General features: G+C 47.1%; 2 long non-coding RNA genes across 11 annotated transcripts; both read right to left on the reverse strand.

Annotated features, from left to right (window-relative positions):
* Positions 1–2,761: 2,761 nt before the first annotated feature.
* Positions 2,762–53,355, reverse strand: LOC121817128 (uncharacterized). Of its 10 annotated transcripts, none has more exons than XR_009597144.1 (7): positions 52,894–53,355; positions 51,996–52,430; positions 51,157–51,301; positions 20,026–20,262; positions 16,764–16,910; positions 15,501–15,690; positions 2,762–7,502 (listed from the first exon to the last, which is right to left on the reverse strand). It is a non-coding gene; the product is annotated as an uncharacterized LOC121817128 (long non-coding RNA). The 10 variants fall into 10 exon arrangements; XR_009597143.1 differs by having other exon boundaries at positions 2,762–6,417; positions 6,545–7,502; positions 51,996–53,355; XR_009597147.1 differs by having other exon boundaries at positions 2,762–6,136; positions 6,270–7,502; positions 51,996–53,355.
* On the reverse strand, positions 31,616–38,933 carry LOC121817129 (uncharacterized). Its single transcript, XR_006056914.2, has 2 exons — positions 38,810–38,933; positions 31,616–37,249 (listed from the first exon to the last, which is right to left on the reverse strand). It is a non-coding gene; the product is annotated as an uncharacterized LOC121817129 (long non-coding RNA).
* Positions 53,356–72,089: the final 18,734 nt, after the last annotated feature.

Below are 72,089 nucleotides of genomic sequence, written 5' to 3' on the forward strand. Positions count from 1 at the left end.
TCTGCCTCCCTCGCCCCCCCACCCCCCGGAGACATAATGGGCCCTGCTTGCTCCTGGGAGATTTAGTGTCCCCACCACCACCCTCGGAAAGAAAAATGAAGCTTGAGATTTTGCTTCCTATTCATGTCATGTTACAATAGCTTCATTCATTCCTACCGGCAGTATGACTCTGTTTTTTCTTTTCTAATTTATGGAGTACATGTGTGATGTATGAATTAGAGAAAGGAAATGTTATTAGAAAGGTCCCAGGGAGCGAGCTGTTTCTTGTCAGAGGGCTGAAAAGTAAGGGAAAAGGAAAGAAGGAGGAAGCATGGGGTGGACAGAGCTGCCTGCTGGCCAGAACTGGCTTCTGCAGTGTTGTGTGATGTGGATGGGGAGCTCAACGTCTCTGAGCCATGTCATCTCTGTCTCAGGGGTGGCGTCCCACTCTCATCAAACAGCATCTCCATTAGCCGGTACAGCAGCCCCATCAGCTAGGGGTGGTCTTTGTAGTGATTAGTATGGAGAAGCCTCCTTTAGGGGCCCCAAGCCCAGGCCCCAGCCCATCTCATGGGCTCCAGCTGGGAACAGAATAAATCTGAGCCCACCCCCACCCCACCCCCACCAGCCTGTGGTCCAGCGTCAGCTGCCAGGGTCTCTCACTGCCAGAAGCAGAAGCAAAGAAATCCTGTAAGCCTGGGGAGGCCAACGTGCTGGCCTCCTAAAGCCCTTTTCCTAAACAGCTGGTCACAGCTGCCCAGAGCGAAGTCTTGCAGTAAACTGGCCCAGAGCCCTGGAAACTGAGGGGCTGGGGCACGGGGTTGGCGGGGTGTGCATGGGGAGGAACAAGAGATGCAAGAGACGCCCCTGGGAGGCTGAAAAGAGCCGGCTCATCCGGCCGCCCACTTGCTTAGTGTGACTGTGGGTGAAAAACGTCTCCCCAGCACCATAGAGTGATGGCACTGTGCTTGTCAACCAAGGTCAAGGTCTTGTGCGGAGTGGGTCCCCTCCATAGGCCCTCCCCGATGCCCTTCCCAGCCTCTGCTGTGACCCCGCACCCCACCTCCCTGGGGCCAGGCCCCTGGAATGTGCATACCTTTCCCATCCTCCCGGGACCAGGGACCAAGTACCAGATGCCGGTGCCTCTGCACAGGCTGTGTCTGACCAAAAACCAGGCTACTGGCAGCTCAGTCAATGTCCCCTGACACGGCCGCTCAGGGAGGGTGGGGAGGGCCGCTTTTCCTGATTTGCTGCAGGTGGGTTTTATTTTCATGTCATTTACCGAAACGCTCCCGAGAGGTTGCAGCAGCAGAATAAGAACGAGGTGGCCGGTATCCATGTGCTCAAGGGTCAAGTCCCAGGGCAGAGGGGACTGAGAGCCCTTGAGCATCCTTCCTGCCAACCACAGAAAGCTATCCATTGCTGATGACTCAGGGCTGTCTGATCTAAACTGGCTCCTTTGGAGAAGTCCCCAGTCCAATCAGACATTTCCCCCTTTCCTTCTCTCCAGGAAAGGTGTGAGGAGTTACGAGGTAGAAGAGCAGATGTTTTGGGCTCCAGGGAGGAAAGGACCCCATCTACAACCATCCTGGGCACCCTCTGGCCTCCGTCAGATTCCATCTCTGCCCTTGCAGCCAGGTTTCTGAGGGTGATGGCTGCCTTGGTCCTGGGCTCTCGTTCACAAGGTCCTCCTGTCCTAAATCCAGGCTCCCCTGGGTCCCAAGGCCCTCGGTCAGCAGCCCCCCAGCCGTCAGGGTCACTGGTCCTGCCAGAAGCTTCCTGGACAGATGTCACTGTGCAGGCGTGAGGGGCAGTGAAGCAGGGAGACCCCTGGCTCAGCCACCCTTGCTGCCATCAGCAGGACCTTGTGCTCACCCTTCCCATTGTCCCAGGAATGCTCTAGCTGCTCTCACATTAAGCAGATTGGGGAGGCCTGGGGGGATCCTCTGCATAGGCATCTACCCCACTAGAAAGCAGCTTCATAACACTAAGCAAGAAAGAAGAAAATGAGTCTGTCTTGGTGGCGTCAGAAGGGAGATGGTCTCTATTGGCTCCGTTTCTCTAGAAGACAATCGAGGCCCTGCCTGGGGGGACAACTGATCCAGGCTCACATCATCAGGAAGTGGGGGAGTCAGTGAAAGTTGTCCAGTCGTGTCCAACTCTGCGACCCCATGGACTGTAGCCCACCAGGCCCCTCTGTCCATGGGATTTTCCAGGCAAGAGTACTGGAGTGGGTTGCCATTCCCTTCTCCAGGGGATCTTCCCAGCCCAGGGATCAAACCCTCATCTCTTTGTCTCCTGCATTGGCAGGCGGGTTCTTTACCATCTGAGCCAGATACCCCTCAAATCCTGTACTTCCTGCGATGGCACAGGTCACTGCACCCCCATCCTGACGTCCCCAACACACCCCAAACCATCCCTACGTGTTGGGTGGCCCCCCTCCACTACCAGGGCTTCCCAGGTGGTCCCAAGATAAGGAATCTGCCTGTCAGTGCGGGAGATGCAGGAGTTGCAGAATGGATCCCTGGGTTGGGAAGATGCCCCGGAAGAGGAAATGGCAATCCTCTCCAGCATTCTGGCCTGGAGAATTCCACGGACCAAGGAGCCTGGCGGGCTACAGTCCGCAAAGAGTCAGACACCAGTGAGCACACGCAGGCTGACGGACCTCCTCTGCCAGCGCAGGCCCCTGCGAGCCCCCTGTCACATCAGGGTTGGGGGGAGTGACCCCCACATGGAACTGCAAACACCCCATGGGCAGAAAACGAGACGTAAAATCCTCTCGGTCCTTCTGACAGTTAGAGTAAAATTTTATGTGAGCAATTCTTGCTCTGATTACCATGCAGTATAATTTTATTCTGGTTTTTCTGGGCCCGCTGAACCCCTGGCTCTTTTAAGTGTTCAGATGCTCTGCTTGCCAAGATAAATGATGATAATTGACAGGGCATTGTCAATCTATCGCAAAGCTGATTTCATTAAGCATGCCAAGGGCCAGCTCTGGGGGCAGGTAGCCGAGCGGAGAGGGGTTTTGATCTCTCTCTCTCCCCCTGGTGCAGTCCACACTGGCACCAAAGGCTGGAGGGCAAGAGAACAAAGGGAGCGTTATGTCTCTGAATTCAAATCTCTTCCTTTGAAATGAGGCGTCCGGAATGGCCAATAAAACTGTGGAAATGGATTTCTGGCTGCATTTGATGTTAAGCCTTTAGTGTCAAGCGCCAGGTCTATTGGTTCTGTGTTCATGCCCCCATTCTTTCTTTCTTCCCTTTGCTCCCCTTGTTTCTGCCCCCCTTCTCCGGATGGCCTTGTGGGGAATTTGTCCTTTCATTAATAATTTCTGAAAGTTGCCGGATAGGCCATTGCCGCCCCTTGCTGCTTTGACGTGAGAAGAGCAAATTAAGTCTTAACAGCATGGCGACTTGCTCTGTGTCAGTAACAGAATTGGTCTCCTATAGACTGATGAAGACCCGAATTCTCCTGCCTCAGTCTGAAATTCTCCGTGTATTAAAGCGTCTCTGTGTATAGAGTTGCCATCCTTTTGCACTGAGTCATCATAATCCCCGGGACCATCCTTTTCACCTAGAGAAGACAGTTGGAGAGAGATCCCGAGGTCTAAAGCCTCCTTCTAGTCATCTGTAACTGGATATCTGTGACGAGGAGCCAAGCTTTCGTCTCGAGCGGTGAGCCGTGAGCCCAGGCCTTGACTGAGAGGGAAGGATGTAGCCCATCCGTGGCGCCATGCGCGCCGTCCTCCTGAGCTGATCTCAGGCCGGGAGAGGTGACATAAAACAGAGCTTTGAGTAATCAAACCAGGGTCAGTCTCTGGGATCCCAGAGCATGGCCCCACCCATCCCACTTACATCCTTCAGTGGGACCAAACTAATCGATCCCGTTGGCTTAGCGGTTTGTGGTTTCTGGTGAGGAAGGACCTGCTAAGAGTGAAAAGAAAAGCAAATAGAATTCAAAAAACCAGTTTCCAACTCCAGTGCTGCGCCTAACTGGGTGATCTTGGGTTACTTACTTCTCCTGTGGCTCAGACATCTGGCTGTAAAAATGAGGGTAATAATTTTCCCCCTATTCTGAGTTCTAAATGACCCTGGATATAAAGGAGTTGTTTAAACTCCAAACCATCACACAAGTGCCTGCGTGCTCAGTCGTGTCTGACTCTTTGCGACCCCACGGACTGTAGCTCCCCTCTACACCACTGCACCACTCTCCGTGGGATTCTCCAGGCAAGAACATGGAGCGGGTTGCCATCCCCTTCTCCAGGGGATCTTCCTGACCCAGAGCGGCATTAGTGCCAGAATATCATCTCTGTTAGCATCTTTCAATCTTCATGATAGGTTAGAATGGACAGAAGGCCTTGTCACAGTCAGAGAGCCAGCCAGTGGTAGAGCTCCAGGCCAGTAAGAGAGCCAGCCAGGTATGCTGGAAACCATGAAGAACTCCAGGTCAAATGTACACATCTCAAATGTCTTAAACATCCAGCGAGATAATAGGAAATTAGGTCAAACTGTAAGTAGGAGTTAGAGAAAAAAAACCTGTTGCCTTGAGGACATCTGGTATACCTGGCCAAACAACTGGATCTTGGTCTTTCAGAGCCCTGGAAGAGATACAGAGAGCATGGGAAAAAAAAAAAAAAATCCAGAGCCTATTCAGGATAGGGAGTCCAAGAGAAGACTCTCCTTATTAAAAAAAAGTCAGTCTCAAGGGGTGCAAGCGTGAACTAGATGGAGACATATACACACACACACGACATAGCTTCTTCCCCCACCACCACCAACACACACAGAGAACGTAGCCCTGGTGCTGAGCAGAGAAGCCTTTAAATTGTCAATGGGAGACTTTTAACACAGCCCCAGCCTCTTTCTCAAGTCTTACCTTCCCTTACTTTCTGCTTAACCATCATCCCCAAGCTACTATGACACACTTCTTCATCTCTGCTGGCCATTTCCTATCCTTCCCTTGCTACACCTTCCATAGGCTTACTGTTCTCTGCCTAAAATCTTTGCTGGACACCCCTCTCTGCGATTGCTAAAATGAAGGTAAAGTTCTTTTTAAAAATACCAGAAACCCACAAGGATTGGAAGTAGAACATCAGCAGAGAGAGAAGCCAATTTCCACAAGACGGAAGGAGAGAGAGGAGTGACAAAAGATTCGGAAGCAAAGAAATCACACTCCCGAACACTCGTGCAAGGGCCTTTGGCAAAGGAGGGGGAAGATGAACTTAGGAGCTTCAGATGGGCTCAGGATCAGAAACATCATGTACGAAAAAGCAGGAGTGAGAAGTGGAGTTGAAAGCAGAGGATGAATTAAACTCTGCACGTGCCCATCCTTACACACAGAGAAACAAGTGGTTGACAACTACTCTCATTTTTTTTTTTTAACCAGATAAACTCTCTTTAAAGAAATTAAGTGGGAAGAACTAAGACTGGTAAGCACCAGTGCTAAAGAGCAAAGACCTCTAGATTGGGGAGTGGGAACCCCTTCCATTAATATTCAGCACTCTGACCTCTCACCCCAGATGAAAGCCTGTCAGCCAGTTTTGTCCAAATACATTGAGTCCCCAGTTGCTTTTCTAGTATCTCTTTTTCTACGCTTATATGATTAATCAAGGATCATGAGACATTTTAGGGAAATCAAACAAAAAAGAGAGACTGAATTTTTTTTTAAAAGGATCTTTGTTTTGGAGGAAACAAAGATCATCTAGAAAAAATAAGCTTGTCTTCTCTGAGATACGCAAGAGCATATTCCATCCACAAGAAAAGAACAAGATGCTATGTTAAGAGGAACAATCATAGAGAAGGAAAGAGTTCTGGGAAATTAAATATGTGATATCAAAAATAAAATAAAATAAAATTCAACAAAATGTTCGAGGTAGAAGGCAATGGCACCCCACTCCAGTACTCTTGCCTGGAAAATCCCATGGATAAAGGAGCCTGGTAGGCTGCAGTCCATGGGGTCGCCAAGAGTCAGATACGACTGAGTGACTTCACTTTCACTTTTCACTTTCATGCATTGGAGAAGGAAATGGCAACCCACTCTGGTGTTCTTGCCTGGAGAATCCCAGGGATGGGGGAGCCTGGTGGGCTGCCGTCTATGGGGTCACACAGAGTCGGACACGACTGAAGCGGCTTAGCAGCAGCAGCAGCATTAAGGAAATCTAGAATGCAGAACAGAAAAAGCAATGAGATGGAAATATGAGAGCAAAGTGGAGGAGAGTCATGTGTGTTATGTGCTAAGTCACTTCGATTGTTGAAATACCTCAAAAGAGTTAGTAGCTAGTCATGTCTTACTCTCTCTGACTGCTTGGATGGTAGCCCATGGCCTGTCCATGGGATTTTCCAAGTAAGTATATTGTAGTGGGTTATCATTTGCCTTTTCCAGGGGATCTTCCTGACTCAGGAAATGGAACCTGGGTCTCCAGCCTTGCAGGCAAATTCTCTATGATGCAAAAAAGTGAAGGATCCCATTAGAAACTTAAAAAAAAAAAAAAAAAGAAAGAAAGAAAATAAGCAGTAATCACAGTAATAATCCTAGTGCTCTCAGCTGTGAGGTGAATGATATTTACAGTCCCAGTAAAGTAAACATGATTTGCTTCATGGATGTTCCACTTCTGGAATCAACCTACAGATGAAGTTTGGTAGACTGTAAAACAAAACAAAACATAAATGTTATCCATCTTAACACTTAAAAGTGAAAGTATGGTTGCTAAAAATGAGAAGCAGAAGAGGCGAAGTGGGAGAGAAGGTGATAAGAAGGGTTGGAGAGTCATACACTCATTTCATAAGACTTGAGTCAAAGTTTACTGTTCACCACTGATGGGATACAAAATGCATACATGTATGATTTAAACTAATAAAGAGACGAAAAGGTTGTCTGTGTGTGTGTAAAATGAACTGGGGGCAGAGATGTGGGTAACGGTCCAAATGAACCAATTCATTTGTTATGGGAAGGTCCTGATATACAAATATCTAAAATTGATCATTGAGTTAGACAAGGCTGTGGTCCTAGTGTGATTAGATTGACTAGTTTTCTGTGAGTATGGTTTCAGTGTGTCTGCTCTGCCCTGTGATGCCCTCTTACAACACCTACCATCTTACTTGGGTTTCTCTTACCTTGGGCATGGGGTATCTCTTCACGGTTGCTTCAGCAAGGCGCAGCCGCTGCTCCTTACCTTGGATGAGGGGTATCTCCTCACCGCCGCCCTTCCTGACCCTCAACGTGGGATGGCTCCTCTAGGCCCTCCTGGCCCGTGCAGCCACCGCTCCTTGGACCTGGGGTCACTCCTCCCGGCTGTCGCCCCTGGCCTCGGACGCAGGGTGGCTCCTCTCAGCTGTTCCTGCACCGTCGCAGCCTGGCACTCTCGGCCGCTGCCCCCAACCTCGGACGTGGGGTAACTCCTCTTGGCCGCTGCCCTTTGCGCGTGGGGTCCTCCCGGCTTCTGCCCCTGACCTCGGACATGGGGTAGCTCCTCTCCGCCGTGCCTAGTGCGCCGGTCGCAGCCGCCTCTGACAGAAAGTGGTCCACTGGAGAAGGGAATGGCAAACCGCTTCAGAATTCTTGTCTTGAGAACCCCATGAACAGTATGAAAAGGCAAAATGATAGGATACTGAAAGAGGAACTCCCCAGGTCAGTAGGTGCCCAATATGCTACTGGAGACCAGTGGAGAAATAACTCCAGAAAGAATGAAGGGATGGAGCCAAAGCAAAAACAATACCCAGATGTGGATGTGACTGGTGATAGAAGCAAGATCCAATGCTGTAAAGAGCAATATTGCATAGGAACCTGGAATGTCAGGTCCATGAATCAAGGCAAATTGGAAGTGGTCAAACAGGAGATGGCAAGAGTGAACATCGACATTCTAGGAATCAGCAAACTAAAATGGGTGAATTTAACTCAGATGACCATTATATCTATTACTGCGGGCAGGAATCTTTTAGAAGAAATGGAGTAGCCATCATGGTCAACAAAAGAGTCTGAAATGCAGTACTTGGATGCAATCTCAAAAATGACAGAATGATCTCTGTTCATCTCCAAGGCAAACCATTCAATATCACAGTTATCCAAGTCTATGCCCCAACCACTAATGCTGAAGAAGTGAAGTTGAACAGTTCTATGAAGACCTACAAGAACTTTTAGAACTAACATCCAAAAAGATGTCCTTTTCATTCTAGGGGACTGGAATGCAAAAGTAGGAAGTCAAGAAACACCTGGAGTAACAGGCAAATTTGGCCTTGGAATGTGAAATGAAGCAGGGCAAAGACTAATAAAGTTTTGCCAAGAAAATGCACTGGTCATAGCAAACACCCTCTTCCAACAACACAAGAGAAGACTCTACACATGGACATCACCAGATGGTTAACATCAAAATCACATTGATTATATTCTTTGCAGCCAAAGATGGAGAAGCTCTATACTGTCAGCAAAAACAAGACCAGGAGCTGACTGTGGCTCAGATCATGAACTCCTTATTACCAAATTCAGACTTAAATTAGAGAAAGTAGGGGAAACCGCTAGACCATTCGGGTATAACCTCAATCAAATCCCTTATGATTATACAGCGGAAGTGCGAAATAGATTTAAGGGCCTAGATCTGATAGATAGAGTGCCTGATGAACTATGGAATGAGGTTCATGACATTGTACAGGAAACAGGGATCAAGACCATCTCCATGGAAAAGAAATGCAAAAAAGCAAAATGGCTGTCTGGGGAGGCCTTACTAATAGCTGAGAAAAGAAGAGAAGTGAAAAGCAAAGGAGAAAAGGAAAGATATAAGCATCTGAATGCAGAGTTCCAAAGAATAGCAAGAAGAGATCAGAAAGTCTTCTTCAGTGATCAATGCAAAGAAATAGAGGAAAAAAACAGAATGGGAACGACTAGAGATCTCTTCAAGAAAATTAGAGATACCAAGGGAACATTTCATGCAAAGATGGGCTTGATAAAGGACAGAAATGGTATGGACCTAACAGAAGCAGAAGATATTAAGAAGAAGCGGCAAGAATACACAGAAGAACTGTACAAAAAAGATCTTCATGACCCGGATAATCACAATGGTGTGATCACTCATCTAGAGCCAGACATCCTGGAATGTGAAGTCAAGTGGGCCTTAGAAAGCATCACTACGAACAAAGCTAGTGGAGGTGATGGAATTCCAGTGGAGCTATTTCAACTCCTGAAAGATGATGCTGTGAAAGTGCTGCACTCAATATGCCAGCAAATTTGGAAAACTCAGCAGTGGCCGCAGGACTGGAAAAGGTCGGTTTTCATTCCAATCCCAAAGAAAGGCAATGCCAAAGAATGCTCAAACTACCTCACAATTGCACTCATCTCACATGCTAGTAAAGTAATGCTCAAAATTCTCCAAGCCAGGCTTCAGCAATACATGAACCGTGAACTTCCTGATGTTCAAGCTGGTTTTAGAAAAGGCAGAGGAACCAGAGATCAAATTGCCAACATCCACTGGATCATGGAAAAAGCAAGAGAGTTCCAGAAAAACATCTATTTCTGCTTTATTGACTATGCTAAAGCCTTTGACTGTGTGGATCACAATAAACTGTGGAAAATTCTGAAAGAGATGGGAATGCCAGACCACCTAACCTGCCTCTTGAGAAATCTGTATGCAGGTCAGGAAGAAACAGCTAGAACTGGGCATGGAACAACAGACTGGTTCCAAATAGGAAAAGGAATGGGTCAAGGCTGTATACTGTCACCCTGCTTATTTAACTTCTATGCAGAGTACATCATGAGAAACGCTGGGCTGGAGGAAACACAAGCTGGAATCAAGATTTCCAGGAGAAATATCAATAACCTCAGATATGCAGATAACACCACCCTTATGGCAGAAAGTGAAGAGGAACTAAAAAGCCTCTTGATGAAAGTGAAAGAGGAGAGTGAAATAGTTGGCTTAAAGGTCAACATTCAGAAAACGAAGATCATGGCATCTGGTCTCATCACTTCATGGGAAATAGATGGGGAAACAGTGGAAACAGTGTCAGACTTTATTTTGGGGGGCTCCAAAATCACTGCAGATGGTGACTGCATCCATGAAATTATAAGATGCTTACTCCTTGGAAGGAAAGTTATGACCAACCTAAATAGCATATTCAAAAGCAGAGACATTACTTTGCCAACAAAGGTCCGTCTAGTCAAGGCTATGGTTTTTCCTGTGGTCATGTATGGATGTGAGAGTTGGACTGTGAAGAAACCCGAGCACCGAAGAATTGATGCTTTTGAACTGTGGTGTTGGAGAAGACTCTTGAGAATCCCTTGGACTGCAAGGAGATCCAACCAGTCCATTTTGAGGGAGATCAGCCCTGGGATTTCTTTGGAAGGAATGATGCTAAAGCTGAAACTCCAGCACTTTTGCCACCTCATGTGAAGAGTTGACTCATTGGAAAAGATTCTGATGCTGGGAGGGATTGGGAGCAGGAGGAGAAGGGGACGACAGAGGATTAGATGGCTGGATGGTATCACTGACTCGATGGACGTGAACTGAGTGAATCTGAGTGAATTCCAGGAGTTGGTGATGGACAGGAGGCATGGCGTGCTACGATTCATGGGGTCGCAAAGAGTCGGACACGACTGAGTGACTGAACTGAACTGAAACTCGATCAATCAAAAATAACATTATTAACGTGTTCAGCACATGTGTGTATATTATATAGACACAGGAAACAAGCAGAAACTGTAACAGAATTAAAAGTGATTTACTCAGGAGAAAAGCATTACAGTGGCAAAAGAAGGACTAGTACTTTTCATTAGAAATATATCTCTAGAGACTTCCCTGGTGGTCCAGTGGTTAAGATTCCATGATGTCAGTGCAGAGGGCATGGGTTCCATCCCTGATCAGGGAATTAAGATCCCACATGCTGCACGATACAGCCAAAAGATAAAAGAATAAAATAAAGGTCTGTGAGGTTTTTTAAAAAAATGTTAAAAAGGAAATATATCTCTACTGTATTATTGTAAGTAGCTATTTGATAAATATTTTCAGATTTTTTTTATCTAATTTTGACTTTATATGAGATGGGGGTGTACCAATTACATGCATGGTTCTTGAGATGCTGTAAGCTTGTTGTTGCTGATAATGGCTCTATCATTTTCACCTAGAAATTATTTTAAACTAAAATCTACACTGTCTTATTTATTCACAGATCAAACCTAGAAAGGAAGTTTTACATGAATGAAGCCACTAAGGATTCATTCATCTATCATTTATTGGTTTATTGAGTGCCTATTTTCAATTCTGCAAAGGCTGCCAAACTCCATTTATATCCTTAAGGTAACATATGGGATATTTTTCCGCAAAAGAAGGCCACAGAGGAAAGTTGCAGAGTCCAGGTGGCTTTCCACACACCTCACCCACACCACATAGCCTCACCCAAACCATAAATAGTGGTTTTAACCCACTCTTTAAAAGGAATGGACTGAAGTCAGGATGCTGAGAATTTTAGACCCACATGTTTCATCTTCCCTACTTGTATCACTGAAGCAAGTCACCTCTCCAAGTGGGACCTCTTTCAAATATGAAATAACAAGGTTTGGAATGATTAGACTCTGAAACATCAGACCTTATTGCCCTGAGCTAACTGGTCAATTCCAACAGCAGGGTACTAGGGAAGGGGAGGGCTGTCTGACTCTGGCATCGTTAAAAAGGACTGTTTGGGCGCCAAAGCACAGCCCGCAGGATGCACCTGAAGAGTCAGGTGGCAGCCTGTGAAGCAATCCCATTTGGTGGAAAGGGGGAAGGCCTGGGGGTCTAGAGACCCAGGCTTTCGTTCCAGCTCTGCCAGAACATTGCTATATGATCCTGAACAAGTCACTACAGCTCTGTGGCCCTGAATGTCCTCACCTGGAAGATTAAAGGGTTCAAGGAGACAATCCCCAAAGTCCCTTCCAGCTCTGACATGCTCGTTCCATGATTGCGTGACCATCAAATTAAATTAAAACCAGACCTTTTGCATCACCCCGTGTGTTGGCGAAGACAAGTAACACGCCCATGTGTACATGAAAAAGCCTCCGACAGTGGGTCGCTCAGCTTCTTGTTGTTGTTGGGATTTTTTTTTTTTTAATCCTTTCCTGTGTTTATCAGCCCATGATCAAGGGCTCCTTCTCCAATGCAGGTGTTTATCTGCCCGCTGAGGCCAAGGGCACATCTTAGTAGCTTGCAGCCTGTGAAGCAACGCAGGCGTTTCTGCCACTGTTAAGCCACCACCTCTGGCTACAATAAGGCGTTGCCTGATAAACAGACTTGCTCCATACTCGTCTGCCTGGGAAGGAGAGAAATCACCTGCCAGTCCACTCCTGCCAAGGTCTGCACCCAGCCGTGTGCAGGTAGAGTCTGATATTGGGGTCATCTAAGATGCTATTCAGCTTGGGGGCAAGATGGATGAAAGATATGGCTCTGGTGTGGTAGGCTTCCTAAGCACCTGGACGCAGGGCCTGAAGGGTCCTTGGAGGAATGTCAGAGGTCGGAATAGAGACCTGCTAGCTGGGAGGGGTGGGGGTGCGGGTCTCCTGGAAAACCAAGGCTGGGCTTGGTATCGATGTGTCAGAGAGAAATGGCTTCCAGATCTGGCTATTTCTAAAGCCAGGGATGACTCATTCTTTCAAGGAAAATTTCCTAAGATCTGATATCTACTGGGCAAGGAAGAAACACACAGATGAATGAACACATAGGTCCTTCCCATCAAAGAGTTCCCAGTCTGGTTACGAGAGGAAATAGGCAAATAAAGCAAATAATTGCAGTGCCTTTAACAGCTAACACCACTCTCAGTACCAGAGAAATTTAAGTGAAATATGTCTGATCCCACAAAGCTTAAATCACAAATTTCCTTCTGAAAATCTTCCTGGGGTAAAGGCCATAGTTTGCAGAGTGCTTCCTAAGGACTTGGCTTCCCTAGTGGTTCAGACAATAAAGAATCTGCCTACAATGCAGGAGACCCAGGTTCAACCCCTGGATCAGGAAGATGCCCTGGAGAAAGGAATGGCGACCCACTCCAGTATAATCACCTAGAGAATTCCACAGACAGAGGAGCCTGGTGGGCTCCAGTCCCTGTGGTTGCAAAGAGTTAGACAGAACTGAATGACTAACACTTTCAACTTGCCTGAGGACTAGGCTCCATGCTGGGTGTTCTGCATGTTTTAGCTGAAGTCATTCTAATGGGTCAGTGAGGTGGTGATCACAACTCCTATTACACATATGAGGAAACCAATATCAGAAAGGCTGGGAGACTTTGCCTGCAACCTCTCAGATGGCAGGTGCCTGGGGCGACATTGAACCCACATCTGTGAGCCCCCAAAGCCCGACTTCCTTTTACTATAATGTTCTGCCATAGCTCAGTCCTTCCCAAATCCAGAAATGTCATCTTTCCCACCCTTGCTCTCAGCCTGCTCCTTTACTCAAGGAAGAGCATCACCTTTTCAGTTAGTATAGGATAGGCTGTGCTGCAGTAAAAACTCTAAATATCCGTGACATCAAGCAAGGAGTCACACCTCACTTACGCTCCATGGCAACATAAGTAGGCAGGTAGCTTTGCCCGTTATCATCACTCAGGTCTCCAAATTAATGGAGTTTGCACGCAAGGTGTTTTCCAGATCACCAGTGCAGAAGTGTTAAGCTGGAGAGTGTCTCGCTAACTATTTAAATACTCCAGCCCAGGAGTGACATATGTCAGATTCGCTCACAATTCATTGGCCAGAACGAGTCACATGGCCACAATTCACCACAGGAAAGAAAACTGGATATTGATAAGCAATGGGGATATCTGCCAATATCATTGTTCATCCAGGTCCCCTGGTATGAAACCCCAGTCTTCAGGACTGCTGAGCTGTTTCCTCCCTTAACCACGAAGTAGAGGACACAGTTCTTACTCTGGACTCCCTCAGACTTCCAGAACTTCTGGGAGCTTGGCACTCACCTGTGTAGTGTCTGTTGTTTTAACTGTAAAACAGGGGCAATAAGACCTTATCACAGGGCTATGATGAAAATTTACAAGATAATGCATGTAAAACATGCTCCATAGCCTTTAGGTTTCCCTTCCTATCCAGCCTTGCCATCGTGTTCCCATTCAAATGTTCCATCCTCTATTCTCAGGCCCCCACAACTGGCATCTTTTTCACCAGCACCATTGCAACATTCCCTGGCCCCTCTGCCTTGAACTGCGTTCCATCCTCCCCCTGTGGCTTTCTGGTGACCTTCCTGAGCGGAAAAAAAAAAAAAAAAACCCACCTCACTCTGTACTCTCCCTGCTCCTGATTCTGTTATGCTTCCCTGCAGCACTCAGGAAGTAGTCACACCCGCGCCATCTTTCTAGTCTCCCCACGTCCTTCCCATCTTTCGTACACACTGGACCATTTCCCATCCCTTGGTGGCGCGCTGTGTGCTCAGTCGCATCCAGTTCTTTGTGATCCCATGGACTGTAGCCCGTCAGGCTCCTCTGTCTATGGAATTTTCCAGGCAATTCCATGGAATGGGAGTGGGCTGCCGTTTCCTTCTCCAGTGAGCCTTCTTGACCCAGGGATCGAACCCACGTCTGCTGCACTGGTAGGTGGATTCTTTACCACTCTGCCACCTGGGAAGCTCTCCCATGCCCTGAACCTTCCCCAGTTGACCACAGACTCCTGCCTAGAATGGCTTTGACCCTACCTCATCTGGCAAACTCCTATTCATACTTCAAAACTCAACTCACATGTCACCACCCACATGAGGGTTTTCACAGATACTCCCACAGAGTTCGTTTTCTTTCACCTGCTGTTAGCCTGAAATTGCACCATCAGCATTCCGCTGAGTCAAGCCTCAAGCCAAAATTTCCTCACTCAGTTCTCTTTCATAATGGCACAGACAGCAGACCAAGCCCTGACTTTGACTTCAGGGCTTTTCTCAAGCTTTCTCTGTAATCTTAGAAAAGTCAGCACTCACTTGCAGCTTTCCCCTTGTGGAGGGATTCACTATTTGGTGAGCTGCTACCGAAATATCTCAACCTCTCTATGGTCACTATCTGCCTTGGGCCCTTTCCATCTGAGATCCACCTGTTCCCAAGGAAACAGAGGGAATGACCTTATCCTTCAGGGGGACCCCCTCCTCCACTCTTTGGGTAACTTTCCCATGATAGATCCACTGTGTCTTGGGATGTGTCCTATACAGTCCACGGAATTCTGCAGGCCAGAACACTGGAGTGGGAAGCCTTTCCCTTCTCCAGGAGATCTTCCTAAGCCAGGCCTGCTGCATTGCAGGCGGATTCTCTTACCAACTGAGCTACCAGGGAAGTTCCCCCTGAGATGGTACAGAGAACATTCCCGTGGCAACACTTACACACAAAGATACAGCAACACATGAAGAGATGGGGCCAAGTTCCTCCACCCCAAGCAAGCCTCACAGTGGACACAAGCGCTTTCATCCTTATACCCTTAGGGGTGTGGACAGCGAAGGCTATGGTAGGACTTCACATTTATGCACACAATTCTTTGGCAAGTTGTCTACAACAGATAAGGTATGTGAGGTATAGAATGGTAACTTGACTCACGTAGGGTCCTCCTGTATTTTCAAGACCTGGGCAGGAACAAGCCACAGGAATCCTTCTGGTTTTCAGTTTATTGCTCAGAAATTCTTGGAACAGCAAGCCATGGAGCTTGATCACAGCCCAGGAGTGTGTGGGCAACTGAGAAGTGCCAGGAGAGTGAGAAGTAGTCTGCTCATCCAGGAGGAAAATGAACCTGAATCAAGATGAACAGATCCCCAAAACACATCAGGAGGGGAAATGAAAACAGGTTCCTGATGGTCTTGTCCAATACATCGATACATGATGGAAAGTGAAACTGAAGTCGTGTCTGACTCTTTGTGACTCCATGGACTGTCGCCCGCCAGGCTCCTCTGTCCATGGGATTCTCCAGGTGAGAATACTGGAGTGAGCTGCCACTTCCTTCTCCAGGGGATCTCCTGACCCAGGGATCAAACTTCTTGCATTGCAGGCAGATTCTTTACCATTTGAGCTACCAGGAAAGCCCATGTATCATGATACTATTATGTAAATATGTAAAGGCTTGATCACAAAAACAATTTGAAATATTGTGTGTGTGTATGTGTGTGTATAATCTTTGTGGCTTGGAAGGAAGGACATCAAACTTATAATAATAGCTACTTCTGTGGGAAAGGAAATGGACCTGAATAGGAGAAGGCAATGGCAACCCACTCCAGTGGTCTTGCCTGGAGAATCCCCGGCACAGGGGAGCCTGGTGGGCTGCCGTCTATGGGGTCGCGCACAGTCGGACACGACTGAAGTGACTCAGCAGCCGCAGCAGGAATAGTGGTCGTGGGAGATAGCTAGAGATTTATCTAATCAGTTCTTAAAGTTTTAAAGTGCACTAGTGCACTCATATATTACTGGCAGACTCATTCAACTGCACACATAGAAAAATAAATAAATATGAAAAAAAGCAAACAGTTAATTTGGGGTGTAGGAATATAAAGGACTTGTCCGGCGGCTCAGTGATAAAGAATCCACCTGCAATGCAGGCGCCACAGGAGACACAGTTTCGATCCATGCATCCAGAAGGTCCCCTGCAGGAGGGCATGGCATCCCACTCCAGTATCTTTGCCTGGAGAATCCCTTGGACAGAGGAGCCTGGAGGCCGATCATCCATAGGGTTCCAAAGAGTTGGGCATGGTTCAAATGACTTAGAACACAGGTATATAAAGTGGAATTTTAAAAAAATACTCTGAAAAAATTCTGGGTTCAGATCCCATCTTTACTGCCAACAAGCCGTGAGACTGTCAGTGGTCTCCTTACCCTCTGCATGCCTCAGTTTCCTCACTGATGCCCACGGGGGATGGGGCCAGTCACAAAGGTGTCTCTCCAGCCTCAGCCCTCTGAGTTCTGCACATAAGTGGGCTGTGTTCCTTTCCAGCCAGGTGCCTTTTTCCAGCCAAATTGAAGCTAAAAGTGAAAGTGAAGTCGCTCAGTCGTGTCCGACTATTTGCAACCCCATGGGCTGTAGCCTACCAGGCTCCTCTGTCCATGGGATTTTCCAGGCAATAGTCCTGGAGTGGATTGCCATTTCCTTCTACAGGGGATCTTCCCAACCCAGAGATCGAACCCAGGTCTCCCACATTGTAGAGAGACTCTTCACCGTCTGAGCCACCAAGTTTTATTTCAGTTTTTGGTGATTTTTCATGTAGGAAAGGTATAAATTGTGCACAGACTACAAGGTAAGAAAGAAAGAAAGCAAAGAGATGGGGAAGAAAGACCAGTTCCGTAGGGTCCTGCTAACACAAGACTGGACTCCACCTCTCTTCTGCTTGTGTGAGCATTTGCGCACACACACCCCACATGGCAGAGCTACAGAAGTGACCGCGATCGAGTTCTGTGTTGTCTCCACCACCCAGAGACTAGTTCAGCTCACCCACCTCCAACTAGAGCCCATATATCCCCAGGACCTCCAGCTCCTCTCTTCCAGGGTCAAGTGCAGAAAGGGTCACATTGCCTTCTACTGAAGTCCCCACAGTGCAGCCACTCCAATCTACCTATTTCCACGCCACCTCTCCGCATGGTTGGACTAAATGCCCTCACTTGCATAAAATACTCTGAGACAGCTGTGGTCTGCTTGGATCCCAGTGGCCACCATCCAGGGAAGAAGGAGCAAAGCTGGACTCCTACCCCTGGTGCTAATGAAAAGCAGAACTCTGCCCTGCATGGCTGGCGTGGGGCTGAGTATACCACATGTCTTTGCTCACTGGTCTCCCATCAGCCCGACATCACAGGCAGAAAAACCACAGCTCAGAGTGGTCTGCCCAGTGCACACCCTGCCAGGCCAGCAACCCAGCTCAAGTTCAAAGCCCTTTGCCCTGGACAATGTCCTCACATATCTGTAGTGCAGCAAGTTTGGAAGCCACATGAAGCCGGGCTCCAAGTCCTTTTTGTTGCATTCACACCATTTCCATTCACAGTGGTCTCAGCTCTCCGAGGCAATGGCAGTGACCATTCAGCCATCAAGATGCTTGTAGGAGGAAGAAAGGCCACCTCGGGGTCATCAGCAGAACTTTGCAACTCTTGTCTTCTTTGTCAGTTGGCACAAGGATGCCTACCTGGAGGTGTTCCAGGGAGGCTCAGTCAAGGGGACAAGTGGGAAGATGCTCAGTAAATTCCTCCCCGCTTTGGGTCAGCCTGGTAACAGTCACAGCGGCTCTGACCTGTCCTCCCCTGGTGGCTAAGACAGACTGTGTGTTTCAGTGAGAAGCAACTTGATGACCTGCCCCTGGCTGCCTCGGGTCTAGCTGTGCCTGCAAAGCTGCAGGATGTGGTCAGCTCGACAGCGAGGCACGCAGAAAAGAGTTTCCCAGAGGCCTTTGCAGCAAAGCCACAAGTTGGAGAAATAATTTGTTGCCTTTGCTGTCTTTTCATAAGACGGCCTCTTAAAGCTACCAAAAAGAAAAAAAAAAAAAGTCATTTTCTTCCAAAATGGAATTCCTTCTCATGAAAGGATAAGCATGGAAATTATTAAGCCTAAGAGACAATCTCTTTTGCCAACTGCAAAATCTCACCAGGACATTGGACAGTCTGCACAGAGAGAAGAATCTGAACTCCTTTATAAGAGCACCAAGCAGTCCTTTCATTATTAGTAAAGCCTCATCTAGTCAAGGAGCAAAACCAAGACAGTTTAGAAGGGCTGCTTGGACATCAAACCCATCTAACAAAATGGTGCTTTGATGAGTTCCATGTAAATGAATTGAAAACATGTGATTTAAAGGTCCACAAAACAGAGGAGGCTTGGAAAAAAGGCAGTAGCAGACTGTCCTTTAGAAAACCACGCTCGGGGCTGAACCAAAGCCAAATGCTTCAAAGATTTTTAACTGTGGTCTGATGGCCCAGCCACTAATTCTGCAGCTCAGAGTGGACTCTGGGTGCCTATAGAAGACAATGAAACCCATGGACAAAGCCCTCCTGGCATGACCCACCCATCAACCCAGGTGTCTGGAAAGGGAAGTGACACCAATACCAACTCTCACACCTTTCTTCTGCTTTCTTGTCATTCCCAAAGTAGTGTGGCTTTGGAGCAAAGGATTCCTAAGTTACAGGAAGGGCAGTCCCCATGATGTCTTCACCAAGCCTCTTCCTTGCATCACCAAGGTCATGTCTCCTCTTGTCTCCTGTCCTTCCTGCAAGTTGTTGTCGCTCAGTCACTCAGTCCTGTCCAACTCTTTGCAACCCCATGGACTGCGGCACACCAGGCCTCCCTGTCCTTCACTATCTCCTGGAGCTTGCTCAAACTCATGTCCATTGAGTTGGTGATGTCAACCAACCATCTCATCCTCTGTCATCCACTTTTCCTCCTGCCTTCAGTCTTTCCCAGCATCAGGATCTTTTCCAATGAGTCAGCTCTTCTCATTGGGTAGCCAAACTATTGGAGTTTCAGCTTCAGCATCAGTCCTTCCAATGAATATTCAGGGTTGACATCCTTTAGGATTGACGGGTTTGATCTTGCTGTCTAAGGGACTCTCAAGAGTCTTCTCCAGTACCACAGTTAGAAAGCACCAATTCTTACGAGACCAGGACTCATTCTGCAGCTGCTCAGGAAGGAGAGGTTGGAGCCTTGGTATTCTGAAAAGCAGCCAAGATGGGTGGTGGGAATGGGCCCAGAGAGAGAGGTGGCAGGAGAGAGGCACAGAGTCACAGTATCATTCTCAAGGAGTCGGGATGGCGAGCAGTGCCCTTTTGGGGAGCAGAAACCCTGGGTCTGGAGACTAAGCTGAGAGAAGAGGAGGGAACACAAGCCCGGATCTTGATGTACACATGGTCTGGTTCCCTGGAGAACAGACATCGAGACTGAGAGTCATATCTGGGGGTGTTCTTGGGAACACCAGGTGGGGAGGAGTAGAAAAGAAGCTCAGGAAAGCAAGACTGGACAGAGGGAAAACTGAACTACAAGGCAGTTATAAGGAAAGCAGCTATTGACACCACAGGAAGCTCTGGGGCTAAGATGAACTTTCAGAGATGGTCCAAATGCAGGCAAGGGGGCTGGACTTTTATACCTTGGCACTATCCAGACACCTACCAGGTTGAGGGTGTTTAAGCTTGGCCAAAGAAGCTTCCTGAGGCTGAGGGTAATGTCCAGAACAGAATGACATAGCCAACACTCCACGAGTCTGAGAAGTCGAGAGCCCCTGTCCTGAAGCAGGATCTTGGCAGCTCACCACAGCATCCACGACAGTCCGCCTGCTGGAGCCCTGGACGCGCTAGCTTCATGCACTAAGTTCACACTCTCTGGGAACCGTTGGTTGGGCTCCTTTTCCTGAGAAAAAATGACAAGGGGAAGGAAGGTTAATGGGACACACGACAGCCACGGCTACTGCCCTGGCATCATGGCCTTGTCTCACATTCCTCACTCCATCCGCAGCTATGGGTCTGGTATGCTGTTCTTACTGACCGGTGTCTCTCTGGGTCCAGGTGACTGACCTAAGATGAACCACTTCACTTCACCAGCCACAAAAACGAATCTAAGGAAGCAAGGGAGCTGGGACTGGACAAAGGGAGACGCTGAACTCTGACGAGTCCTGTGTGTGCGTACTCTTTGCGACCATGTGAACTGTAGCCCACCAGGCTCCTCGGTCCATGGGACTCTCCAGGCAAGAATACTGGAGTTGATTGTCATTTCTTCCTCCAAGGGATCTTCCCAACCCAGGGATCGAACCCAAGTCTCCAGCATCTCTTGCATTGGCAGGCAGATGCTTTGTCACACTGCGCCACCTGGGTTGCCCTGAGGAGTCCCATCCATCCTAATTAGGGATCTGACCCTGGCATAGTGGGTGTGAAGGTTTTGAGGATTCAACTTCTTCTGGAACACTCTGCTGCTCTTATAATGAAGGCCTGGGCCTGATCCTCAACTTGTCTACCCTCCAGGAGGATAAGTCTCTTTACAGGTTGCCCTCTGGCCTTCACACCCAGCCTTTAATTGATGCTTAGTCACCCTTAGCCATGCATTGCCTGCTCCCAGGGACAAGCATCCCATTCCAATTATCGCTACCCTTCCCTCCTCACCTGAGAAATTACACCTGCCAATGCTTCCTTTTCTCTAATACTCCATCCCATTTTAGCAGCAGCAAAAGGTTTGATCCTCAGAGCCTGAGAATCTATTCCTTTGAATGGCAAAAGTGACTTTGCTGATGTGATTAAGGACACTGAGATAGGGAGGGAGGTGATCCTGGGTGACTTGGATCCGGTGTCATCACAGAGGTGCTCACGAGATAGGCAGGAAGGTCAAAATCGGAGATTCAAAGATGCGGTGCTGCTGGCTTTGAAGATGGGGAGGTTCCATGACCCAAGAACCGGCAGCTCCCGGAAAGTGAAAAAGTCAAGGAGAGGGTTTCTCCACTAGAGCCTCCAAAAGGAGTGATGCACTGTGACCCCGTGTTTTGGTTCAGTGGGACCCGTTTCAGGCCTGTGACTGCTGAGGAGAGATGAAGGGTTGCTGGGGAAAGAAAGGGGGCAGGAGGTGTGAGAGGCAGCCATGGACCTGGGGGCACCAGTGACCGTGGCGGGTAAGAGTGGGCACTGGCATCAGCTGCAGGTATCTACTGGTCGACGCTCATGCAGAGAGGTGAAGAAAGAAGGAAGAAACAGGAACTGGCAGAGAGGGTGATGTCTGAGGTCAGTGACACTTCCTTTGAGGTCGGTGATCCTTAGATAACCTTTGGGATGCTCTGGAGGCCGAATGAGGAGGCAGGAAAAGGAGGCCACAGCCTATGATTCAGCCTCGTGAAGGTACCAGCATTGGAAAGGCTGGGAGGCAAGAAGACAGGTTTAAGCCTGTGACACCAGCCCTCTGCCCAGTGTCCCCTTGGACGGGGGTCTCCTGTCTGAGCATCTGCAGAATCAGGGAACCAATTCCCTCAAACAAGGGTGGGTGAGTTGGCTCAGCTGCTTTCAAGGGGTAAGAGGGTAGCATGAATGGAGAGAGTAACATGGAAACTTACATTACCATATATAAAGTAGATCGCCAATGGGAATTTGCTGTATGACTCAGGGAACTCAAACAGGGGCTCTGTATCAACCTAGAGGGGTGGGATGAGAAGGGAGATGGGAGGGAGATTTCAAGAGGGAGGGGACACATGTATAAACCTATGGCTGATTCATGTTGATACATGGCAGAAAACAACGAAATTCTGAAAAGCAGTTATCCTTTAATTAAAAAAGAAATTAACAAAATCAGATTCAAAATCAGACCTTAGTCTCTGCCAAAGTCAGCTTCCTATTGGTGTGTGTCCTGTTTTGCTCTCCCAAGCCCCTCCGATGGCCTCTTTTCTCAGGCAGCCGCCCCCTCCCCTGCCTCGGAAACCTGTGGTCAGGACCCTGCACTGCTCCCAGTGAAACGCACACACCCCTCTTCATTCAGTCCTTCCATCCTTCCCCTCTTGTACAGGTGACACGATGTCAGCTTCCCCCTCTGAGACTTCCCACTGATGGCTTCACTGTAACTATCCTCCAATTTGCTTTTTTTTTTTTTAACTATACCCACTCCCCACTCGGAAGTGATCTAACCCGAGGCATAAGGGAACAAAGCAGAAAAGCCTAGGGCTCCCATCTCCCTCACTCGAAACTCTGACGCCCTTGTAACGCAGTCTCAGACTCCATTAGCTTTTTATGAGCTGTCATGTCATCCCGCAGACCTGTATTGAATAAGGTCCCCAAGGTACTTCCCTCACATGCTTCTGCAAAGCCGAGTCGCCCCATGCTGACCTTGCACTTTGGTTGTTTGAGCTGATGCGTGAGAGGTCGCATTTATCGAGGTTCCGGGGCACAGCGGGTTTTGTGATCATGGTTCTGCCTTCCCCACTGGGTCCAGGTTCCTGCAAAGCCTCGGCCCTGTCTTGTGCACTTGGGAAACGCTAGGACCTGCCATAGAAAGTCACGGACAATGGGAAGGGGGCTGGGGGAGCGACGGAAGGAATGATGGGAAGGGCAGCAAAAGCAAAAACGGCAGGAGGGTTATGGGAAGAGCAGAGAGGGGATGGCGGGAACATGCCGCACCTGGGGGGAGTCAGGTAGGCCTGAGACATGATGGGAAGTGACCAAGGTGACTGGCGTGGCTAAGAGCGGTATGCAGCCTCAGGAGCTCGGGAGCCCAGGGTGGGTGAGGGAGGCCATCACTTGGAGGTTCTGGATGGCAGAACCTAGGCAGGGGAGGGGACAGAGACCAGATGACGTGGAGGCAGGCAGCATGTGGTCCAAGGCCATGCCAGCCGGTCTGTTCAGCCTCCTGGGAAGGAGCTACCCTGCCTGCTCTCTGATGCGGTGGACATCGGGTCTCTGGGCTGCAAAAGGCTAAGTCCAGCCCCATCAGAAAGTGAGGTCAAGGTGAGGATTGTCCTGGGGCCTGGAGTGAGGCTGGGCTGGATCCTCCCATGGGAGTCATACAAGAGGCTGTAGGGAGCCCAGGAGCTGGGAAACCTGAGAGAGCGTGTGGAAGAGAAGAAAAGGGATGGGAATTAAATGAAATGATCCAGGAAAAGCCCTCCACACTGTGCTCAGCACTTGGTAAACACTCATTTCATGGTGACAGTGATGGTGGTAGGGTTGAAATAAGGGAAATCAGGAAGAAAAAGAGTGAATTAAAGAAAGAGGAGCAGAAAGGAAATAACCTGATATTTACCAAGGGTCTATTAAATGCTTTTGGCACCTGCTAGCCACCTTTGCCTTTTCTAGTTCCATTAATCCTGCTCAGCAGTTTGATGAGATGGGTGGACTTACTCCATTTTACTAATGGAGAAAACAAAGCTCTAAGGCTGCAGGCAACTGCCCAGCTGAAAATTACCAAGGAAGGATTCAAGGTCTGTGCAGCTGGAAAGCTCCTGCCTTCTAGTGAGAAGGAGATACAGAAGATGCTGATGACCAGCTCTAGAGAACCAGCTGGCTAGACACAGAAAATTCAAACATGGGTTCTGACCCTGGGGATCTCCAAGAGGTCAGGAAAGAGGCTCTACACAATGGAGATGGTCTGAACAATGATCCCATCAAATGCAGACCATGCAGCGATAGATGATACCCAGCATCCTGGGAGCACAGAAGAGGTAAGGAGGGAAGACTTCCTGGAGGAGGTGACATTTGAACTGAGCTGCAGTGGACTGTGATGACTGTCCATTTTCCCAGAAGATGGAGGCACATTTGGTTTAAGGTGGTGTTTAGAAATGGGCAGCTCTCTAATAATCTGTCCTACCTTCTGCCCCGTCCCTAATTCACCCACCTTCCACAGCAGTCCAGATCAATGATGTGTGTGTATTTATGCTCAATCGCTCAGTCATGTCCAACTCTTTGCAGCCCCATGGACTGTTGCCCACGAGGCTCCTCTGTCCATGGGATTTCCCAGGCAAGAATACTAGAGTGGGTTAGGGCTAGGGTTCAATCCCTTCTCCAGGGGATCTTCCCAACCCAGGGATTGAACCCACATCACTTTCATCTCCTGCATCGTCAGGCAGATTCTTTACAACCTTAGAAGCCCAAATCGGTGATGATTGCTCCAGACGTTAGTACTAACATCTTCCCAGTCTTTGTTCCTCTTTCTCTCCCAGAAACTTTCGGACTCCATCTTTCCTCCCACAGTACATCCAGCCTCTGGCTAGAAAAAGAGCTTTTTTTTTTTTTGGCCGGGCCAGCTACTGCAATGGGTCTCCATCAGAGGAGAAAGAAGATTCCTCGGTTTGGGGCAAGGGTATAAATCAATTCACAGAGTACAAGAGGAATAGAATAAAGAGTATCTCACCCAAATCAGTTATGTAATATTTAAAAGGCAGCTCTCAAACAGGAAGAACATTTATCTATTATGAACATTTTCCATTTTTAGTGGTAATTGAAGTTTTTCATCCACAGCTCATGCTAAAAGCACCAACATATTGTGATGGTCGCCGCCCATTCGAATGCAATTAGAGAATTTAATCAAACTCCACTGCAAGTGCGGTGCCAGCCAGGCTATTTTTGAATTTTTCAATCTAGCATCATTTGGGGACTTTTTAATTGTTAGTTGGGTTTATTTATTGAACTCGGGCTTAAAAGAAAAATAAACAGCAAGGAGGCAAGAAGTGGCTGGAAAGGCAAGAAGAATCCGATCCGTGAGATTTAATAAAGTCTGTCCTTGTTAGTGCCAGCGGTGGAGAAATTCCAATGAATTCAAATTTCAACTGGGTCTCTAAACATCACATTATTTACATCTTTCATCTATTATGATATTTCAAATAAGATTGTCATAAAATTGCCCCAACTTTGGGCAACCGTAGATCATAAAATAGGACCATTATTGCATTAAAAGAGAGGAACTGTATCTCATTTAAAACACATAAGCACATAATTTCATAGATGTATATCTGTAGCTGGATATCTATCTATGAACAATGAAATTGCCCCAAAATTAAAAGCCTTCTGGCTATATATTTGTAAACACAATCAGATCACAATCCAATAAAGGGGCCCTTTTGAATTAATGTGCATCACATGACCCTCCTATCATTACATTTATAACTTTCCTTTTGAACAGCTCACTGCCTCCTCTTTGTCTCTGTAAAAATGCAGGGGTTTTTGTGTGTATTTTCTTGTTTCCTTTGGCTAATGGTATAGAGAACCATGCTTGTTTTTAAGGCAAGAGAATTGGATCATAACTGTGGAAAATACCAAAAGAAAGAAAGAAAGTCACTCTTTTACACCTGCATATATGGAGAGTCTCCATCTAATTTCTCATCCCTTCTGACATAAAACACTTTGCATTTTAAAAAGAACCTGTCACCTCACTCATTTTTATGATTCTGATCATGAGAATGTGACTTACATTGTTAACCAGGAAAGCGCAGGGATTTTATATGCACATTAAAAGGGAAAGACCATTCCTTTAATTTAGATCATTTAAAACAAAACTTTCCACGTGCGACCTTTTTGTTGTGATTCATTCAGCTCTTGCTGTTCAGTGCTCGTGGGAAAGACTTTCCTGAGATACAGGATTCAAATAAGTGAATAAGGCATCCTCTTCCACAAAGTCACGTCCTGAGGAGGCTGAAATATTATGTGAGTTTACTGCAGGGAATCCCAGAGAATCCGGGGGAAGGAGTCCTCACTGGGAGTCAAGAGAGCTCGTTACCACCTGTGCTCTGCCTCACATGAGGTTTCCAAATCCACAAGAGCCACTCAGCCCCAAGTGACCGAAAACCAATTCAGTGAAGCAAAAAGTGAATTCATTGTCCTATGTATCTCCAAAGTATATGGTGGATAGATTCAGGAACAGTTGGATCCAGGAGCTTCCACAACGCACTAGGAATCTAGTCTAGCCCCACCTCTTGGCTCTGTTTTCCTTCATGTTGGCTTTATTTTTGGGATCTATGTGGTTGCCCTTAGTAGGTAGAGGCTTGCATTATCCTTGCTGCTATTTTGCTCTCAGAAAATAGGATTCCTACTCACTGGTCACACCAGAAAAAATCCTAGTGCTCACTCTCATGGACCACCTGGAGTCATTGCCCACCTCTGAACTCATCATGGTGCCCAGGGGAATACAAGGCACTGTGAGCCCCTGTCCAGTGCTATCACATATCCTTAGGTGTATTGGAGTTTCATAAGGTGATGAACTACTAGCTTAGGAAATAAACTCTAAAGTCCAATCACTAATGGGCTGCATCCCACACGCTCATCTACAATCAAGATCTTGGTTCTGACGTGGAAGTTAGACTCCTGTGGGAGTTATTCGAACTTCTGTTTTCTAGTCTGTGAACTGGTTATGATACTGCCTCTCCCATAGATTGTAAGTGAGATTACATATGTGAAAGTATTTAGCAGAGTGCAAATAAGGAGCGTTATATAATACTAGACCTTAACAGCACATCATTGTTATGAGATCTTATGCAAAGTGACAGCTATCAGTACCCAAATGAGTCACACCAGGTGACCTTAGGCACCGCTGCCCCCGTGTCTGGCAGTTCTTAAGGAAAGAAGCAATGGGGTCTGTAATGCCATCTCATCATAGTTAAATAAAATGTTCCTTATAATCAGCTTCAATGTGTACAACCTTATCCTTGACCCCACTGTTTGGCTCCATTTGTTTTAGACTTAACCTGAGTTATAAGGCATTTCAGCTATTCTTGGGAAAGATGTTAGGAACAGGAAAGGTCAGCTTATAGTCATTGCTGCTACTGCTAAGTCGCTTCAGTCGTGTCCAACTCTGCAAACCCATGGACTGCAGCCCACCAGGCTCTTCTGTCCATGGGACTTTCCAGGCAAGAGTACTGGAGTGGGGTGCCATTGCCTTAGAATTCAAGTCCGGAGAACAGGAAACTCTCATCTTAAACTGGGGATGAAAAAAATTAGCTTTGCCTTTTTTATCCATTGTGATTGCTTCTTTATTTTAGAATTTTGACTTAATTTATTTAGTAAGTATAATACATGATCATCGTGAAAATTTTCCAGCAATACAAAAGAAGTACAAAAGGGCTAGTTAAAAAATTATCTAAAATTCCACCTTTCAGAAACAATGGTCATCAATATTTGGTAAACATTACTCCAGCCTCTATTCTGTTTAAAGATAGATAAAAGAACAGAGACATGATAAAGTGAAAGAAAGATATGGGGACAAAAACAGGAATATATCATGCACATTATTTTTAATATTTAAAAGTACTAAATTCTCTTTAAGTTTCAGGTGAATGGAGGAAAAAAGAAGCCAAAGTAAAATTGAAAAACTAATTTCAAATCCATTGTCTTCACTACAAGGAATATTTCTTTCCTAAAAGCTTCCTCTAAACTAAGAAAAGAGATTATAACACACATTGAAGTCATCTTTTGATTAGATTTTAGTTTTACACTATATTTCTCACTCCCTACCTTTCAACACACTTCAGTTATGTTACTAGTATTCAGCTTTATAATACTTATGGCTTATTCCTTGAAGGAAATTTCATTTGGTCAGTCTTAGCCTTATATTTCAGAGAAGGCAATGGCACCCCACTCCAGTACTCCTGCCTGGGAAATCCCATGGGTGGAGGAACCTGGTAGACTGCAGTCCATGGGGTCGCGAAGAGTCGGACTCCACTGAGCAACTTCACTTTCACTTTTCACTTTCATGCATTGGAGAAGGAAATGGCAACCCACTCCAGTGTTCTTGCCTGGAGAATCCCAGGGACGGGGGAGCCTGGTGGGCTATCGTCTATGGAGTCGCACAGAGTCAGACACGACTGAAGTGACTTAGCAGCAGCAGCAGCCTTATATTTAATGACTATGATGTTTACCATCTAACCATGATGTCACCATCCCTGGATTTTTTTCTTTAGTTCATTTTTTAGTTTTCTAGATTTAAACTACAAGATAAATTAGGATGCTTAATTGGAGAAATAAACTGTGTTTATTTTCCCTGATAGATTCCTAAGTTGATACAACTGGCAAGTTTGTGCATGCTTGCCAATATTCCTAAAACTTTTATATCTGAATTTTAAAACAGTGCAATTTGGCTTAAAAATTGTTTTATTCTCAGACTTCCCTGATGGTCCAATGGTTAAGGCTCTGCCCTTCCATTACAGAGGGTATGGATGGGTTCAATCTCTGGTCGGGGACCCAAGATCCTGTATGATGCAAGACGCAGCCAAAGAATTAAATTAAATTTTAAAATTCTGCCTTCTTCTGATTGAAATAAAGAGGTTTTTGTTTCAGGTTGCTTCATTTCAGGTCAGTCGCTCAGTCGTGTCTGACTCTCTGCGACCCCATAGACTGCAGCAAGCCAGGCCTCCCTGTCTACCACCAACTCCCAGAGCTTACTCAGACTCATGTCCATCAGGTCAGTGATGCCATCCAACCATCTCATCCTTTGTTATCTCCTTCTCCTGCTGCCTTAAATCTTTCCCAGCATCAGGGTCTTTTCAAATGAGTCCATTCTTTTCATCAGGTGGCCAAAGTATTGGAGCTTCAGCATCAGTCCTTCCAATGAGTATTCAGGACTGATTTCCTTTAGGATTGACTGGTTCAAACTCCTTGCAGTCCAAGGGACTCTCAAGAGTCTTCTCCAACACCACAGTTCAAAAGCATCAATTCTTCAATGCTCAGCTTTTTTATGGTCCAACACACACATCCATACATGACTGCTAGAAAAACCATAGCTTTGACTAGACAGACGTTTGTTGGCAAGGTAATGTCTCTGCTTTTTAATATGTTGTCTAGGTTGATCATAGCTTTTTTTCCAAGGAGCAAGTGCCTTTTAATTTCATGGCTTCAATCACTAACTGCAGTGATTTTGGAGCCCAAGAAAATAAAGTCTGTCACTGTTTCCATTGCTTCCCCATCTATTTGCCATGAAGTGATGGAACTGGATGCCATGATCTTCATTTTTTCAATGTTGAGCTTTAAGCCAGTTTTTTTTCACTCTCCTCTTTCACTTTCATCAAGAGGCTCTTTAGTTCCTCTTCTCTTTCTGCCATAAGGGTGGTGTCATCTGTATATCTGAGGTTATTGATACTTCCAGCAATCTTGATTCCAGCTTGTGCTTCATCCAGCCTTGCATTTCACATGATATACTCTGCAGATAAGTTAAATAAGCAGGGTGACAATATACAGCCTTGACGTACTCCTTTCCTGATTTAGAACCAGTCCATTGTCCCATGTCCAGTTCTAACTGCTGCCTCTTGACCCACATACAGATTTCTCAGGAGGCAGGTCAGGTGGTCTGGTATTCCCATCTCTTGAAGCATTTTCCACAGTTTGTTGTGATCCACACAGTCAAAGGCCTTGGCGTAGTCAATAAAGCAGAACTAGATGTTAGAACTGGCTCAAAATTCTTGAAGACCACCTTTTATTTCTATCTTTACCACTTGGTAGACATTAGACTTCTGGCTTGGATTATAGTTGTGGAAAATTCTAAGATAACCCTCTTTTTCTCCTTTATATCTTAAAATGCATTTTTCTCGTAGAAGCCAATAGAATTCTAGCCTTCTTGAGGTTCCGTTTTTTCGCAGTGGTGCACATTATTGTCACTCACTCATTCTATATCATGCTTTCCTGGGACATTATGTGCTTTCTAATCAGCCTTTCATTTATCTAAGCAAAGTTTTCTTCGGTTATATCATTTAGTATGTTTCTGTATCATGTGTCCTGGTCTTTTCCTAAAGACACACAAATTTGAACGTTTGTCATATTTCCCTCATCTACCTATCTATTATAAAGGCACATCATCTTTGATATCATTTTCATATCCTTATACTTTGAAAGCCTGAAGGTATTTTTGGTCGACGCAGTAACTAGGGCAGGGATGGACATAACTGGCATTTGGGAGATGAGGGTTCAGAATCCTAAACATCCTTAAACAATAGGAATCTAGCCCCATGATGCAAGTCCTGTTCAAAATGCCAATGGGACCTGCAGAGCTAGCCAGGCCATCACATCTTTGATGATGCTTTCTGTCACGTTATCTCTAATTTTTGAAGACTCTAACAGGGCTTTAATTTATGTAACTTTTGTCTTTTACACATCAGTTTTTTTTTTTTTCTTGAGTTCTGCCAGTTCACTTTATGTTGTTTTATAATTTCTTCTTGTGCTGTATCTTAAAAGGATTATACTTTCAATAATATATTTTCAATATTATAGAGAAGCCTTTGTCTAAACTTTTTCACTATTTTCTTGGGAAATTTATGTTATATATTCCTTTGATGTGCCTTTTGATGGACAACTTTTTCCCTCCATGTTTAGTGATTTCATTTTTATCGTATAGTAGGTAGGTCCCAGCCAAGTTCCTCTGTGTAACCACCCATGTGTTGACTTGGAGCAGAGGGTAAAGATAATTAACTGTAGACATCACCTGTGGTCTGGAGTCTCTCGGTTACTACATGTGATTTTTTTTCTTTCTTTCTTTCTTTTTTTTTTTTTTTTTTTTTGGCCCTGAGTGATGTCTCTATCCTGCTTGACTTTCAGGAGGGAACTTCCCTTCACCACTGGAGGTCTCTACATTTGATCCGGCGTTTCTCACTTTTCTGTCCTCCTCCAAGTTGCTTTATATCCAGCACTTTTCTCAAACCAGGAACCTTAGATCAGGGTATCAGAAATGGCATGTTGGCCTAGAGTATCCTATCCCTTCACCATCCCATCAGTGCGTGATGTCAAGCTGAGTCCACCCGTGCCCTAGATGATGTTGGCACAATCAGTGGGTCATTGGGTGTGCTTTTTAACCCTGGGTCACTTATTCTTGGGGAAATGAGCATCCTACTCAGGATTCAAGGAGATGGGTTCCAGCTCTGGGCACTCTCCAACAATTAGCATTTCACAGGTTTTAGAAGGCATGCTTTACATTCTATGGTTTGGGACTCTGCCTTATTCTGATTTTTAGGAAAGTAAAAAGTTATTTTCATTTCTTTATTGGCTAGGAAACATTTTGAAAAATAGTAATACAGAAAAATATCCTAATCAGAAGCTTGACTTGAGTCTTATATAGAAAAAAAGAATTTCCAATTTCAAAGGGTCTTCATGCAACTCAGATCAAGCTGCATAACCTCAATCCTCAGTTTTTTAACTCTGTCTCAACTTCCTCATCTGTAAAATGGGCATAATAATCAGCCCCAATCTCCATAGATTTGTCTTGAGAATCAAACAAACAGATGCATGAAAAACAAAGCCCATGGTACCAAAGAAGTACTCAGTAAATACCTCCTATTATTATTATTATTCTCATAACAATTCCATGAAGAAGATATCGCTATTCTCATGTTACAGAGGCTAAATGGCTTTCCCAAGCTTTCACAGTAAATCAGTGCAAAACAAGCTTTTACAACCCAAACTGATGCTCTACCATGTACCCAAGGCTGGAAACATAATCTGTAAAGAGCTTCTCATCAAACACTTTCAGATTCAGTAGAATTTTGAATCAAAATGTACCCATTTTACAGACGAAAGACACCAAAACCTGAGTCCTGTAAGGCCAAACAGCTAATAAGTCACAGAGTCAGGACTGGAACATGGACTTCTAGCAATCGAGTACATCCGGAAAGACCCACACAAACCAGTGAATTTATGTCCCAATGGTATCTGTACCTGAAGATAGGTATAGAGAAAGAGAAGGCAGGGAGGTGACAGGAAAGCAGGTGGCTCCTACGCTTACCCTAAGAGGTATAGACTAGTCATTTCACGTCCCCAAGCCTCCCATGGAAAGTCAGCATCAGAAGCTCATCGTCAATGTCAAATGAACAAAAAACCCTGCAAAACAGAATCTGCTCTCTTCCGTCGGTTCTGTTTTTAAGACTGTCTATCCATCCGTGTGTGTGCGCCTCTGTAAGGTCGTCCCTCTTTCTCAGATCTAACTGCTTATCTGTCTAAACATCGGGAGAGCATAAACAAAACGTCTTTTTCTGGGTGGCAAGGATACAGGTGATTTTAATTTTCTTGGTACATTTCTCCACTTTCAAACTTTCCTGAAAAGAACATGTGTTATTTATATTACCAAAGGAAAACACGGGTCTTACAAAAATATTGACCTTGTGGGGCTGTTGCAGGATACCTGAGACAGTGAGGGGCTGCAGGCGCTTGAGTTCACTTCCCTGTGCCCTGGCCTCTGATCGCCGGTACGTTTCCTGCCATCTCTGGACCCCCACCTCCTCCTAAATTGAGGGGGGATGACACTGATTCCCGGGTCGGGAGGAGGGCTTAAGGGGATTGCCTATTTAAATGTCTCCCAAGGAGGCAGGGCACACAGTAGTCACTCCCCCAGGTTAGTTCCTTTGCCTTTGCTGAATATTCCAGTTGGATCGTCTGCAAGCCTTTGAGACGTACCGGCCAGAACTGCAGCCAAGGAGAACTCCTGAACAACACTGTTTATTTATACAGCGGGAAGATTGAAATCATTACTCTTTGACTGGCAGGAGCTATTTATAGGCCTCATTCCCAGCGAGCTGTTGGGAGCAGGGCCCTCCCCAGCGAATTTACCACCTCCCTCCCGAGCTTGGCCGTAAACCCCGTGGATGTCTGTGTGGGCCTCTGCTTCCCAACCACATGAAAGCGGAATCCCTTCCCCGTTCTATTAAGAGAAAATCGTTGCCTGCACTCAACAAGACGGGAGAGGGAAGGGGCCAGAGAAAAGCCTCCCAAAATGATGAAGCAGAGCTTAGCGGCCAGCGCCAACGTCAGCAGCCCTTTGCGCAGCTCAGCGTGCTGAGTCTGAAAAGGGCCAGTTATGGGTTTCATCACAGGTCCTGGCTCTGCTGCAGCCCCATCTCGCTGGGAGTCCTTGGACATCCCTCCAAGTGTTGATGGAGCACAGATTCTGCACTGTGTATTGTCGGCATGAACGGACGAGATTCGGATAAAGCCTGGGACAGGAGCATGCCAGGTAGAGGAAACAGCGTGGGCAAAGGCGGAGAGGCGGGGACACTGAGGGGCTCCACTTCACGCAGCATGGGATAAGGAGTTCAGATAAAACCCACCGAGAATGCTGGCACCTAGGAGATGCCCCGCGCTTGCTCACTGGTCGGATATTCATATACCTCAGGCAAAATCAGGATGGATGGGAGGATGCTGAAGCTCTATTCTTTCCCCAAACCTTCAGCCTTTCCCCAAGCTCAGAGCCGCAGAAAACCAACCTGGGTTCAGTGCTCGTGGGACTTGTGGGCCCACACAAGTCCCTTCTGCCTCCTGGCCAACTGGAGACATTTCCAGAGGGCCCACATACTCTGCAAATACCTCAAGCCAAGTTTTCAAAGTCAGGGCGTTGAGTAAAACCCAGACTGTTTCTCTGCATTTCTTTTCCTAAACTTCCTTTAAGTTCAACATGCATTTGAATTCAGGGGAAACACAGACCACATGTTTCTAATCCATCGACACTTAAATCATCAAAATGCTGGAGGCTGATTCTTTGGAAGCCATCAGGAACACCAGAGCCTTTAAAGACTTTCTCCTCCTTCTCCAGCAATCAGGAAGTAGCCTTTTTCCAAGAGGAAACCAAATTTTTACTCCAAAGGGGCTGCTGTACTCAGTGCCAAACTTGGCACGCTCCGAGGCCAAGGTGGATCCAGACTTACTGCAGATGGGGTTTGCAGGCTAAGAGGCCCCCTCTTCTCACCCATCCCATGCCACCGAAGATGGAGAAGGGGTGGGGTGGGGGGCAGAGAGAGAGCGAGCAGGTATGGGCTTGAAGGGACAAGCCCAGTGAGTGGTGGACCACAAGACAACAGAGAGGCAAGTGTGGGTCCTGGCTCCACACACATGTCCTGCGTGGACCACAGGCCGCTTCATCTCTGCTTCTGCTTGGGAGAACAGAAATCAACCCTCCCTGCTCGGGGCTGTTCCAGAAGAGGACAAGAAAGTGAAATAAGATGAAATGATGTACGTGCTAAGTAACTTCAGTCATGTCCGATTCTTTGCGACCCTGTGGACTACAGCCCGCCAGGCTCCTCTGTCCATGGAACTCTCCAGGTAAGTATACTGGAGTGGGTTGCCATGCCCTCCTCCAGGGGATCCTCCCGACCCAGGGATCAAACCCAGGTCTCCTGTGGTTCCTGCATTACAGGTGGATTCTTTACCGCTGAGCCACCTGATGAAATGGAGTATATGCAGGTAAATAACAGGAAACCAGCCTGGCCAGACAGAACTCCATTCACTTTGTCTACACTTGGGAACAAACCCTGCCTCTGATCATCATGACATCTCCCATCCCATGAGCTGTCCCATCCCGTCCCTGGCTAGCTGGCTGGAACAACGTGTCAGCAAAGATCACCAAAGGGTGAATCGATGAAGGTTGGAAGCCGCCCCCCGCCCCCCATGGAGCCAGGACCACACAGAGGATACTTCGTAGTGACCAGAAGTACCTTCTGGTCTCAACCACGTGAGAACCTCACTGAGAAATGGTCCAGCAGCAGCAGCCATAACTGATAACTGTCTGTCCCCGTCCACCTAAGATTTAGTCTGTGGCCCTCTTCCTGTGTGCCCCAGGCTGTTACTTCCCCAGGACAGGGGTCTGCGTGTGTGTGTTGGTGACACAGCCACCCACGACCATCCCTGGCCTGAGGGAGAGCATTCCAGCTCGGGCTCTTGTGCATGGAAGCATGCTCGGGAGAACGGTGTTCATAGCGGTGTTAGAGCTGCAGTTTAGATGCGCAGCTCTCCCCAGGCCCTGCCCCCAGTCAACAGCTCTGTCCCCAGCACCTACCACAGTCTGGGGGGAACCTCTCCCTATTAAGTAATTTGCAATCTGAAGAAGTGGATAATAGCATGGACCCTGGAGTCAGACTATTAAGTTTTGATTTCTGGCTCCATCACCTCCGAGCTGTGTGACCCTAATCAAGTTATTGAACATCTCGGTGCTCCAAAGCCCTCTCCTGTAAAATCGGATAAGAGGTCCCACTTGAGAATATTCCTATGAAAATTAAATTAGTAAGTACATGCAAGTTCAGTTCAGTCACTCAGTTGTGTCCAACTCTTTGCGACCCCACAGACTATAGCATGCCAGGCTTCCCTATCCATCACCAATTCCCGGAGTTTATTCAAACTCATGTCCATTGAGTCGGTGATGCCATCCAACCATCTCATCCTCTGTTGTCCCCTTCTCCTCCTGCCTTCAATCTTTCCCAGCATCAGGGTCTTTTCCAATGAGTCAGTTCTTCTCTTCAGGTAGCCAAAGTATTGGAGTTTCAGCTTCAGCATCAGTCCTTCCAATGAATATTCAGGACTGATCTCCTTTAGGATGGACTGGTTGGATCTCATTGCAATCCAAGGGACTCTCAAGAGTCTTCTCCAACACCACAGTTCAAAAGCATCAATTCTTTGGCGCTCAGCTTTCCTTATAGTCAAACTCTCACACCCGTACATGACTACTGGGAAAACCATAGCTTTGACAAGATGGACCTTTGCTGGTCCATGCAAAGCACTGGGAATAATTTCTAGTACATAGCACCCCTGTATGTGATTGCTGCCACATCATTGTTATTATCGGCCCAGAGTGACAAAATCTGTGGGCATGAATAATGTACATGGCACTGAGGAAGGTCTCAGCAAACATCAGTTGTCTTCCTTCCTCTCTGCTGTGTTGCTTCAATCCACCAAGAGCAAACCCTGATGATCTGGGAAGACCGAGGTCATGGGATCCGGATGCTGCAGAGTGAGGTCAGATCATCTTGTCTACATACTGCCTTCGGGATATTTTGTCTCTCTCTTTTTTTTTCTTTTAATTTACCATGGCAGTTGAGTCTCTGATGTTTTGAACTCTCCTGGGAAGATGTTCCCACATATGTCAGCAGCCCATCTCCCTAGAGCTGGAGATGCAGAGAGCAAATGCTCTCAACCGTCTAGACCACCCACAACAGAGCCCTTGACCAAGCGGCCCCACCCATCTGCTAATTGAGGCTTGGAGAGCAGGCCAGGGGAAGGTGGGCGGGGTAGGTGAGGAAGAAAGGGAAGGAGATGAGCAGATAAAAGGGGAGTTGGTCCAGGAGGAACTGCAAATCTTAATCTTTTCGTTCTGCCGTCCCATCCAGAAATGAATCATCGCTATTTGGTTAAAAGTTGTTTTTAGAACCTCAGAGAAAGGTTATGTTAAAAAACAACAGGTCTGGCAGCCAGACAGAGGATGAGCAGGCCCCTGTCTTGGGGAGGAGAATTAAACATCAGAGTCAACCAAAGACATCTCAGAGAAACTGAGCATTTCCTGGCATTCAAAATCTTTAAAAAAAATTTTCTTGAAAAATGTTGCGATGGCCATTGCGTCAGGGAGCAATATGTCACTCTGACAGTCGGGAACAGCTCTGACCCATGAGCAAGACGCGAAGCCAGTTACAGAGGATCCCGTCTTTCCTGTTGCCGCGGCAGAGGGTAGGGATGGGTGCAAGTGTGGACTGGCCGGCTCACTCGTATGGAGATGAACCGTCACCCTGGGCCTCCTCCTCTCACCCCCGCTTCATGCAGCCACGGCGGGCGGGTCTCAACCTCAGGCCGAAGAGCTGACGCTGAGGGAGGGGTAGCTAGATGCCAGTGGTCGGCCAGAAGAACTCGGGTCCAACCTGCCGCGTCTAAAGTGACCGGGGTCATGGGAGGGAGGAGCGGGGAGGGGGCGGAACCGCAGCGCAGGCGCACACCGCCAGCCTTGGGAGCAGGGGCACTGCTGTCAACCCGGAGCTTTGGGAGCCCGCGAGTGCTCCCGGAGCAGACGAGGATCCCCCATGCTGGTTGTCAGCAGCAGTGGTGAGGCTTCCCCGCACCAGGCGCCGGAACGAGCATCTGTTCAGACACGGTCTGAGCAGCGTCCTCCTCAGCATTGCAAGGCCCTGCTTCCCCAAGAGTTGATGGTCTCTGGTGATCTGCAAGAGAGAATGGGACAGACCCAGACATCCAGAGGGAGATGTAGAGAGGAGAGAGCAAAAGGAAAAGGAAAGAAGGGAAAGGGAAGAGAAGAGAAAGCAAAACAAGAAGACAAGAGAAGACTTTCCACGGTCAGAAACTTGAGGAACTGGAGAGGCGAAGTTAACTCCGAAAAAGACAGAGGATCTTGTCCAGGTCCTTAAGGTGCTGGTGTGCCTTGTAAATCCCCAAGGAGGTAGCATCTGCCTCGCCCCTGCTTCCTTGACCCTCTCCCCCACACACCGTGCTTCAGGGGACACACACAGTAGGTGAGACACGCCATGGGCCAGGGGAAAGCTGCAAGGAACCTGCTCCTGGAGGGGTTGTGGATCACATTGAGCTAGACCGTGCTGAACATCTGGGCTTCATGATTGCGAACGAGATGCCTAACTTCTCTCTGTGTCTCAGTTTACTGATCTGGAAAGATGGAATAAGAAAACCAAGCCCCTCGGTTCCCTAGGTTCGATCCCTGGGTTGGAAAGATCCCCTGGAGAAGGGAATGGCAACCCACTCCAGTATTCTTCCCTGGAGAATCCCAGGGACAGAGGAGCCTGGCAGGCGACAGTCCATGGGGTCGCAAAGAGTCGGACACGACCGAGCAACTAACACACGTGGATATGAAGCGCTAAGTGTGGACTCACCACCCGAGGGGTGGCTTATTCCTGTCACACTCAGGCCATCGTGTGCTCTGGCCTCCCACGGAAGGGTGCTGGCGGTGATTAACAGGAACCAATTCACTAGGACCCTCACCTCACCTTTTCCAGAAAGACCAAAGCAGATCTGGATCAACCAGAACCTGATCTCTCATCCTGGTATGAAAAAGCCACTTTGCTAGTTTACATCTGGGTTTCCTCATCTGTTGAATGGGTCTACGAGTCCCACCTCTAGGACTGGAGCTGATAAAGGACAAGGAATGAGGTGCGGTTTGTCAGCCTCAGAGAAGCAAGTGGCCCAGAGGGAAATGGATGCTTTAGGGGGAGCTGGGGGGCTGCGGCTTGGGGTCTGGGGAGCCTTGCAGGCATCTCACATCACACCCGCGTGCAAGGCTCCCAGAAACCTTCCAAGCGGTCATTCTGAGGTCAGGCCTGTGAGGCGACTCAAGAACTGAGTCGGTCACAGGTTAGAAGATAAATGAGAAGGGAAGCTGTTTGTCTCACAGACGAGAGTGCATGATCAGTCTATCCAGAAGCAAGGCCAGGATTTATGACCAAGTCCTTTCTCCCCACCCAGAAAGCCCTTCATATTTTATAACCTGGCACGTCCTTGAAGGCCTTCAGACGGAACCAGAAACAAGTTCAGTCCTGAGCAGAATGGCCATGGTATAAATGAAATAAGACCCACCTTCCTGAGACCACTTCACTCCTGGGACAGCACCCCCACCCCCCACCCGCCCCCCAGCTCAGTAGGTGACGTGAGCGAGGCCCCCAAAGGGCAATAGAAAAGAAGAGTAAGTTCAAAGTCAGAAAGAGCTGGCTTCAGCTCCAAGCCCCACTGCTTAGAAAGGAATGTCCTTCGCTCACCTTTCCAAAGGGGTCTTCCAGTTGACGTGTGGTCAGTGTGGGAGCACAGAGCCGGGGTCACTTCCACACTCTCCACCCACAGCGGGAAAGCCAGGGGCTCAAATCTGGGTGCTGAGCCTCCCAGGAGCTCCACGGGCCTGGTCGAAGGGCTTGGCAAACAACTTAGGCGTTTCCAGGAAAAAACAGAGCCCAGCTTGGGGCCATGGAAAGCGCGGTCCCCAAAGTTGAGTCAGCTTTGAGTCATGAGCTAAAAGCATGCTTTTGCCAATTACAGCTCTCGGCAGCTGTAATTAATGCAGGGCTGATGAAAATTGCATTTTTCACTCAACAGAGGAGGGTATTTCAGGTAATTAGACATAACCTCATGTACTGGTAACTCGCCTTTACACATGAGCTCTGGCCGCCTTGTCCAGGCCCTACCTCCAAAAATAACTTACACCAACATTAACCAACAAGTTGGGTCTGATTTCAAAAGATTACCCTTTCTCCGTAAGTATTTTGAATGCAAAACGCTAAACACACAAAGGCCCTTAATGGGTTTGTTCTAATCTGCCGACCTGAGCCTCTGAGAGATCGCCTCTGCACCTGGGCCAGGTGGCCACCCTGTCTTTAAAGATGACCCTCCTCTGAGCTGACCCCCGTGCCAAGCATTCTGTGGGCTGGAAAGAAGCGGGGGAGTTGTGCTTTGATCCATAGGCCCTTAATCATTAATTCATTGGCTCATATCAGTGCTACTGGGGGCACACCGTGCGCCATTCTCTGGGCCGAATAAGGAACCAAGAGCCCAATGTGGTGGTACTGGTTGAGTCACCAAGTCATGCCCGACTCTTGCAACCCTATGGACTGTAGCCTGGCAGGCTTCTCTGTCCATGGAATTCTCCAGGCAAGAATACTGGAGTGTTGCCATTTCCTTCTCCAAAGAGCCCAATATAGAGGAATTTAAGCTTGATGTGGGTATTAGAGGACGAGGTGCATCGCCTCCTTTATAGACAGGAACCCTGAGGTCCAGACTTGCCCAGGATCATCCAGCAAGTGGATGGTGGAGAGAGGAGGAGGAGCTGGGTGTCCACCTCCTGGCAAGCCCAGAGGCCTCAGGGGTCCCACCTGCAGCGGCCCCACTCCTGCCAGGCCCAGGCGGCCCCTCCAGCCTTTCCTGAGCACACAGAGCTTGCCAGGTGTGTCCCCAGGCAGGCCAGGAACGCTCCTGCCAGGTGGTTACTTGCAGAGCAAGGTCCTTCCCGCCAGGCCTCTGACTAAGCCCCGATCTCACCGTCCAGACCCGGCCCACCTGCAGGACGCTCCCGGAGAGCTTCCCGTGTTCCCATGACTCAGGTGGCCCTCCCAGGACTGCATTCTCCTTCACTCCAGGCCGAGGTCGCCACACCCGGCCAGATGAGGCAACAGGGACTCTTCGTGTCGGCCAGCACTTCCAGAAAAGCCCAGGGAAAACTGCCAAAAGCTGGAATCCCTCGGGGCTGACCCGCAGCTCCCCTGGACCCCACCCGACTGTCTTCAGCATCCAAACCCCCTTTCCTATTCTGTTAACTCTCACAGCCTCTACAGAGAGACAGAAATAAAAACAGCAGTTCAGGCTGGCTGAGTGGGACATGTTTTGGCTCCAAGGATCAGAGACATAAGGGATTTCCAAAGTCACCCAAGGAGTGCTGACAGATCCGGGTCTGGAAACAAAGGTCTGTCCAGTCATGACGATAATAATACCAGCTGTCTACTCAGCCCTTGGTGGGTGTTACTCCTGTAACCCTCACGGGCCCCGGGGAGTCACACCCAGGCCCTGCATGTCTCCAGCACACTCGCCTGCCTGCTGGGCAGCTCCACCTGCAGGTCCTGTGTCCCTGTGTGCCTAAGGGCCGGTCACTTGCCCTCTCTGGGCTTCAAGTTTCCTTCTGTGAAATGGGACCACAATGCCTCCCTCACTATAAAGGAGACAAGGGGACTCAGGAAGCACTCAGTTCTCTTCTCTTTTTATCCCCACCTCCCAGCCCATATCTTGCCCAAAGCCCGTGTGGTTTCAAAGCCTGGATGTCCTGGAGACCCCCTGAAGAGCAGCTATTTTGTGAAAGTACAGTCTGAAAGCAGCTGGGACGAGCCCAGTTTTGGGCACTGGCTGCTAGGCGCCCTTGGCATGTCCCTTCCCCAGGCTGGACCCACTGTTCTTAACTGTGACATGAGGGCCTAGAAGCAAAAGAACCACTCATGTCCCTTCCAACCCTACCATGTGATGGCTCTAGAATTCAGAAGTTATTTTCAAGTTACTTAGGTCCTAATTCAATTGACCAGGGGTCTAACTGTGTTCATTTCCTTCTCTCAACAGAAGGCAGCAGAAAATCTTTTCCCGAGCACCTCTGATACCCTGAAGAATGCTCGATAATTCTTGAGTGAGTAAATGCACTTAGCTGATTTGTGCATTCCTTCACAAATAAGTGAATAGATGGATGGATGGATGGATGGATGGATGGAAGGATGAATGGATGGATAAAAGGATGAGGATGGATGGAAGGATGAATGGATGGATAGATGGATGAAAGGATGGATGGATGGATGGATGGATGGATGGATGGATGGATGGATGGATGGGTGGATGGATGGGTGGATGGATGGGTGGATGGATGCCCTTTCTAAGCCCAGAGCTTGTTCTCTAGCAGATACAGGCACTGAGTCAGCCGCATGGATGCTCTGTAGTGACCCACAGTTAAGGAGGCACCACCCCCAACTCAATCACCCTTGAGCAAATCTATGGGAAGCTATGAACCTTCATCTTCTTTTTTGTAAAATGGAGCTGGAAATGTTGGTGTCTATTTTAACCAGGTAGCTCTATGGATTCAATGAGATGCCTTGGTTGTTGGTAAAAGTGCCTGATGCCTGACTGCACCTGCCACGTGGTAACAACTGCCTTTATTCTTTATTTTACCATCGATCACTAGAATTTAAGGCAGAGAAGTGAGCACTTGTTAGAGAGGTCAACATCCCCTTTCTTTCAGGGACACATGGCGTTGACCAGAGCTGCCTTCGGGAGGGACTTAGGTGTGGCACAGGAGCGGGTATTCTGGGTGGGGGATGGCAGGGAGCAGAGGGTGAGGAACCGTGGGTCAAGGCAGCAGCGCTGTGTCACTCACTCATGCCATCGTGGGGGCGGTGGTCCAGGGGGATTGTGGAAGGCCCAGGCCACCTTCTGCAACTAGGGGGAAGTCGAGTTGAAGAGGGAGAGGGTCACACTTCAGGAAGGAGGTTGACAGCTCAGTCGTAGAGAACCGTGACTCCCACAATAAGGAATTGAAGTTCTCTTGTTAGCAAAGGGAGCCATGAGGATTTTTGGCCAGAAAACTGTACTAATAAAAACCAGCTTTAGAAAGATAGACTTCACAGTGGCTTGATCAAAAGATTTGACCTAGGAGACACCTGGAGACACGAGAAGGGGAGAGTGTGGGATTCCAGGGAAGAGATGAAAACAGCACGGACGTCATGGATGGAAAACTGACTGTGGACATGAATCCAACAGGAAGAGTGCGGGGCCATGGGGAAGGTACCGAGGAGGCCAGGCCAGGGCACAAGAGCCAACAGGGTCTACAGAGGAGTCACCAGCTGGGGAGCCAGGTCAGGGCATTGAGAGCCATGTCTGGTGAGAGCAGGGTTCTCACCAGCGGTGGAAGTTCAGGACAATGGTCCCCAACGGAGATCAAGGCTGGAGGTAGTGGGGTGCTACCTAGGACCCAGAGTAGGGAGGTGACATCATCAGCTCCCCCAGGGGAAGAGTCAGGACAGCCCAGGGTTGATGGGGAGAAAGCCTACAGGGAGCCGCCAGGCCACACTTCATCCCAAGTTCCTTCAGCCTCTGAAAAGAAGATCTTTGTTGTTGTTGCTAAGTCTGTAAGTCCTATCTGACTTTTTGCAACTCTGTGGACTGCAGCAGGCCAGGCTTCTCTGGCCTCCACTCTCTCCCTGAGTTTGCTCAAATTCATGTCCATTGAGTCAGTGGACATGACCATCTCATCCTTTATCTTACTTAAATATGGCTTGTGCGTGTGTGTGTGTGTGTGTGTGTGTGTGTGTGTGTGTTTTATTTCTGAGACCCACTATAGCTCCAGTACTTCAGCCACCTGATGCAAAGAGCTGACTCATTGGAAAAGACCCTGATGTCGGGAAAGATGGAAGGCAGGAGGAGAAGGGTTCAACAGAGGATGAGGTGGTTGGATGGCATCATCAACTCAATGGACGTGAGTTTGAGTGAACTCTGGGAGATGGTGAAGAACAGGGAAGACTGACATACTGCAGTCCATGGGGTCGCAAAGAGGTTAGACACAACTTAGCAACTGAACAGCTAGAGGCCCTGTGGTCTGATTAGAAACAGAAAGGGAAATCTTTGGTTTCCCTCCTATCAGAGTTTCTTAACCTCGGCAGTATTGATGGTTTGAACCAGATCTTGTTTGGGGGTTGGGAGTATGCTTAGAGGATGATAAGCAGCCTCCTTGCCTCTACCTACTAGGTTCCAGGAAGGCCCACTCCCCACGATGGTGATGGTGACAACAAAAATGCCTCCAGACAGTGCCAGATGTCCCCTGGGGGTAGAGAGGGGCAACTCCACCCCCAGCTGAAAACCACTGTCCTCTGTAAAGGGAAGCTTTCAAACTCAAGCCCTCATGTTTCTCATCTAATACTCATAAGATCTTTAAGAAGTAATAGTAACAACAAGGAGGGCTTTGCAGTCAGACCCCAGGGCAAAGCTGCGCACCCTGCCCCCCTCCGCTGGCTCTCTGGCCATGAGGCCATAGGTAAGTGGCTATAGCTGTGATCAGCCTCGGGGTGTTCCTGTCTGCAGAATAGAAGGGGGAGTGAGCAGAAGACCCCTGAGACAGGGCTCCCACGCACAGCGAGCCAGGAAGCTACAAGGCCTTCCCCAGGTGAGTCAGGGCCTCTGTACCACTACCATTTTCTGGCTAGAGTCCCTGTGATTCAGCTGGAAGGGTTGCTGCCACTTACAAAGGAGGGTGGACCCAGTAAAGTGAGAGCTCGGACCTGCCCAAGATGCTGAGAGCTGCCCTGAGCCCTGCCTGGCTGACGGAGCTCTCTCACTTTCTAGAAATCTCTGCTTCCCCAGCCATGACTGCATCAGGAGGTTTCAGAGGTCTCAGGGCCCTTGGTATTTCCTGGTTGTGCTTGACTAGAGGTGGCAGGCATGGAGTGAGCTTCCAGCCCACTGCATGGAGCTCAACTGGCTCATGAGACCTCAGGAGGGTGGCAGCTCCAGTCCTTCCTGGGAAACTGCTTGCCCGAGTCCCTCTCGTCCACCATGGGCAGATACTTATCAGCTGGGCGGGAGTGGGTGTGGGCAGGAAGGATCCAGCCCGTCATAGGATTACAACACTGGGAGGTGCCTGAGAAATCACTGTCCACTATGCCCAGGCCCTAGCCCAGCCGAGATCAGCAGCCACGTGGACAGCTCTTGTCCTGCCGGCTGGCAGAGACCGAGAGCAAGCAGCGCCTGCAGAGGCAGCATTGGTCCCCTGAGAGCACTGCCAGTAAGGGGTTGCACTGAGCTCCTCCCAACTTCAAAGCAGAAGCCAGCACTCCCTTCCAGCTGACTTTACCAGGGGCTTGGATGGGAGCCATCCCCCTGAGCTCACTTGGACCCCTTGGCGAAAGCCTTTTTAACTAAAAGCCCAACCATGTAATCCCACCTGGCATCCGAACCTACATCCACTGGACAACGCACGTGGGAAACAGGCCATCATGTAGCCCAGCCAATGGGTCCTTCAAGACAGGAGAATGCATTACAGTCATTAAAAATCGTTAGGGCTCTGAGGGGAGATCAGCAGGATAAACACACTCGGAGGAGCTGGTCCTGCCTTTTCTTGCAGCTTCTCTCACTCATTCAACTGCAGCACCCAGACAATCAGACTCCCCCAAGAACCTGCCGCAGGGCTCCCGGTGGCTGCCCGCTCTGCCACGGCGCATTCTTGAAAAGCACGTCAAGGATTCAGTTAGTTTTCAGAGATCTTTTACAAATGGGCAAGGTGAAAAGACTCCCTCCAAAGAAAATAAAATAAAGTGTTATTTTCTTGGGCTCCAAAATCACTGCAGATGGTAATTACAGCCACGAAATTAAAAGACATTAGCTCCTTGGAAGAAAAGTTATGACAAACCTAGACAGCATATTCAAAAGCAGAGATATTACTTTGCCAACAAAGGTGCTTATAGTCAAAGCTATGGATTTTCCAGTAGTCATGTAAGGATGTGAGAGTTGGACCATAAAGAAGGCTGAGCACCAAAGAAATGATGCTTTCAAACTGTGGTGCAAGAAAAAATTCTTGAGAGTCCCTTGGACAGCAAGGAGATCAAACCAGTCAATCCTAAAGGAAATCAACCCTAAATATTCATTGAAAGGACTGATCCTAAAGCTGAAGCTCCCATACTTTGGCTACCTGATGTGAAGAGCCGACTCATTGGAAAAGACCCTGATGCTGGGAGAGATTGATGGCAGGAGGAGAAGGGGACAACAGAGGATGGTGATAGAGAGCATCACTGACGCAATGAACATGAATTTGAGCAAACTCCAGGAGATAGTGAAAGACAGGGATGCCTGGCGTGCTGCAGTTCATGGGGTCACAAAGAGTCAGACACAACTCAGAAAATGTACAACAACCCCCAAAGAAATGTCCTTGAATCAGTTTCCTCTGTCCCACCCATCCCTTTTGGCTCAGCTGGTAAAGAATCTGCCTGCAGTGCGGGAGACCTGGGTTCAATCCCTGGGTTAGAAAGATCCCCTGGAGAAGGGAAAGGCTACCCACTCCTGTATTCTGGCCTGGAGAATTCCATGAACTGTACAGTCCGTGGCATCGCAGAGTCAGACACAAATGAGTGCCCTTCACTTCACTCACCCATTACACCCAGAGGCAGAAAGAGAGATGCATTGTTATACAGGATAAATCATTCTGGACTGTATCTTCTAATCCATTGTCCCCACCCACAAGAGACCAGCAGTCTCTGTAGGGGAGGGACCACATCTTAGTACTAAGTAAAAGTCGCTCAGTCCTGTCTGCCAGTGGTTCCACACGCCAGGTATTCTACACGCATTATCTGTGATCCTCACAAACAATCCTGCAAGGGGAACATTATTACCTGATTATCCAGATGAGGACCCTGAGGCTCACAGAGTTGAAATGTCTCACCTGAGGTCACGGTTAGTAGATTGCAGGGACCGATCATATTGGAGTTTGCCCTTTCCCACAGCCCCATCCCCTCCCCACTCTTTTCAGCATCCCTGGGGAGCAGCACCAACCTCACCCATAGTAGGTATTGGCCACTCTTTTGCAGAAGAAGTGAATGAGTGAGTCAACAAAATAAATTTGAAAATGTCAATTACTTAATTTGCATTTTCCAAGCTACGTACATCAGTGTGGCTGCGAGGAAGAAAACAGACTGTTGATTAAATAGTCTCCTGGATTTTTGAACTCAGTGAAAACAATCTCTAAATAATTTTGTGACTTTTGGCCTCTTCTTAGCACAACAACAACATTTTAATTGAAGTTTATTCCTAAGCCAACTTTTCTTTCTTAAGACATGGGGAACTAAGGTTCACTGAGCATCTACTATGGATACGCACGCCACAGTCAGCACACTCACTCTTCCCAACAACCCTGCAAACAGGCACCAGTACGAGGGTCCAGAGGAAGAGACTGAGGTTCAGAGTGGTTATGTGACTTGCCTGGGGACACACAGCTGGGTGAAGACAGGAAGGCGAAAGGCCAAGACTATATGGGTCCACACCCGCGTCTCCCGCATTGCAGGCAGACGCTTTAACCTCTCAGCCACCAGGGAAGCCCCATGAGTCCACACACTGCCTCCAAACACCTTTTGGGCCCAGTCAACCCTCCTCTCTTCACATGGCAATCCGCAAGCTGGCCAGTTTTTCCAGAATCATCGTTTATCCATTAGGCCTTCTAAATATGTGCTCCTCAAATGGCAACCCACTCCAGTGTTCTTGCCTGGAGAATCCCATGGACAGAGGAGCCTGGCAGGCTAGAGTCCATGGGGCTGCAAGAGTCGCACACGACTTAGTGACTAAACCACCACCGCCAGGAATTAGAGAAGTAGAGACACACAAACAAAGTAAATAAAGAGAAAGAATCCAGACACTTCCCTAGCAGTCCAGTGACTTGGCCTTTCAACAGTGGGTGCAGGTTCGATCCCTGGTCAGGGAGCTAAGATGCCACGTGCCTGGTGGCCGAAAGTTCAAAACATGAAACAGAAGCAATATTGTAACAAATTCAGTAAAGATTTGTAAAATGGTCCAAATCAAAAAAAAAAAAAAAAAAACTTTAAAAGAGAAAAAGAACCCAAAAGTCGAAAAAGAAGCTGCTTATTTCCAGCATTCGTTAACGTTTAGTGTTTTCAAAAAAAGAAAGATTGTCTTTTGTGGTTTGAGTATTGACTCTTGAACGGCAGGTGGCGGGTGGAGAGGAGACCTCAGCTTTTTCAGTTTGGGGGCCACAATATCCAGCCTTGTCTCTCCCAGCAAATGAGTCTTCACCCAGGAAATGTTTCCAGTGGAGGGAGGGGCACCGACCAGTCAGTTCTGGAAGAAGGGTCTGTGCACAGAAGCTCAACCCTCCCCCACGCCCCCCCTCCCTCGTCCAGGTGAGCCCTACCACACCCCACACTCATTCCTGCCCCAGGACCTGCAAAGACAGGCAGGGGAGTCGGCCCCACAGAGCCCCACGGCCGGCCCAGGGCCTGTCAGGGTGCCCTTGGCAAGCGGCCATCCCAACAGCGCCTGGAACCTGGCTCCTCTCCTCGTGGGCACTAAGTCGCTGAGCAGAGCCCCCGCCCTGGAACCAGGCAGACAATCCCCTGTGTCTTGCCACCTTCCCACCCTGGCTGCCAAGAGCCGGCCCTGTCTTGGAGATGCTGAATAGGCCATTTGTTGTGAGATCAAAGGGCCACCTGCGGGAAGCACCCCACCGCCTGGAACAGGCCCAGGCCACGTCCTGCCCCAGGATGAGCTTTCCCCAAACGGCCCACCATGGCCGGGCAGCTCTCCGCCCCCAGCTCCTACTCACAGTTCCTTTCCTAAGGAACCTCCCCACCCTCCCCAGACGTCAGACTCTCACAGGTCTCCATGCCTCCCCGCGTGCCATTTTCTGCAGCCAGAGGGGCTCAAGTCAGGCAGAATTCCTTCCCCTGCTCCTCGGGGAGCTCAGGGCTCCCAGAGGGCGAGCGAGCTCCCTTATCACTGCCAAAGCTCCCCACCCGGCTGCCCAGGGCAGTGGGGATCCCGGGGGGCCTGCCCTGGCCGCAGGGGCGCACAAAGACCCAGAGCCGCGGGCACAGCCCTCTTTCCATTTCCTCAAACTCTAGTGGACCGAACAAGGAGGGAGAAGACACCTCTACCTGGTCGTCTGAGAGAGAGACCCAGTAAAGAATGGGTGAGTGGACAATACAGTATATTAACCCACATACATGGAATTTAGAAAGAGGGGGAAGACAACCCCATACTTGAGACAGCAAAAGAGACACAAATATAAAGAAAAGACTTTTGGACTCTGTGGGAGAAGGCGAGGGTGGGATGATTTGAGAGACTACCATTGAAACACGTATATTACCACATGCGAAATAGATCACCAGTCCAAGTTCGATGCATGAAACAGGGCACTCAAAGCCGGTGCTCTGGGACAACCCAGAGGGATGGGATGGGGGAGGGAGGTGGGAGGGGGGTTCAGGATGGGGGGCACATGTACACCCATGGCTGATTCATGTCAGTGTTTGGCAAAAAACCACCACAATATTGTAAAGTAATTAGCCTTCAATGAAAGTAAATTAATTTTTTAAATTTTAAAAATAAAGAATGGATGAATGGGCACCGCTCTGAAACAGGTCTGGAAACGAGCTAAGATGAAGCACTTCCCCCTGAGCCCCATGCGGACCAGCCCTGTTGCAGCCCTGTCTTAATCCCTGCATCTCTCACTAGAACCATGGCCCACAGACCGCTTCTGCTCCTACGCCTCCAGTCAGTCCACACCAAAACCACGTCATCTTTCCAAAGTGCCGATCGGTCACATCCCACATCCCCACCAAAAACACGCTTGAGGCCCTCACCGGTGCTTTGGAGGTACAGACAGAAACTTCACCTCGGCTCACAAGCCTTGAAGCCAGGCTTTAAGGCTCTTACCTTTTGGGCGTGGAGGTATTTGGCTTTTCCTACCTTTTTATTATTTTCTTCTTTCTCACTTTTCCCCAGAGACCCCCAAGATGTCATTGAGCCTCTGCTAAAGCCAGAAGGTCATTTTCACCAGCTTCCCCAGCTCTTACTGCTGACGCTCTGATAAATGCCTGACTCCCTCACTGGAATGTAAGCTCTGAGACTTTGTCTTGTCCACAATGCTAGGTGCACACACCTGTTCAGTTAGTACACGTGCGTGAACGGCCACTCCACCTAGTAGGTCGTCTCTGCAGAGTCGACTCTGGGAGATTTGACAAGGCTTCAGGGCCCTTGATCAGCCCCTCATCTGTTGGGGCTTTGGTTCACCTCTGAGCCATCCATCCCCTGGGGCAGAGAGAACAGTTTGTTCACCTGCCCCACCCTCAGCCCAGAGCCCACAAGCCCTGATGTTGTGTTCCTGTGTGCTACCTGGAACCCCTGATCAGTGGAGCCAGCCTGAGCCCCAGCGACCTGCCCGGTCTGCCCCTTTTCATTTTCCATTGGCCCTGCCTCAGCCTTCCTGTCCCATCTTTTCTGAAATCTCGCCTGAGTCGAAAGTGAATTGTGGCCAGCTGGGCGGCGGAGGAACGCAGACCTACTCTCCTACTTGGAGGAAGGTTTGTTTGCCCGTTGGCAGAGAGGATGTTCCGATTGGTCATTGTGTGCCCCACCCCACCTCTGGTGGCACCTCCAGCCTCAGCCTCCATCCTGCAAGATGGAGAAGAATGGCTTTAGGAGTGAGATACCACCTTTCACATCTCATCTCCAAGGCCACCTGCTCCTGGAGTCCATCCGGGACCTTCTGGGTCCCCTGGGGAAAACCAGGCAGGCCTCTGGGCTCCCCCAGCATATCATTTACTCCTGACCCTGTGGTGTGTGACTCTGTGCTTTTACAGTCTGATAGCCCTGCATCCGTGCTTCTTCCTTCAGTCGGCACTGTGATTGCTGTCCTTTTACGTCCATCTGTTCACTTAACCAATACTTTGGCCACTTGATGTGAAGAACTGACTCATGAAAAGACCCTGATGCTGGGACAGATTGAAGGCAGGAGAAGGGGACGACAGAAGATGAGATGGCTGGATGGCATCACTGACTCAATGGACATGACTTTGAGTAAACTCTGGGAGTTAGTGATGGACAGGGAGGCCTGGCATGCTGCAATCCATGGGGTTGAAAAGAGTTGGACATGACTGAGGGACTGAACTGAACTGATACACTTAACCCACCTGGCCTTTATTCCCCACCCAGTCCTGGCACTGTGGACACAGAATTGAGTTAAATGTGAGTCCTCCATTGGCTGAAGCTCTAGTGGGAGGTCAGACAATCAGCCCTCACCATGTAGCATGATCAGAGCACTAAGGGTGCTGGCACCAGCCTGTGAGAGCAGAGTAACCACTGCCCAGCCCAGGAGGACATGCAAGTCGAGAAAGACTTCTTAGAGGAAGTAACATCTAAGAGGGGTTTTCAAGGATGTGTAGGAGTCTGTGGCGCCATCAAGGAGGGAAAGTGCAGACCAGGATCAGGAAAAGTTGCCCAAGGACTCAGTAGTCTGGCTGACCACAAGCAGCTGGGGGCAGCTGTCATGTGAGGAGGCCCATAAAGCATGCTGAGAAATTTCTTCTTTTCCTTGTTTACCTTTCCGAGGCAAGAAAGAAGGGTCAGGCCAACGTGCGAGACGCAGAGGGTGTTGAGGAAGCGGACGTGTGGTGTCCATTCAGCTGGTTTTCTCCCTGCTGCCCCTGATCCTCCATGAGATCTGAGGCTTCTGGTTGCTTGCCAAGGCCCAGATACTGCCTTGTATTAGTGTGGATCCCCACAGCAATGGACATACTCATGACACTTATTAGACCAAGACACGGGTTCGATCCCTAAGTGGGGAAGATCCCCTGGAGAAGGAAGTGGCAACCCACTCCAGTATTCTTGCCTGGGAAATCCCATGGACAGAGGAGCCTGGTGAGCTACAGTCCTCAGGGTCACAAAAGAGTCAGACACAACTTAGCAACTAAACAATAACATCTGCTTTAACCAACAATTGCACGATACACTGGGCTTGGCTAAGTACCGGTGACCCTGGGTAGCTTCTACCTGCCCCAAGTCTGGTGATGCGCTAGGCACTCTTGCACGTGCTACTTACCTGAGGTTGAGAGGCCACCTCTATTTTTCAGGTGAAGAAACTAACCATCAGAGGCAACTTGTAGGCTTGTCTGACTGTGTGATTCCAAACTTTCACATCGGTTCTCATTTCACAGGTTAGACAAACTGAGCTCACCTCCCTTGCCCTGGTAGAGAATAGTGAATTCAGGAAAAAAAAAAAATACATGAAGCATGGTTTTTTTGGCTTGGCAGAGTTCCCAGCTCAAGAAAGATGGCTACCCACGCATTTCATCACTCGTGGGCCTTTCACATCAAATCCTGCAGGGACCCAGTGGCCAGGCAACTCCTCCTCCAACCCCACATGCCCAGCCCAGCTCCAGCCACTCGGGCTTGCTGAAGCCAAGCAGCCTCTGCCAGCCTCTTTCTGCGAGGCCCTGGCCACCAGGGAGGGCTGGTGCCCACTCGCTCACCCACTGTGTGGCCCTGCCTCGGGAAAGACGACCTCCTACCAAGCTGCCTGAAGCCCATGAGATGAGAATAAAGGCATCAAAGTCGGCCCCCACCCCACCCTTCCATCCCTGCCGTGGATTTAAGAGGCCCTGACACAGGCCTGTCACCTGGCCTCAGTGTCCACTCTAGGGAAAGGGAGAAACCACACGGACCTTCCTGGACGTCAAGAGTATGAAGAGAAATGACAGCAGCATGGGCCAGCCCAGCTGCAGCAGAAACTTCTGCTGTTGTGCAGCAACTAATTTCATGTCCAACTCCTCACACCAAGCTTCCCTGTCCTTCACTGTCTCCCGGAGTTTGCTCAAACTCACGTCCATTGAGTCAGTGATGCTATCTAACATCTCATCCTTTGCTGAACCCTTCGCTTACCTTCAATCTTTCCCACCATCAGGGTCTCTTCCAATGAGTCACCTCTCTGCATCAGGTGGCCAAAGTATTGGAGCTTCAACGTCAGCATCAGTCCTTCCAATGAATATTCAGGGTCAATTTCCTTTAGGATTGACTGGTTTGATCTCCTTGCTGTCCAAGATTCTTAAGACTCTTAAGAGTCTTCTCCAGCACCACGGTTCAAAAGCATCAGTTCTTCAACACTCTGCCTTCCTTATGGTCCTTACATTCGTTCATGACTACTGGATAAACTATAGCTTTGGCTATACAGACCTTGGTCAGCAAAGTGATATTTGCTTTCTCTAAAGATCTTAGAGACTCCTGGGGGCACCTTAAAATGCATGCTCCCTGGCCAACGCTGCTCACCTGAGCCTGGGGCCCAGGGAGCTGTATTTCCAACAGATTTTGCAGGTGATTCTGGTGGGGAAACCAAGAAGTGAGATCACCGGCACAGGAGACCCCAACACCCTAAATGTTAGTCCCGGGAAATGTTGTTAGTCCCCCAAACTCTGGCCAGCCCTCCACCTATCTCTGATGGTGTCACCAGGCCAGGGGCCAGAGCAGCCCCACTCCTCTCCCTCCCCACTATACCACCAGTTTTCTCTCTAGCAGGAACCTCAAACCTCCTCCCTCCGTCCCCCACCCCTCCATCCCTGCAGTGACCACTGGGCCCAGACTCCGTTCACTCTTTGCTTGACCAGCACTGCAACGCTCGCAGGCTCCCCACTTCCAGCCTCTCCCCAGTGCGTCCATCTGTCCGGCGGTACTCCTCCTCCCCAAACATGGTCCTGCTCCCATCACCCCCTTCAGGAGACACTAACATCCCGTAGAATCAGATTCTTTTGCAAACAAGGAATCAAGCCAGACCTCTCCAACTCACCTGTGCCTTCTGGGCATTCATCAAACCCACATGCCTGCTCCTCTTCCCTCGCCCCTACTTCCAACCTGCACACTTTCTCCTCTCCAGCCCCCTCTTCTTCCTGGGCCTCCCCACACTGCCATCAGAACCTCCAGCCCCAATTCTTCCCTCGCATCAAGGCCATCTCAAAGGTCACACTCTCTACGGGATTGGCCCCTGGGTCACTGAAGAGCACTCAGGTGCCAGAGCCGCCTCAGTCTCCTCTCAGAACCACTCTCCATCCCCGAGCGCCTCCTCCTTTCTCCCTCCACCCTCCAACCTCCTCCTCTGGGTCCAGGACACTGGTCTGAGAACCAACAGCCCTCGCTCCCCAGTTTCCTCAAGCTGCTGCCCCCAGGGTCTCTCTCCTTCCCTCTGCCTGGGGCATGGGGCACCGCAGTGTCTCTTAGATTCTCCCTGCTCCCTGCTCAGCCTTTGCAGATGTCTATTCAGTTCACCCCAACTGACCCAATTTGAGGGTGCCATTTCCTGCCAGGGCCTTACCAATGAGCATCCTGTACCCAAACAGCCCGGCATCAAATGGGCCCTCCCAAACCACCTGCTTCCTCAGGCAGATCACACCATTTCTCTATCCAGACCACCTCTGTCCCCTTAGAGAAATAACTTTCTAGACCCCCAGGTTGTCCAGTGGTGAGCTCAGCTTCTGGGGAGGCATGAAGCCCCATTGTCTGGAAACAGGAGGGCAGGGATGGCCCGGGGGCTGTTGGTGATATTGGAACCCATGCCCTAGAGAGGACAGGAATGTGTCAGTTCCCCAACTAATGCTCACTTCTTGGGGACACGTCTTCAGACCCCTGAGTGGGAGGAAGTTTGGGTATATGGAAGTGTGGAGGGAGGAAATAAAATCTCCCTGATATTTTCCCAGACTCCCAGGGGAAAACCCCACTGGGCCCACCCTACCCACCCACTCAGCATCTCAGGGAGAGAGTGGGTCAAAAAAGTGACTTGAAAACCCTACCAACTCAGTGCATACAGGTCTATGGTTTAATAAACAGATTCTAGAAGGGTTCCAAGTTTGATTTCACTCTGATCTTTGGAATGGCCCAGAAGGAATTTGACAGGAGCATGTCATAACCACCCCAAACCTCCTCCTTGGTTTCCTAGCCACCATGCACTCTGAAGATGCATACTCCAAACTCAGAGCCCACAAAGATCAAAAGATCCCTGAATGCAGGTCCCAAAGAGACACGGATGTTATTGTGACATCCGGACCCATCTCGGGCATAAATTCCATTAACGTTCACAAAACAATAAGCACATGTTTAAAGTAATACCAATATTTATTGGTGTTTAACAAGAATCCACACCAGTACATATCTCTGAGTTTTATCTACATGTCCCTTACAGAGTTATTAAAACACCAAAATATAATTTTAACCATCAGCAGGATTTTAATTAACATACAATAATGATTCCCGTTCAATCGGACTACTCAGATTCAGAAAGTAATTACTCACTCACAACACTGAATTTGAAGTGTTACCACAGATCTGTATCTCCTGAAGCCACATGAAGTTAGATCATAGTATTTCTTGTTAGAACTCATAGAGCTTGCTCACTTCAGAGGAAAGATGGAGGCCAGGCCCAAGGGAGGCAGGAAGAGATGGGAAGAACTGGGAGCCAGCTGGGTGGTCCCCGAGGGAGAACATAGCCCTGCGCTCAGCAGCTCAGCAGCTTTCTGGCGGCCCTGGCACAGTCCTCTGCACCACGCCTGGGGGGTCCCCAAGGTTGAGTCCTTCTGGCAATAGAGAGCTCATCACCACGGAAGGAAACGTGCCCTATGTGACCTTGGAAAGTCGCTTCTCACCTCACCCCCACAATAGGAGACTGCTCTTATTGTTCAGTCACTAAATCTGAACAAAGTGCCCAGATCTTTGAGAACCCATCAACCTCAGTATGCCAGGCTTCCCTGTCCTTCACTGTCTCCCAGAGTTTGCTCAAACCCATGTCCATTGAGTCAGGGATGCCATTCAACCATCTCATCCTCTGTCGTCCGCTTCTCCTCCTGCCCTCAATCTTTCCCAGCATCAGGGTCTTTCCCAATGAGTCGGCTCTTTGCATCAGGTGTCCGAAAGCTTGGAGCTTCAGCATCAGTCCTTCCAATGAATATTCAGGGTTGATTTCCTTTAGGATTGACTGGTTTGATCTTCTTGCTGTTCAAGGAACTTTCAAGAGTCTTCTCCAGCACCACAGTTCAAAAGCGTCAATTCTGCAGTGCTGAGCTTTCTTTATGGTCCAGCTCTCACATCTGTACATGACTACTGGAAAAACCATAGCTTTGACTATACAGACTAGCTTCTTAATTTAAATATACCATCTCCATTGACAGGAAGGTGACTATTTTAAATAGATATTATTCCACCAAATCACTATCCGCATTCTACAGATGAGGAAACTGAGGCCTCTGATGGTTAAATAATTTGTCTGCAGTCACATGAAAAGATGCAGAGCTGAGCTGATCCATGAGCCGTCTGCCTCCCAAGATCTTTGTAAGACATCATATCTCATCTCATGGCAGGATGCTGAATGTTTTCTGGAGTTTAATCTGAATGTTTCAAAGCCTAAACATAGTAAATTGCCTCTGCTTTAGAAATCTGCTGCTAGACATTTATCTTAAGGAAATCATCAGAGATGTACACAAGGAGTCCACTTTAGGAAGCTCAGGGGCTTCCCTGGTGGCTCAGTGAGAAGGAATCCACGTGCCAATGCAGGAGACACAGGGTCAGTCCCTGGTCTGGGAAGACCCCACATGCCAAGGAGCAACTAAGCCCAGGTGCCATGACCATTAAGTCTGTGCTCTAATGCCTGGGAGCCACAGCTACTGAGCCCAAGCACCCTAGAGTCTGTGCCCCACAACAAGAGACGCCACTGCAATGATGAGCCTGTGCACTGCTTTCAACAGTAGCCCCCACTCACTGCAACTAGAGAAAAAGCCCACCACACAACAACAAAGTCCTAACACAGCTATAAATGAATAAATAATTATTTTTAAAAAAAGGAAGTTCAAGCGAGAATTGTTCAAAATGTCCAAAAACCAAAGATGATTATAAATCATGGCATGTCTAAAAAGGAAAACTTGGTAGGCGCTGAAAACGACATAATGCAAGAATATTCAATTATGTAGAAAGTTGATGATAGAATAATGTTAAGTGAAAATTTACAAATAAATCAATTTATTCTTCATAATGCCTTTTTATTAAAAAAAAAAATGCAGAACATGAGTATAGAGAAGGACTGGAAGGAGGTGTAACCAAAGACTGAAAATAGTGGTCATCTCTGGGGAGTGTCAATTTTTTTTAATGACAACATTTTCTTCTCTTGCAAATCTGTGTCTTCTAAATTTTCTGTAACTAACTTGCTAATTTTTATAATATAAAAATCATTATGAAAAATAAAATTTAATAAGACAAGAAAAAGAAATAAAATTTATTTTTTTTAACAAAAATGAGGTGATCTGATTAAGAAAATACAGGACTAAATTTGCAATATGCTGGACACAGACAAGCTCTCCAATGTGGAGAGAATACAAGGGAGAGAATTAATAAAGTCCAGGTGGCAGGTTTATTAATAATGCTAGAGCTAGAAGGGAAACTTATGAAGCTCCATTTATATCTGGAGCTTGAGCCCCAGAAAAGAGGAGAGTGGGCCTTGGCCCTGAGGCAGCCTGACTTTAAAGACTTCCAACTTGATTGGTTGTGTTTTTTGTGGCTTCTTCCCCTAAGTTTGGCACCCCACTCCAGCACTGTTGCCTGGAAAATCCCATGGATGGAGGAGCCTGGTAAGCTGTAGTCCATGGGGTCGCTAGGAGTCAGACACGACTTCACTTTCACTTTCACTTTTCACTTTCATGCATTGGAGAAGGAAATGGCAACCCACTCCAGTGTTCTTGCCTGGAGAATCCCAGGGACGGGGGAGCCTGGTGGACTGCCATCTATGGGGTCGCTCAGAGTCGGACACGACTGAAGCGACTTAGCAGCAGCAGCCCCTAAGTTCTATCTTTGAGAAATTGGCTGGGCTCAAGCGTGAGTACCAGAGATTCACTATAAGGAGAAAAAAATGATCAGAAAGCATGAGGGTCACTTGTCTAGTTTCCTTGTGTTGCCTAAACTACATACGTAAGCATAGATTTTGGAACGTCAACTGAGACGAGGAGATGATGTTGTCATCTTCCCCTGAAGGACAAGGGCAAGGTTACCTGTGAGGGAAGCAGACATGAGCACCACAGCCAAGAGGACATCACAGAAATCTCCAACACGGTTTCTGCAAATCCAGTTCCTTCTACACAACGTGGAAGGTAGTCTTCAGAGCAACATGGAGCCCCAAAACTTTCTCATTGAAGCCTAAGAGATTAACTATGGTAGTAAAAGGCATTTATTCATCATCACAATTTCAACAAAGGGCTGCTTTCTCAGATTAAAAAATACACATCCTCTCTTCCTCAGTCATGTGATTCCTGCTAGTGATAAATTATCATTCTTCATATACTGTCCTTTGATTCCTCACCATCAACCCTGCTTCTGGGATGGAGAATCAGCTCCTTGGCTCCTGCCTCAGGGAACGGCTGGGCATAGGACAGATTCCTCTATGTTCTTGTAAAATATTCCACACAAAAGAAATCATTTTAAATTCTGCCAGCCCCACCACACATCCCCTTAAGAGCCTTAGGGAGCAGTGGAAAGGAAATTGTTGGCAGATTTGTGAAGATTTTTGAGACTGTCCTTCAGTGAGTGGAGACACAGTAATGTCTTTTCAAACCCACAAAAGCAGAAAGAATACCTCACCAGCAGACCTGCACTGGAAGAACTGTTGGAAGTTCTTTGCAGAGAAGGAAAATGATACTCAGTGAAAACTTGGATTTACATGAAGGAATGAAGAACAACAGAAATGGTAATTCCATGGGTAAATATAAACACATCCTTCTTATTATTCAAAATTCTCTGAGAGATAATCAACTACTTAAAGGAAAAGTAAAACCCATGTATTGTGGAGTTCACGGCATTTGTAGAAGTAAAACCCATGTATTGTGGAGTTCACGGCATTTGTAGAAGTAAAACGCTTGACAATAGCTTGAGGTTGAGAGAGAGGAAACAGAAGCAGGCTGTAGTCAGGTCTTACCCTAGACATTAAATTAGAGACACGGATTAAAAAGCCTGAAGTGAAAGTGAAGCCCCTCAGTCGTGTCCGACTCTGCAACCCCATGGACTGTAGCCTATCTGGCTCCTCCATCCATGGGATTCTCCAGGCAAGAGGGCTGGAGTGGATTGCCATTTCCTTCTCCAGGGGATCTTCCCAACCCAGGAATCGAACCCAAGTCTCCCGCATTGCAGGCAGACACTTTATCATCTGAGCCACCCTAAAACCCTGAAGCCACCACTAAAATAACTCAACAAAAAAGTAAGGCTAACAAGCCAATCAAAGAAACAAAATGCAAATCATAATAAAAGTATTCCATCCAAAGGAAGTCAGAAAAGGGCGGGAAGTTCACAGAACAGAACAGACAAACAGGAAACCAAGAGCAAGATGGTTGATTTAAATCACAGCAATGATGGCATTAAAATCAACTATCTAAACACCACAATTAAAAGGCAGAGTTTGTCAGATTGGATTAAAAAAAACAACGAAATAAGTCCCAATGCTATGCTGCCCACAAAAAGAAAACTCACTTTAAATATAAAAGGCCTAATACCAAACAAAAGAAAATGGACGTGGCTACATGAATATCAGACAAAGTAGATTTCAGAGCAAAGAATCGCAAAAAGATAACAAAGGGCATTTCATAATGAAAAGGGTTTAATTCATAAAAAAGACATTCTACTCTTAATTGTTTATACACTTAGTAACAAAACTTCAAATTACATGTAGTAAAGCAGAACTGGATGGAGAAATAGACAAATCCCAAGTTTAGTTGGAGATTTCAGTATCCCCTTTTCAATAACTGACAGAACAGGTAGATAGAAAATCTAAAAATATTGAAATACTATCAATCAACTTTACTTAATTGCTATTTGGAGAGTACTTCACCAAACAACAGTGGAATATACATTCTTTTTAAATGCTTATTAAATAGTCCCGAAAATAGAACATATTCCGGACCACAAAACAAGTCTCAATAATTTGAGTCATAGAAAATATGTTCACTGACCACAACGGAATTAAATTGAACATCAATAACACAAAGATATCTAGAGAATCTATGAGAATTTGGGAACTAAATAGCATACCTCTAATAACAAATGGGTCAAAGGAGAAATCAAAAGGAAAATTAGAAAGTAGTAAAAAAATGAAAATAATCAAAATTTATAGGATATTACTAATGTATCACAGTAAAAAGTATAGCATTAAATGCCTATATTAGAAAAGATGAAATAAAGATCTCAAAATCAATGATCTCTGCACCTTAAAAACACATAATCCCAAAACTAAGCAGGCAAAAAAGAAATAAAAATAATCAAAAGAGAAATCAAAGAAAGAGAAAATCAATACAAATCAACAGAAAAAAAATTTTTTAAACCAAAACCTGGTTCTTCGGCAAGATCAGTAATTGGTGACAGTCTAGCTAGATGAATTAGAGAAAATAGAGAGAAGAACCAAATTACCAACATCAGAAATAAAAGAGTTGATATCACCATAAATTCTACAGATATTAAAAGAATAATCATGGAACATTATTAATAATTTTATGACAAAAAGTCAACAGTTTATGTTAAATGGACAAACTACCAGTACTTACAGGAATCTTTCATTTCCAGGTGGCTCAATGGTAAAGAACCCACCTGCCAATGCAGGAGACACTGATTTGATCCCTGGGTTTGGAAAATCTCCTGGAGTAGGAAATGGCAACCCGCTCCATTATTCCTGCCTGGACAGTTCCACAGACTGGGAAGCCTGGTGAGCTGCAGTCCTTGAGGTCACATAAAGAGTCAGACACAGCTGAGCACTCGTGCAGCAACACTTAAGCAAGAAATAAGTAACCCAAACAATGCTCTAATTGTGGAAGACATTTAAATTTCAGTTAAAGACTTTCTCAAAAATAAAGACCAGGCCAGATGGCTTCCTTGGTAAATCCTATTCAAACATTTCAGGAGATGATATCAAATTCTTCCAGAAAATAAAAGAAGGAACATTTCTCACTGCATTCTATAAAGCCAGCACAACCCTGATACAAAAACAAAATTAAGATATTAAAGAAGACTATAGTGCAGTGACCCACATGAAAATAAATGAAAAATTCTTTTTAAAAAACATTTTACACATGTAAAAAGGACATCACAATCTGGGAATATGAAATTGGATTAATGGTTTGAAAAATCAGCAATATATTAATAATTCATCATATTAACAGGCTAAAAAAATGAAAAACTGTATGATCATTTAAATGAATATAAAAAAGCATCGGCTAAATTAAGCATCCAGTTTTCAGCAAACTGGGAATAGAAAGGAACTGCCTCAGTCTAATAAGGAGAAATCTTCCAAAAATACATGCTAGCATCATATTTAATGGTGAAAGACTGACTTCTTTCATCCTTAAGATCAGGAGGAAATCACAGAAGTGCACTCTCACCAGTTCTATTCACCACTATACTGGAAGTTCTAAACATTGCAATAAGACAAGAAAAAGAAATAAAAGGAATCCAGATGAAAAAAATGTAAAATTGTTTTTTATTCACAGGCATGATAGTCTACATAGAAAATTCTATGTAATATACAAATAAAGTGACTAGAATAAATAAATGAGTATAACACAGTTGTTAGGCATAAGACTGATATTAAAGATTCAATTCTATTTCTCTATACTAAAAACAATCAGATTGAAATGAAAAAGAAAAGTTGTAATAGCACTAAAAAATAAGAAACACTGGGAGATATAGAAAAATATATAAGGTTCAAGCACAGAAAACTACAAAATATTACTGAGAAAAACTAAGATCTAAGTGAATGAAGATTTTTATAATAATCCTGAACCAGACTCACTCTTTTTAAGCTATAAGCTCTCCCCTAATTGATCTATACCTTCAACACAATCTCAAGTACAATCCCAGCAAGCTTTCTTATAGAAACTGACAAACTCACTCTAAAATTCTTTTGGAAGTGAAAAGGGCCTAGAATGAAAAAAGAAAAACACTTTTAAAAAGAAGACTATAACTGGAAGATTAACACTCTTGACTTTAAGATTTATGAAGCTACTATAACAAAGACTGTGGTATTGGTGTCAAAATAGGCAAACAAGTCAGAGTCTAGAAATAAGCTCACATAATTGAAATTTATTTTCAACAAAGATGTAAATGTAATTCAGTGGAGGAAAGTTGGTCTTTTCAACAAGAAGTGCTAGAATAATGAAAGAATCATATGAAACAAAAAATGAGCTTCAATCCATACACCATATTTGAAATTTAACTCATAACAAAGGATAAACACAAATATAAACCATTTAGAAGAAAACTTAGAATAAAACCTTTGTAACCTTCAATTTGGAGAAGGCAATGGCAACCCATTCCAGTACTCTTGCCTGGCAAATCCCATGGATGGATGAGCCTGGTAGGTTGCAGTCCGTGGGGTCGCTAAGAGTCGGACACGACTGAGTGACTTCACTTTCACTTTTCATTTTCATGCATTGGAGAAGGAAATGGCAACCCACTCCAGTGTTCTTGCCTGGAGAATCCCAGGGATGGGGGAGCCTGGGTAGCTGCTGTCTATGGGGTCACACAGAGTTGGACATGACTGAAGCGACTTAGCAGCAGCAACCTTCAATTAGGCAATGGTTTCTTAGATACAATACCCAAAACACAATTGTTAAGTGGGGGCGGAGGCGGGGGGTGGGGGGGTAATTGACCTAATCAAAATTAAGAACATGTGTTCTTCAAAAGACACTGATAAGAAACTGAAAAGGCAAGACACAGAATGTCGTATCCAGCCAAGTCTTTAGACTTTTCATGTGACTTAGTTGACACTAAGTCATATCCAACTCTTTGCAACCCCATGGACTGTAGCCCACCAGGCTCCTCTGTCCACAGGATTCTCCAGGAAAGCCTTCTGTAGTGGGTTGCCATTTCCTTCTCCAAGGCATCTTCCTGACCCAGGGATCAAACCCAAGTCTCTTGCATTGCAGGCAGATTCTTTACAATCTGAACCACTGGGGAAGCCTCAGGGGGGAGGGCCTCCAATTCTCCCTTCAAGATTTTCTTTAGGCTCTTTGCAATCAGTTCAGTGCAATTGCTCAGTCATGTCTGATTCTTTGTGACCCCATGAACTACATGCAGTATGCCAGGCTTCCCTGTCCATCACTAACTCCCAGAGCTTGCTCATGTCCATCGAGTCAGTGATGCCACCCAAACATCTCATCCTCTGTCTTCCTCTTCTCCTCGTGACTGCCTTATTATTATTGCCTCTGTTGCAATAATCATGCTTATTTACTTTTTTGTTCATGCATAAGACCTAAGGCAATGTCTGGTGTATGTTTGGGTTTTTTCCCAACCTAAAGTAGATTTGGGGGCTGGGGAGGGGGGAATACCGAAAAAACAATGCTGCCAACTAGAAGGATGACAGCATCACTGAGCTAGGAGGGACTTCAAGATGATGATCTGGGCCAAGTCACTCACAGGTAAGGAACACAGAACCCAAGGATGAAATAGGATCTCCCTAAGGTCACCGGGTAAGTTAATGACCAAATCTTTCAAATCTCTTCTCAGTCTCTTGCATTTATGCTGCAGTTTGAGAAAAACAGAATAACTAGCAAAAGCAGACAGAAAGCCTGAAAAAGGACAGATATCCATGACTATTTAGTGTTAGTGAAAAACAACAGTCCCATATGGAAGGCACTAGAGGGTTCCAATGCAATACCTGCTGAACGGAACCAGGAATTCCATAGACAAAGCTAAGCCATACTCCATTGCCTCTGCCTAACAGGAAATTGGAAAAAGGTCATTGGAAAAGACCCTGATGCTGGGAAAGATTGAAGGCAAAAGGAGAAGCAAGCAGCATAGGATGAGATGGTTAGATAGCATCTCTGACTCAATGGACATGAATCTGAGAAAACTCCAGGAGGTAGTGGAAGATGGAGGAGCTTGGCATGTCGCAGTCCATGGGGTTGCAAAGAGTTGGATATGACTTAGTGACTGAAGGACAACGAGAGGAAATTACTTCTCATTTAACGTGGTTAAAATCAAAAGTGCCTAAATGGCTAAGCCTGTCAGCCGAGCAACCATTCCAAATCACTTCCAAAGTGCTTCACCAGAAAAGGAGTGTTAGAGTACATACTCCCTACATGTATGTTTATCTATCCCTTAAACACAGATATTGTTATTTGAGGTAAGTTTTGTATACAGGTAACAGTACTAGTATGTTCTCCTTGCCTTCAGGGACAAGTGCATCAATGCACCCCTGCCCTTCAAAAAACAACCACATAGAACATTCCACGCAATGGAACAGAGCACTCACCTGGGGTCCAGAGACCTGGAGTCTGCTGCAATCTTGTGACACTTGGTCTCATCCAATTCTTCCATCCAACAAGCAGATCAGGAAGCTGAAATGCAGAGATGAAATCAGACTTGCCCAAGGTCCCAATGAGAAGAAAGTGAAAGCAAAAGTCACTCAGTCATGTCCAATTCTTCGTGACCCCATGGACTATACAGTCCATGCTATTCTCCAGGCCAGAACACTGAAGTGGGTAGCCTTTCCCTTCTCCAGGGGATCTTCCCAAACCAGGGATCAAACCCACCAGGTCTTCCACATTGCAGGCAGATTCTTTACCAGCTGAGCCACAAGGGAAGCCCAAGAATACTGGAGTGGATAGCCTATCCCTTCTCCAGGGGATCTTCCTGACCCAGGAATCAACCCAGGGTCTCCTGCATTGCAGGTAGATTTTTTACCACCAGAGCTATCTGGGAAGCCCACAGAGAAGAATTAGGGGGCAAAACTTGTACTTGGACCCAGATCTGATACCAGAGCTGTGCTTGTTCAGGGGGCCACGAGTTCATCCCAGGAGGGCCCCCAAGACATGTAAGCAGGCAGCGTTCAGTGAAAACAGAAGTTGACCTCCAAGGTTCCAAGGTAGAACCACCAGCTCCTAGAATGTTGTGGCAAAACTTTAGTGTCTAAACAACAAGGTCCTACTGAATTGCCCAGGGAACGGTATTCAATATCCTGTGATAAACTGTAATGAAAAAGAATATGAATAAATACATATATATGTGTGTGTGTGTGTGTGTATAACTTAGTCACATTGCCGTACAGCAGTAATTGACACAACATTACAATTCAACTGTGCTTCAATTTTTAAAAAAAATTTGTGTCAGACTTCCCTGGTGGCTCAATGAACGGGAATCTGCCTGGCAGTGCAGGGGATACAGGTTTAATCCCTGCCCCAGGAGGGGTCCACATGCCCTGGAAAAACTAAGCTTGTGCACTACAACTACTTAGCGCATGCTCTGCTGCTGCTGCTGCTGAGTCGCTTCAGTCGTGTCCGACTCTGTGCGACCCCATAGACAGCAGCTCACCAGGCTCCTCTGTCCCTGGGAGTCTCCAGGCAAGAACACTGGAGTGGGTTGCCATTTCCTTCTGCAATGCATGCATGCATGCTAAGTCACTTCAGTCCAACTCTGTGCGACCCTATGGACAGCAGCCCACCAGACTTCTCTGTCCACAGGATTCGCTAGGCAAGAATACTGGAGTGGGTTGCCATTTCCTTCTCCAAGCCCATGCTCCAGAGCCTGCCAGCCACCACTACTGACGCCCGTGGGCCCAGAGCCTGTGCTCTGCAACAAGAGAAGCCACCACAATGAGCAGCCTGCACACAGCAACGAAGAGTAGCCCCGGCTCGCCACAACTAGAGAAAACCCGCACAAAGCAACAAAGAGAAATAAATAGGTTTTGTTTTTTTTTTAAATTAGCATCGACAGCTTAGTTGGGAGGACAGACATCACTCTAAGTAAATAAGCACTTAAAATGTGTGGTACTTGCTATGGCAGGGAAACATGTGTAATGTGTGAGGAAAGATAGGAGAAACAATTGAACTGAGAAGCCAGGAGGTAGTGGAGCCTTCTTCGCCTGCCTTATGGATTTCACAAGGTGATGTCTCGGATGTTGGGGGAGAGAGGATGGTTCACAGCACCCCTCCCCCACCTGGCATTCTCTAACAGGATTAAAATTTTCGACTTACTGCAAATCGAGATGCCAGCTTCACACAGCAGTCTGTAAAGGGGCTAACAGCCAATTTATGTTACTAGAAATTCTGCCGTGAACTTACCCAATTTGTTGCCACTGTCTGCATGTTTAATGTTTCCTGTTAGGAATCATCTGTGTTACTGTTCTGTCCCCGTCATTTCAAGGCCCCATCCTCTCTTCCTTCTTTGTATGAACATGGCACACCAATTAATATTCTGGCGGTTTGTGTGATCGCTCTCAATCCATGCGAATAACCACCCGCTATTTCATCACTTGTTAATGTCTGAAGTTTTTAGCCTAGATTGGAATATTCTTTCCAGCGGGGCCTGGGGCTAGGCCTGGAGCTGCTACATAGTAAATGAATAAAATGCATTCTCTCTCTCCCCCTTAGAGAAAGCCCATTCCCCAAGCTCTGGGCCCTCCCTCAAAGGGATGGAGAGAGAGAGAGGGAGACAGAGAGAGAGAGAGAAAGAAAGAGACAACAGGAAATGAAAACAGAGCCAGAGAGACAGAAGCAGAGGAAAGTTCCCCTGCCATCTGAGGCATTTGGAGCCCTCTAGACAGCAAACTGATTTCCTAGTGCACTCGGAGGGGATGTGATGTCAGAGTTCGTATAAGAAAGAAAGACGGTATTACTCACATCCAACTCTTTGAAACCCCAAGGACTGTACCCCACCAGGCTCCTCTGTCCATAGAATTCTCCAAGCAAGAATACTGGAATGAGTTGCCATTTCCTTTTCCAGGGGATCTTCCCCACACAAGGATAGAATCCTGGTCTCCTGCATTTCAGGCAATTCTTTACGGTCTGGGCCACCGTGGAAGCCCGAGTTCAAGTAAGGTCCCCAGCAATGCTTACAACCTGCTAACAGCGACATAAGGGGCTTTTTTTTTTTTTTGCCGCTTTATTTTTTTTAATTGAAGGGTAACTGCTTTATAGGATTTTGTGGTTTTCTGTCAAACATCAACAAGAATCAGCCATAGGTACACCCATGTCCCCTCCCTCCCGAACCTCCCTCCTAAGTGTTACTTTTGAATCAGCTTCGAAAGGAGGGGAAGGAGGAAGGAAGGAAGGAAGAGGAAAGGGAGGAATAGTAAAAAGCCTAGAGGGTCCAGAGGGCAGGACTGGTTACGGCTGTATCCCTAGAGCCTGGTATATCACTACGGAGCTTAAGAAAGATCTGGAATGGACACCCAGAGGACACAATCAGGCTAGGATAGCAGTTGATAAAAAGAGTATCCACCCGGACTTGTAGACACAGCAGGGGAAGGAGAGGATGGGATGAATCGAGAGAGCGGCACTTACATACGTACACTGCCATATGTAAAATAGATAGCTAGCAGGAACCTGCTGTATAGCCCAGAGAACTCAGCTCTGCACTCTGTGATGACCTAGGAGGGCATGGGGGAGTCGGAGGGAAGCTCAAAGGGGAGGGAATATCCATATACATACGTAGCTGATTCACGTTGTATAGCAGAAACCAGCACGACATTGTAAAGCAATTATACTCCAATTAAAAACAAATTTAAAAGGACACAGAAAACAGAGTACCCACCTTTTATTAAATATCTATTCTATACCAAGTACCCATGTATGTACATCAGGATCATTAACTGCTGACTCCTAGCAAGGGTGCGTTGAAACAAGAATTGCTAACTCCGTTTTACATGTGGGAAAGGAAGCTCAAACTGGTGGAATGACCTTCCCACAGCCAGGGGCTAACTAATAACAGAGCCGAGGCTGAAACCCAGTTTCCTCCCCGAGTCTCTCAAAGGGTCCCTGCATGGACCAGGTGACCGGAGACGCAGCTTCCTTGCAGGAGGGAGCCAGAAGTGCAGCCTCAGCACCTTGGTGACCAAATCAGCAGGTTCCGCAGGGCCGGCCCAGCCCACAGCCACAGATTTGCCAACCAGTCAGCCCCCAGCAGGAAGCTTTTTCTGCAGCTCTTCTGCCCTTATCTCCAGCAGGGCTAATCTGCAAGGCCATGATCACAGCTCCTTATCAGAACATCTTCACCTCCTGGGGACACAGCCCAGCCAACAGAACAGCAATTTCCTCTAGGTCTTCCCCCCAGAAGCCCCCACCACAGGCATCACAAATTAAAAGAAGAAACTCTAAAAACTGAAATTTGAGGGGGGGTCCTCCCCAGTAGGGCCTGGCTTAGAGCAAAAGCCATAAGGAAATATACGAAGCAAGAAACTTTTCCTCTTTCTCCATCTGGTGAGCTCCTGACTACCCCATGAAACCCCAGCTCAAATGCCCTTCCCCCTGAAAGATTACCCAAGTCCTCCCTGACCTCCAGGTATAGTAGTGGTGAGCACTCTGACATCTTGTCCACTTTTCTCCCTGGTTTGCAATTTTTTGATTTTGTGTCCATCTCCCCCACCAGACTATAACCTGGTGTGTATGAATACAGGTTGTAAGATCAAACCATTTAAAATGAATATGAGATTTAATCACAGCTGATCCAGTTACTAGCTCTGTAACCTTGGGCAGGACTGCCTTTCTAAACCAGCTGGCCCATCTGCAAAAAGGAGATAAAACAGGTCTCTCTATCACTGCAGGAAGTAATCCATTCAAGTGCTAGAAATACAGCAGTCACTAAAAAGCATTAGTGAAACCCCCTCCCACTCCCTGCCTCTCATGCCAGCATTATACCTACCACCCTGAGATTCTCATCATTGTTTGTTTAACGGGATCACTGATGGGTGGAATTAAGTGAAATGTTGAGATTTTACTCAATACATGATCTTTAGGAGAGCAAGGAGAGATCTGACTCAAGGAAAGGCTCCCAGTTCCTGGCCAAAGAAATGGATCCATGAACCCAGATCCTACCACCCATTTCCTCTTCTTGGATTTGCAGAAAGACTACATTTCCCAGCATCCCTTACAGTTATGTTAGGATCATGAGACTAGGTTCTGGCCAATGGAATGGGAGTTGACATAACAGGGACTTTTAGAAAATGGAAAGTGATCCTCCATTCTCTCATCTCTCTTTCTCTCTGATGGAGGTGAAAGTCTCTGAAATAGTGGAGCTGCATGATACGAGGAGCTCACCTTCCTGAGTCACCTCTTAAAGGAGAGCTACTAATCCTCAGTGGATGCTAATGTGGGTAAAAAATAAAATTTTATTATGATAAGTCACTGAAGCACCAGCTTTTTTGTTATAGCAGCTAATGTTACTTATCCTGACTGATACAGAAATAGGAGACAGAAGGTCACTGAAGATCTAAAGTGAGTGATGTCAGTTTATCAATCAAGATGTGGGAAGTGAAGAAATAGATATACTAGAATAGGTGGATGGATGGACATCTAGGTTATGTAGGGGTAAGCATTTTCTAAAACTGTTGCCTATGATCATTCAGAGGGCAGAACCTGTACCTCCTGAATCTATGGCTCTAGAGAAACAAATTGAAAGCACAGCATTAATAATTTGTGTATATCAGATACAGCTGGACACCGCTGTAGAAATACAAATATTGTATATCACATATAGGTTTACAATAGTTTCTGACAAAATATTGTAAAGGAAGATAAGCTTGAAAAATATTAGTAATTGACAAATTGACAAGCAGAATAGAAAGGGAATAGAAAGCTCAGAAATTTGGGGCATCCCAAGGTTGGAAAAGCCACTGTTTGCAGTCCCAAATAGAAATGGAAAATTGGAGGGGCAAAAGCTCAGAAAATCCTCGGAGTTGGATAAAGTGACTTAAAGCAAAGATCAGATTAAGGGTGTGTCCTTTCTGTTCAGGCTAACGGGGGACTTTAGGTACAGTTTCTGGTAGAGAGAGTTCAGTTCAGTTCAGTTCAGTTGCTCAGTCATGTCCGACTCTTTGTGACCATAAGAATTGAGGCACACCAGGCCTCCCTGTCCATCACCAACTCCTGGAGTTCACTCAGACTCACGTCCATCGAGTCAGTGATGCCATCCAGCCATCTCATGCTCTGTCGCCCCCTTCTCCTCCTGCCCCCAATCCCTCCCAGCACCAGAGTCTTTTCCAATGAGCCAACTCTTTACATGAGGTGGCCAAAGTACTGGAGTTTCAGCTTTAGCATCATTCCTTCCAAAGAAATCCCAGGGTTGATCTCCTTCAGGATGGACTGGTTGGACCTCCCTGCAGTCCAAGGGACTCTCAAGAGTCTTCTCCAACACCACAGTTAAAAAGCATCAATTCTTCAGCGCTCGGGTTTCTTCACAGTCCAACTCTCACATCCATACATGACTACTGGAAAAACCATAGCCTTGACTAGATGGACCTTAGTCGGCAAAGTACTGTCTCTGCTTTTGAATATACTATCTATGTTGGTCATAACTTTTCCTCCAAAGAGTAAGCGTCTTTCAATTTCATGGCTGCAGTCACCATCTGCAGTGATTTTGGAGCCCAGAAAAATAAAGTCAGCCACTGTTTCCCCTGTTTCCCCATCTATTTCCCATGAAGTGATGGGACCAGATGACACGATCTTTGTTTTCTGAATGTTGAGCTTTAAGCCAACTTTTTCACTCTCCTCTTTCACTTTCATCAAGAGGCTTTTTAGTTCCTCTTCACTTTCTGCCATAAGGGTGGTGTCATCTGCATATCTGAGCTTATTGATATTTCTCCCAGCAATCTTGATCCCAGCTTGTGCTTCTTCCAGCCCAGTGTTTCTCATGATGTACTCTGCATAGAAGTTAAATAAGCAGAGTGACAATATACAGCTTTGATGTACTTCTTTTCCTATTTGGAACCAGTCTGTTGTTTCATGTCCAGTTCTAACTGTTGCTTCCTGACCTGCATACAGGTTTCTCAAGAGGCAGGTCAGATGGTCTGGTATTCCCATCTCTTTCAGAATTTTCCACAGTTTATTGTGATCTTCCAGGAGCCATCACAGGAAATGCCACCCATGACAAGGTCATGCGGAAGAGACCTGACGAGCAAGGCAGATCAGGACTCGAGGGACCCCCTGGACCTGCTCGAGCATCTACGCCAAAACCAGATTCTGTCTGTCTTACTAGTCTATGCCTTTCACCATGTCTTTTGACATTAACAGGGTGCTATCCCTGACCACCTTTTTCTGGAAAAAATCGACTTAGGGCTCTAGTTGATAAATCTCCCGGGCATGAAAGGAGTATTTCAATTCAAACCCCTGTTAGCATTCTAGCTTACTTGGCAGATTTACCCAGTCTCTTGCAACATTGTTGAGCCAATGCTTGCTGCCAAGTTCTGCTGCTGCTGCTGCTGCTGCTAAGTCACTTCAGTCCTGTCCAACTCTGTGTGACCTGATAGATGGCAGCCCACCAGGCTCCCCCATCCCTGGGATTCTCCAGGCAAGAACACTGGAGTGGCTTGCCATTTCCTTCTTCAATGTATGAAAGTGAAAAGTGAAAGGGAAGTTGCTCAGTTGTGTCTTTGTGTTCCTGGGAGTGCATATAGTTAGGATGTAGAAAAAACAAGTAGTAGCCTTAGCATTAGCAACATTAGACTTTGAGTTAATAAGTTCTTTCTTTACTGTAACCCACTGAACCTTTGCTCCATAAAAATGTAACTCTGTACTTTAAGGGTGATGCAGGCTAAGGAATTTAAAAAAAAAAAAACATTTCAAGGGAAAATAAGTGTTCCAGCTGACCAACCTTTATCAAAAAGGGGTCAGAAAATGTCAACAGGCCTCCGGACCAGAAGATAATGTACAAAAACTAAGACCCTTGTTTATGAAACGTTATGCAGGAAGAAACCTGGTATTGATAAAAGTTAATACTGATGGAATGTTGAGCTGACTCTACATGACTCTGCATTTTTCACTTTACTCAATGTACAACTCAGGGTATAATGCTCCCTCTGAAAATAAAGTGATGGGCCTTGCTCTCTGAAGCTTGGTCTCCCAGTGTCATTCTTTCGTTCTCTCTCTCTCTCTTTCTCTTTCCTTTTCAGGTTGATCCCCTGGAGCACAGAGGCTCTCTGAGTTCACTTTCCTGCCAGGGCTTCTAAGACCCTCTCAAGAAGGTGCTCTGCGCCTTCGCCACATCGAGAGGGGGCCTGAGGCCTTCGTGAACTCAGCAAGTCCCATGTAGGGGATTTATTGGCTTTTTGTGTAAACCAAGGAATATCAAACTCTTTTCTCTCTCTCTCTCTCTCTCTCTCTCTCTCTCTCTCTCTCTCTCTCTCTCTCTCTTTGCCAACTCCATCCATCCTGAGGGTACCCCTGGATCCTGCTGGGGCTGGACCCCGGTAGTGATCCACATAATCAGTCTTTGGCATAGTCAATAAATCAGAAATAGATGTTTTTCTGGAATTCTCTTGCTTTTTTGATGATCCAGCAGTTGTTGGCAATTTGATCTCTGGTTCCTCTGCCTTTTCTAAAACCAGCTTGAACATCAGGAAGTTCACGGTTCACATATTGCTGAAGCCTGGCTTGGAGAATTTTAAGCATCACTTTACTAGTGTGTGAGATGAGTGCAATTGTGAGGTGGTTTGAGCATTCTTTGGCATTGCTTTTCTTCAGGATTGGAATGAAAGCTGACCTTTTCCAGTCCTGTGGCCACTGCTGAGTTTTCCAAATTTGCTGGCATATTGAGTGCAGCACTTTCACAGCATCATCTTTCAGGAGTTGAAATAGTTCAATAGGAATTCCATCACCTCCCCTAGCTTTGTTCGTAGTGATGCTTTCTAAGGCCCGCTTGACTTCACATCCAGGATGTCTGGCTCTAGTTGAGTGATCACACCATTGTGATTATATGGGTCAAGGCTCTTTTTTTGTACAGTTCTCCTGCATATTCTTGCTACCTCTTCTTTAATATCTTCTGCTTCTGTTAGGTCCATACCATTTCTGTCCTTTATCGAGCCCACCTTTGCATGAAATGTTCCCTTGGTATCTCTAATTTTCTTGAAGAGATCTCTAGTCTTTCCCATTCTGTTGTTTCCCTCTATTTCTTTGCATTGGTCACTGAGGAAGGCTTTCTTATCCTTCTTGCTATTCTCTGGAACTCTGCATTCAGATGCTTATATCTTTCCTTTTCTCCTTTGCT

This window comes from Ovis aries, chromosome 18 (assembly GCF_016772045.2).
Source record: "Ovis aries strain OAR_USU_Benz2616 breed Rambouillet chromosome 18, ARS-UI_Ramb_v3.0, whole genome shotgun sequence".
Lineage (NCBI taxonomy): Eukaryota > Metazoa > Chordata > Mammalia > Artiodactyla > Bovidae > Ovis > Ovis aries.